Source organism: Populus euphratica, unplaced genomic scaffold (genome assembly GCF_000495115.2).
Source record: "Populus euphratica unplaced genomic scaffold, PopEup_1.0 scaffold25.1, whole genome shotgun sequence".
Classification (NCBI taxonomy): domain Eukaryota; kingdom Viridiplantae; phylum Streptophyta; class Magnoliopsida; order Malpighiales; family Salicaceae; genus Populus; species Populus euphratica.
In genome coordinates, this window is record NW_011499851.1 from 992,024 (window position 1) to 1,043,068 (window position 51,045).

The window sequence follows — 51,045 nt, forward strand, 5'->3', positions numbered from 1 at the left end:
CATTATTAAATTGATGTGATTCATCATAAGAACTTTTAGAATATCTCTATCATTTCTGAATTATGTTGAGGATTAGTTAAAATAAATAAGTCATAACATTATTATTTGATTAACAAGTTGATTTATCTTATTTTAATTTTGTTTATTTTCATTGCCACCATAAAACGAGTATTTTCAACAATAAAACATTTTAAAATTATGTTTTATAATAAAATAAAAGATGAGTTTTTAACATATTCTATGATAATTTACATCGAGAGCTTGCTGAAAATATTGATTCGGATTCGATCATTAATAAATTTTATTCTACAAAATATGGAAGGGTGCAACTTCAATAATATAATTTATTTTTATTTTTTTTAATTTTATATACTTTAAATTTAAATTAAAACTTTATTATTAACTTAAAAAATTTATATATATAAATTAATAATTGATCTTATAAAATAATTTATATATATATCTGTTTGACAGCCCAGGATAGAAAAAAATCCTGGTTACGCCGTTGGATGCAGGCCTTTCAGGATTGGTGTGCATGGGTATAGAAAAAAAAGAAGAAGGCCAACTGCTCCTTGGAGTGGGTATCAAGGCTACTAAAACCTGGAAGACCTTAGCAACAGAGCGAAACGGTCTTCTAGGGTTTCCATGGATTGGTGTGCAAGTTTTTTTTTTCTTAATCATCTCTTCGTCGAAGTCTGTCGGTTTACTTTAACTAATTGTGATTTGATTGAAGGTTATTCCCGGTAACTGAAATATTACCAGATCTTTGGCATATATGAGAGCATGCGGAGCAAAAAAAATCTCAATTAATAAAATTATACTAATATAATTTGAAAATATGTGATTGAAAAGAAATAAAATTCAATTATCAAAACAAATAAATAAATAATAAAGGGAGGCTATAACGCGAAACAGTAAAACCGGGTTCTGCTTGTATCGTTCATGTAATTGGTGAAGGTTCTATAATATTTGAAAGTTCAGAAAGAAAAAAATGGAATTCATGGCAATGTGGACTCTTGAGGAGAAGCTTTAAGAGAAGGGGAATCAGATGAACAAAGAGTTAGAAAGAAAAACTAACGTGGCATTATGGGAGTCCTGTATTTTTTTAAGTTAAGGTGTCACAAATCCAAGTTAAAACTTGAAAAAACTGGATACTATTAAAAATGGAGGCGAGCACCCTTAATTTGACAACATGATTGTTCTATTTCTCACAATCTTATATAGCTGTTTAGTAGTGGATTTTTTTTCCTGGTATCATGGAAATCTATTCGGTCGTAACTGTTTAGAAATCTACGTAAATCATGGATAAACAATGGTTGTTTTCTCAATATTAATGGTGTTCAAAGTTTAGTCTTTAAAAAATAGAGAGTTAAATACAAACAAGAATAAAAAAAGGAGATCATGTAAAAGTTTCTTTGGATTCTCAGGGAAACTCTAATGGAAAGGAAAATTTACAGGATGACTGATTGCAGGATTACTGGATGGATTTTGGCAAGTAAACATACCCTAGCTCACTTTAGAACATACAATCTTAAACATTACATAAGATGATGATTATCACTTTTCTTCCAAGAGTTTGTTGATGACCAAGACATTGTTGCATAATTGGCGGAAGATTGCATTTCTCGACAGCAAAATTTCACGGCCAGAACTTTCCTCGAACCCGTTCTCACATGATTGTGCAGCTGCAATGGCTGCTTTCACCGAACTACGAACGTCTTTGGTACCGTCCTCTAACAAATCAGACGATGCGTCACCGAGTTGCTGGATGACATCCAAGTATTGGTCTGAGCAGTCGGAGAGGGCCTGATCAATGACAGGGTCCAAAGTCTTGTTAAGAAGCAGAGTCTTGATGTACTGCGATGTCTCTGTTGCTTTTGAAGATGCAAGGGTTAATGCAATTATGCCTAGTTGTTTCAAATCGGCTTGTTTGCTATCAGGGTTAGATTCGAAAACTGCAACACAACTATTCTTGTTATGGGTGCGTGCGCATACTTTGTCGATTAGATTGGTGTCCGCATTGGCAACAGATGCAAGGGGAGAAAGGGTGAGGCTGAGGGTTAAAGAAAACAGGACAAAACTTGTAATGGGCTTCATTTTCTTTCCCAAGTTTTGTTCAAGGGGGTGTTAGTGCTTTTAAATCAAGAAAGAAGAGGTTAATTTGTTTCAAAGATTGTTTGTCGAACAACTATTATGTACTGATATTTTTTTGCCTGCTAAGATTTGACAGTAAAGAGATTCAACGAGGACCGCCAACGGAAGAAACAAATGCGCTTAACCACTACTTAAATACAGTTCAAGATTTTTTCAATGTTCGAATGCATGATTGTGGGTAAATCCTATTTTTAGCTCCTGCTTAAATTATCAGTTTTGCATGCAACTCCGACTATCTAGAACTTGAATCGCCCTAGAGCTTGGAACGTGCGACTTCTGTGGCATTTCTACAGCACTGATCATTTGTAGAGTTCCCTGCCATCTTTGCTAACTCCTTTTGAAACCGTTCCATGATTTGCCATGGCAATGAAACTTGTACTACAATCCCATCCTCTCCTTTACCATTCTTAAACTTAGCGAAGAAACTAACATCTTTAATGGCTCCTGCAGGACCACCATATACTGGCTTTCCCCAGCCTAAATCAATCTCTCCAAACGGCACACGCGTTGTATCAGCAATTACAAAATCTCTGACTGTCCTATATTGTTTCTTTCCCTTAATTACCAAAAGGTCTATAGCAGACCTTGTGTACTCTTCACTCAATCTGTTCTTTATCTCCTTCACTAACTCTAGTCCATACTGTAGTGGATTTTTACATAGCAATCCAGCCTCTGAAAGGGCGACCGGGAAGGTGAATGCATTCCCATAGTAACCAGCAGGCAGTTTTAAGCCTTCCTTGCCGCTGGCACTGACCATGTACGATACGCGAACGATCTCATTAGGATCAAGTTGCATTGCGATCGTTCTGCATTTCCATAAACAAGCAGTTAATACTAGAAACGAAGAACTCGCACGAAGGTGTGGTGGAAGATGTTTCCGAATCGAACTCATCTCTCTGGGGCCGAAAAAGAAAGACTTGTGAACAATAATTGTATCATCATTCATAGTGCCAAAATCGATGTCATTGACCTCGTCGAATTCGTGATGTTCGTAAGTCGCCCGTGGAGGGTCTCTAGCATTTAATAGTTCTCTTTGCCACACAGGGAGAAAGGATGGTTTAGTAGCACCTGGTACCATCTCTGCAATTGTGTTCAAGAACTTGAACATACCGACTGCATCAGCAATGATGTGGCTCCAACGTATTGCAAAGACAAATGCCCCACACATCAATCGCGTCACCTATATATCATCAAAGATGAATTGGGAATAGGTAAAAAATGCTGGGAAAAAAAAAAACAGAACGTCATCATTTCATGATGATTTGAAACACACTTGAAAAGCACTCAAAAACAAAAGTTGTTATACTTTTGAATACCTTTTTAATTTAAAATACATTAAAATAGTTTTTTTCATATTTTTTTTAAATTATCAAATTAAAACCATAAAAAAATACTTAAAAATTATTATTTTAATATTTTTTCTAAGAAAAAAACAATTTAAACACTATTATAAAATTACCAAATATCAATAGAATTACTTATGCCAATAGATAGTATTCCTTCGGTAATGTCTAATGGCAATAGTGAAAAAACAACTATACATGACATTACCAACACAATTAGTGACGGAATATGTTTTGTTGATAATTACCTATTAAATTGCTGAAAGAATAAAAATAATTAAGAAAATCAATAAATGTTTTATTGGTAAATTTTTCTGTAATATGACACATCATTATTTATTAATAAAATTACCAATAAAAATATTTCATCATCAATGTTTATTGAAAATTTAGTTGGTAAATTAAAAGTATTATAACCAAATATAGTCTCATCCTCTATTTCTTTTTTTTTTTTTAATTGCTCCTTTTCTTTACATAAAGCAACAACCCTTTCACCTGTCATGCCACGTATCTAGGCCTATTTTTACAAATTCAACTAACCCAATACTTAATAGTGGTAACATCAATGTCTTGGTTTAATCTTTTATAAATATTCCCTACACCAGGTAAACCTATTCATTTATATTTTAGACTAATTCATTGATATTTTTTTATAGTTTGTTTGTATATTTAAATATTTTACAATGTTTTTCTAACAAACTTTGTTGTATTAAAATATAATTTGTATATTAAAATTTATTTAAATATTATAAAAAATTAAATTTGTCAGCAATTTAAAGAAATTGAGTTTATTTTTTTTTAACTTAGATGTGTTATCTTAAAATAAATGATGGGCTATTTAATAGATGTTAATAATATTTTATTAATTTTATTGTTAAGTTGAGAAATTTAAGAGATTTGAGGAAAATTGATTTTTTATATAATTAATAATAGTTAAATAGTATTATTTTAGATTGAATAAGTTTGAATTAAAAAATAATATATAATTAGTTGGTTTTGATTACTTGTCGTTAATTTGAGTTATTGTTTACTTCACATTTTAACATTTTAATGCAACATTGAATTTAGAATTAGCAGTCGGCGTTGTGTCATCATAATCAGCAATGACGATGTTCTTTCTCCATTTAAATGGCAATGGTTCTCTCTCTCCCCCTCTCTCCACCCACTACTCAAGGCTTCATCTTAATGGTTTGAAGGTTTTTTATTAGATTCATTGGTTTTTTATTGTTTGTTTAACTTAAAATACATGTTTTAAGTATTATTTTTTTATTATTTGCAATTAATTTTATTATTCTACTCTTGTTTTGGTAAGGAAATGAAAATTACATAATTATTTTTTTACGGTTAGTCCAATGATAATATATATCAATCGACCTGCTGTCAAAAATACGGTTCTTAAATATTTTTTTATGTGAATGCTTTATCGGTATTTTTATAAATAAATTATTTTACTGACTGAATTATTGATAAAATTAAAATTTCTAATGAGAAAGTTTTCAATAACAAGTTTGCATGGGTAAATATATTGGTAATTTAAATATTAATAAAATACAACTTAAAATCCGATCAAATATTTTATTGCAATAATTAATTTTAAAAACAATTTAAAAATCACCTTTAGAATTCGAATTGAACGAGATGCCAAAAAATGCACCTAATTGAGATCATAGCTGTTGCCTAGTGTTTGTGGAAGTCGTAGGGTCTGACATTTGGGGTATTTTTTAAGATTAGTTAGGGCCAAGCCTATAAAGCCGAGCCTCACCTACAGGCTACAGCTGTATCAAACGTGTCAAATTTGAAGAAGGTAGAAGTTACTAGAATGTGCAGTCAAGTTTGTTTTTCCTAAGGCCATTTTGAAACGCATAAAATATTCTACAACCTAACCTGATGGTTGTGGGTGTCAGAAAGTCTACGCGGTTCTCTTTTAGGCATCTTATTCCATTAGGATGGCGGTATTGGCTGCCAGAAATAATTTATTGAACACTCTGTGGGGATCTCTTCATCTTTTTGCGACAGTTGCCGCCAAAGGACTGTGGACCAAGATGAATTCCAACCCCACTTGGAATGCTAAAAGCCAGCTACCATTCTACTAGATACCAGATTTCAGGGAAGCTCGCTAAAGCTATTTACTGTAAAAAACTGAAAAAGGTAGGCATGTTTCAAGAGTGGCAGGTATACACTAACCTGGATCAGCAACAAAGGGCATCCTACGATTCCTGTAGAGCCGGGAACATTATAAAGAAGTTGATCAAGATATGGGCACGGTGGTTGAATAGTGTCCTCGAGTAGTTCAAGCGTGGTTTCAGCATCAGCCTCAAGAAACTAGACACCTTCACCTGTGCAATCCACAAGAAGCTTGCCATCAGGCCCTTCTTTAAGCCTGCCAGCAAGAGGATAGTAATACACTAGTGCTTCTGCTAGGGCAGCTCGAATGATTCTCACCTGGTCTTCTCCTTCCATACAAGGATTGCTATTACTGTCATAGAACATGATGAATGAAATTTGATAACGCAGGGCTTCTTGGTCATCTACATCTGACAGCTGCTTTTGCTCATATGGGACTGGTTTTGCCGGCACAACCATTTCAGGATCCCTTTGTCTCACCTTGAATGATACCAGAGGGGAAGATGGTGCCATCTTTTGACGCAGGGATAATAAATGAGAAGTCTTGTTTTATAGCACATTTGAGGGGGTCGGATTTAAGAGCCTATTGACTACTACATATGACTTTCTGTGCGTTTTATTACCATTTGATTTTTCATCTGTCGTTTATTGAGCTTCTTTATGATTTTTAATGGCCCCACTTGCCACTTGGATGCAGAAATCTTCCATCCAAAGCAGCTGGCAAAATAATCGAACACCACCAATGCAATAAAATATATTATCTAATATGAGGGTGAGATAGTCAGCATCTAGATTTTTTTTTAAAACTATTAATTGAAGTTTTATATATTTTAGAATTGTTAAATATTTATATAATTATTAATTTTAAAAATTAAAATAATATATATATATATAGCTCTTTCCTGGATTAGCCATGGCAAGTAAAATATTGATTTTATCTAGAGATGGGGCGTTGTTCGTGTATAAGATATACGGGCTCAAACTAACTCGTCCAAACTGTATATATTTTAGCCCACAAGATCAAATCATGGGCAAATCTTAAAAAATGTTTTCAACTTGTAGGATAATCATTTGATTGACAAAATTGTTAAGCAATCTTATGAAATTCCTGTAATTTCTTTCTTTCATTAAAAACTTATAAAATCATATATCCATAACTATAACTATATAAAAAATAAAAATTTTATATTAAAATATTTGATCCAATAAAAATATCTTTAAATTTTAAAAACCATTACATGTATTAAAAATAATTTATTGATAAACATTTCTACAAAACATTTTTTTTATATAATAATAAAAGTTATATGTAAATAAGAGTTGATAATTAAAATCTAAAAAAAATGAAATATATCAAATTATTAAATAAAAAATCCTTAATTTTTCTTTTCTTTTCTTTTCTTATGGGATCATTAGTTATTGTCTTATATTATATTTGAATTCAGGAGCGGAGCCACACTAGAGCAACTGCGCCTTAACTTTTTCAAAAAATAATTTTTATATTAAAATATTAATATAAAAGCTTATGTCATATTTTACAAAAAATAAATAGTTAAGAAATAACATGTTAATATGCTTTGTTGTGATTGTCTACATTTTTTTCTTGTAAAGCATAAAGTAAAAACTATTATCTTTGAATCTATTAAAAAATGCTTCTGGTGCTTGAATTATAAGTTGATTGTTTTAAATAAATTTTTTTGTTTGTTTAACAAATAAAAAAGTAAAGGGATTGTGATGATTTATTCTATGGAAAAATGAAAACTAATCAATGCATATAAAGAAGGAAGTTGGAAATATTTAAAAAGTCCTAGAGAACTTTTTGTTGTTATTTTTTGGTTTGTGATTATATCATCAAAACTTTTTATGTTTGATATTTTGATTTATTAGCTCCTCTGTAATATTAAAGTTTCATGGGCATTCAAAGAAAAAATCTAAAGGGATTTCAAATCTATACCATTTTAATTATGAATTATTTAATAATATTATTAACATACAACTTAATGAGTTAGATGATGATCATTTTACTAAGACGAGTATAAAGTTATTTTTTCGTGTGGTATATTTAAACCCAGATGATTGTTTTTTTGCTTTCAACAAATAAAAGCTTATTCACCTTACTCTTTTTACGCCAATGAATTCTCTATAGTGAATCTTATGGTATTTAGTGACCACCTTAATATGTATATTGTTGATCTACATAGTGATAATGAGTTCTCTGGTATTGAAGGTACTGCTAGTCTTATTGAGAAAATGGTAAAACCAAAGAAGAATTTGATATTTTCATTGATATATATGCTTATCAAATTATTATTACTTCTACCAGTTGCAACAATTATATTGAAAAGAGTTTTTTTTGTCATGTATATTGTCAAGGGTAGATTGCGAAATAGGATGAGAGATAAGTGAATGAATGACAGTTTTATTATATATATTGAGAAATATATCTTTGATAAGATTGACAATAAAGTCATTATAAAGCGATTTCAAAATATAAAAACTTGAAAAAAACAATTATAGCATAAGGTTTTTTTATTTTAAAAGTATTTTTAAATTAATTTCATTTGATATATATGAGTTAGTATATATATTTTAAATTGATTTTTTTATATAACGCATATCTATATAATACATAATATTATATATTTGTTAGTAATTTGCCCTATCATTTAAAAAATCTTGACATTGCCATTGTCTCCATTCCTTAAAAAAAAAAAGAAGGATCCATTAATTTTTTGTTATTAAAAAAGGCTATTTTAAAAAAAACAAGTAATATTTTTTTTATTCATGTTTATATTTTAGTTTCTACTGACACCATGTACAATATATAATTAATTTAAAATAACATATTACATAAAAAAATCAGAAAATTATAAACTTAAGCATTTGTTATCATTTTATAGGACACCCTTGGTCACTACAATGTTATGTTACATATAAACCCTATTAATATTAAAAATATTTATTAGTTAGTCAGAAGATAGCATAGAAATTTTTATTTGTGTTTATATCTTTAATATTTGTCTCACAAATACTAGAAAGAGGCTCTTGAAAATAAAATGTTTCATATAAATATTGATATAATAACTTTTAAATTTAAAGATTCAAGCTTTATAATGAATTATCATATTCATAAAACTTGTATCTTATTGATCTCAGTCGATTTAATAGTTATAGTTGTAATATTTTTTTAAAATATTTTTTTTAAATATTTTAAGTTAAATTATAATTTTTCCGGTCATTTATATTATTTTTAAATCTATTAAATCATGTTAAGTTAATTTTTACAAACAGAGTTTATTTTTTTCTATTAAAAAAAATGTTATAATGCTTGTTGATGTTGTTTCTACTTTCCCCCTTAGATTTTGCTCAACACTGACTACTAATTTCTACATTTAGTAAATTTTTAATAAATATTCTTGAATTTTTATTAAATTCTCACTTATCTAACACTTGACAGTCCTAGGGCATGAAAAGTCAAGTTTTGTCATTTTAATTCACAGAAGTAAAAGTGAATGTACCAATGCTATCGAAAATCACATCTTCCATTTTAACGCATGAAAAGTATTCGTTCAGAGCCTAGCAATAGTTAACTATATCCCCATACCTCCCTTGTTCCCTCTGACTCTCATTTGTCTCAAGAAATCCGGTAGTTACTGAAGAATTCGACAATGGCGATCACATCTCCATCAACACCAATCTTCTCTTCTTTCGTCTGTTGCAAACGGAGCTTACGGTCCCTGCTTACTGTTTTTGCTAATGAATGCATCCATGCTGAGAAACTTTGTGATTGAGTCTGCTAGATGGGGTTTATCTATTATTGTACGAGCACTAGCAAAACTCGAGAGACAGAGAGTGTGTGTCTGTTTTTGTTTTACTTTTTCTTGCTTTACCTTTGGTGGGTTCTCTGGAAAGACAGGAATGGCTTGTAATATTTACTTTCTAAAAAGTGGTTTTTGAAAAATTATTTTTATATTTATTTATCATTAAAAAAATTAATTAATAAAAAATACTTTTTAGTAAAAAAAATTTAGTTTGGTATTCAATAAAATGTTTTCTTAAAAAATTCAGGCGAAAAATACTTTCTAGAAGTTGTGAAAAATTTAAAAATATTATATTATTTGCTGATTATATCAAATTTGATTTTTAAATTTTTGATTGCTATATATATATTGTTTTGAATATTTATTATTTTATTTTATTTTTTAAAATTTAATTTTTATATTAACTTTAGTCTTTATTTTTATAGTTATTATTTGCTTTTCTCTTATTATTTTTTTATGAAAAATTTTTACCTATCAAATTCGATCCTCATTCTTCTGATTGTTACTTATTTTATTTGAAATAATTTATGAAATATTAATATTATTATTTTAATTTCTTTATTTTTTATTTCTTTATTTCTTAGATTTGATCTTTATTATTATGATTATTATTTATTTTATTTGAGATAATTTATGAAATTATATTTTTTTCAATTTTATTCTCATTCAACTTTTTAATTTGTAAGATTTGTTTCTTATTATTTTAATAAACTTACAAGATATTAATAAGTTATTTTTCAGCTCATTTTCCATAACATAACTAAATATTGAAAAATATTTTCCAACTTGTTTTTCATTACATTACTAGACATAAAAAAATAATTCACTTTTTTAGAATTTATTTTTTTAAAAAAATTACTTTCCATTAACTAAACGGGATCAAGTATATTTGTGTGTTAAACAAGAGTTATTTATTTATTTATTTATTAGACACTGTGGCCGTAAAAATATAATTCTTGGTATTAATATATTTCATTTAATAATGATAAATATAACTTTGGGTACTTTATTGAATTGTTTTCCTCTTTCATCTTACCTAAAAATAGTTAGGGTTGAGAGTTATTTGTTAAATGATTTGATTTTAAAATTTTAGACGATTTTGAAGTGTTTTAAAAAACCCAAACTTTATTTTGTCTGCCATAATAGATAACACGTGATCCGCCTTTGTCATTAGCTCTTCTTGCCAACTGAAAAAAAGAAGCCTTGCACTTACATGCCCGCACCCTTTTTTCTTTGGACCACGCACACAGGACACCCATTATATTTTCTTTGTTTTTTTTTTTAAATTAAATTTCAATAAAATAAATAACTTAAAAGTTAAAACATCATTTTATTAGATATTATTCAATTTATATTTTTTTTAATGATGTCATATTATAAAAAAATTTCTTGCAGCCCTTCATAATTTGTCTTTGTTTTTTTTTTTAAATTTTTTTATTTGTTTTGCTGCTCATGTATTTTGGAATCGTAAAGTTACATAAAAAATCAGATAAATAAATGTTTTTTAAATCTTTATTTTGGATCGTATAGAGTGTTTTCTATATTTATTCAAATTATTTTTGTTTTTTATTAAATAAATTACCTTACTAAAATAATTTTTTTTTAGAGCAACTAATGTATAAATTAAGAGGAAGATAAAAATGCTAGATAACAATTGTCTCCACACAAAGAGTACGTCTTTTCAATAATGAGATTAAATTAAAAACATACAAACAAGCCTACGTTTGTTATGCTTTGGTTTTCTGTACGTAGAATGACATTTTGATTATTCATTGTTACAATTGAATCAAGTTGACACATACCTTTTTTTGAGCTTTTTCTTTATTATTATTATTATTATCATTATTATTATTATCATCATCATCTTCTTTAAAGAAAATAGGTTTACAAATCACATATATTAAATCCATATTTCCTTCTGGTCGAGAAGTTAATAGCAAGACCTCATGCTAAACGAGCACATATGATCTTCTTACATCTGAACCAATACTTAATTGGTAGCTGCCGACATCTACGTGCATTGTCATTTAGATATTGGCGTTTATGAAGTGCTTAAGAAATTAGGGAAATAATAAAATAAAAACGCAAAGAACAAGAGAAAGCTTGTGGAGTTTTTGCGTGAAACCTGAAAGGCTTCGCCGGCGCAACATGACTGAACCTCTCAACCACCTAGCTCCTTTTTCTTGTTCTGAAGCTGAAGTTTGTTGAAGTACGTGTAGGACTTTTTGCCCGAGGTTGACAGTGTAGGCACCGGGCGAAATCCGCTGCAGCTACTGTTTGACTGACCTGAGCATATTTCAGCAACATATTTGAACGACTCATGTTCTTGTATGCAAGGTTGGGCCATATACTCTTCAATCGGCATCCACTGAGTTAAAAAAAAAACGAAGGAAATTATCATGAGTGGCAACTGGCAACTATATATGTATATGCATGAAAAAAATTATCAATTACAAGAACAGAGGACCATTCGACGATTTTGTCGCTGTCGCATGGCAGCAGCAGCAGCTACTGCCACGCCTGTTCATCAAGAAAACTCCAATTGTTTGGACATTAGGGAACATATATCCCTTCTAATTGATATAATCTATTGAGATCTATATCGATCCTCGATATTGCTATGACTTTTATGATGTAGACAACAATGGTTTCATGAAATAATAACATCTTGCCACTGTCCAGTGTTTAATTTTAGCATCCATATATCGACCCCTCTTGACCCATTAAATGTCAAAATTGCAATATAATATTATTTTTAAATTCCTGATACTTCTACCGTGCTGAATCTTCTTTTCCTTGTTTGGGATAAATTCAAGAAAAAATATTCAGTTTTTTGAAGTTACGCTATTCTCTCTTTTATGGAAGTTGGATTTATTAATAACTTCTTATACAAGAGAGGGAGTGCTACTCTTAATTATCTAGCAATTTCTCTAAATATATAAATAAATAAAATACCTGAGCTGCCTTTATCTCTGAATCTTGTTTGTTGATGTCAAAAGAGAGTGGTCGTAACATACAAACAAAAAACAAGTCCGATTTCCCACAAAATGCCTTGTGGGTTTGTCTGTGGAGAGAGACAGAGATCAATTCACAGAAAAGGGAATATGGAGCTAAAATAATAATCTAACATATTCATCTTAATACCAAGTATTTAATGATATATAGCATCCTTCACAATTATCAATTATGAATATAAGAAGAAGGTAGTTTTTTTTTTTTTTTTGGTTTGCAGAAAATAAAAACTTCAACATATTCAGTATTTCAGCTGCTCAATATTTTTAAACCCCTTTAATTAATGGATCATTTTCTATATTATTTCAAAAAAAAAATCATGAATAAAGATCAGACTTTGTTGGGCCCTTTTGTGCTTGTAGATCTTGAGGGTCAATCCCTTCATATATGAAATATAATTCCAAGAATATTTTCAACATACTCATTAACGTAAATCACAAAAACCTTTGAAGTATCAATTCATGTCATAATTAGTGGGTTATTCTCTCCATTATAACATTGAATTCTCGTCAAATGAAAGGTTATAAAGAAAATATTTAAATATATGTAGATATGATACTCATACTCAGCTAATTAATAGAGAGGTAATTAAAGAGTTTTCTCAGAATCTTAATATTGTACCTCATGCAGTTTGCATCTCACGTGTTATTTAAAGAGTTCTGGAAATGTTCGCGTGATAAATTATTCACATGAAACCAAAGGTAAAGATATCTATATAAACGAAAGATGAAGCCAGCGAAGGAAACTTCTTACCTAAATGCTAAAATTTCCACGAATTCTGTGTCAATCTGAGAACCAAAACAGAGCCAGAGATGTTAGACCAGAAGAAGACATTTGAAGTTAAGGAAACACTATAAATGTGATTGATATTATAATAATAATTACTTTTTACTTCAAAATACATTTAATAATATTTTTAAAAAATTATTTTTGATACAAAACAATTTAAAAACATGAAAAAATTAATTTTTAATAAAAAGGTTTTAGTAAGGAGCCTAAACCAACTCTAATTTTATTTAAAACCACGGAATATAACTTACATCAGTCTCTTCCTTCACTTCTCGAATGGCAGCTGTCCAGATATCCTCGCCCTGTGAACATGGTGGAGCTCCGGAACATAAAACATTTGTGGGGAAAAAAAAAAATACAACAAATTGTAACACGACGAATCTCCGATGATACTCACTTGATTAGCAACGCCCGTAGGGAACTTCCATACACCTTTAGCTCCGAATGCACCGCTCTTCTCCTGAACTACTAGTACCTGTAGCCGAGGGGAATCATTTGATCTCAGATTGAGAAATCAAATTATGTTACCGAGCTATCCTAGCTAGAAATTTCACCTCGAATTTGCAGCATATATGTGCGAGCACAAAACTACATCTCCATCCTTCATATCTAGATATGGACATCTACATCCTTGAACTCTAAGTTTTGCTATCTTTTAGCCATCAGAAACTCTTTTCTAGAAATCTAATTAAATTACACAAGCTTTTCTTCAATTTCAATTAAAACATTCTATTCAGTTAAATCAACATTTAAACTAAGAAATAAAAATAGAATGTAGCAAGAAACAGAAAAATGGGATAGATGGTGATTGTCTTGTTGTCCCTAGCTCAGCCCCTATAAGACTAGAGCAAGCTTAATTTGTTTGCAACTCGGCAACTAGAGGATAGATACATTAGCAAGCTTGTTGTCTTTATAATTAAATATAGTTTAGACCTCTCATGCATTTTTTTTATATATATACTCTTATGTATGTAAATATATACATATACATATACATCTAGATGTATATGTATATGTATATGTATATGATTATTTCAATTTCAATTGGTTTTATGCGATTCAAAATTAAAACTTCAATATGAAGATAACATAAGAAGTCACCTAATGTGTCTCTTTTTTTACCGTTTCCTTCTCCTTTTCTTTTCCCCTGATCTGATTTATCTTTCAGTAGTATCTCTGAATTAACTATTCTTATAGCAAGGACCTGACGAGAGAGTTTACATTTACCAGAAAGATAAGATAAACTAAAACCGGAATTTTCCTCCCTGAGAGGCGGCGGAGCAAAGGAAAAAGGGTAGAATTATTATATATGTTGAAACTAGAAAATGGAAACAGTACCTCTCTGTTATTGTTCATGACGAAGGCACCAATACCAACAGTGTGGGAGGCATTTGCAGGAAGAGTATCGGGAGTTTCAGGAATCCAATAGACCAACATCAAGTAATCCGACTCTGCATGGTGGTACCTAAATCCTTCCTGTGCATTTTATGAGTACAATTTATGTCATTCCCTTATCCGAAGTTGAGATGATGAACCGATTCCAGTTTTTTTTCTAGCTGGAGATATTAATTCTGGACGTGCGTTTTGGGAAGATATGTGCTAGCTAGTAAGCGTTTAATTACCTTAACTGTAGGTTCAACAAGATGAGCATGCCGAATAGGCAACTTGATCCAAACACCCTTCACCCCCTAAAGAACCACGGAAAAAAAAAAATACGAGAATTGATCATGTTGCTAATAGCTTTTACACAATTAATGTAATATATAGTACGCCCAAACATGGCCAAATATTGCTAGCAAACTGTCTTCTAGGAGGTCCTGATCAGTTGGACTTACCTGCTGCCTCCACTGTGATATTGAAGCTTTAAGCCGAGGAACATAGACGTCACAGTCCATATGTTCCTCAACAAGATCTACCCGAACTCCTCCATATCGATCTTCAACTGCATTTAATGGTTCAACCGTTGATGTTGGAGATGACATTTTTTTGATTGATAATGAACTTATGTTCTGTCGTAAAACAAGGTTGCCAAGATGATGATGCGGTCACAAATTACAGGCCATAGCCCATATATATGAGCGATGGCGTACCAAGATATGTTATAAATTTAAGAGGATTTTACTAATTTGTTGTCATCTCTCTTTCACCACTACTTTCCTGGAGCTGGACTGGGTGTTACGAACCACGAAGCTGCAAATTCTATAAACGTCCGCGCGGGGTTGGGTGACGCGGATTCGAAGACGAAGAAGCAAGTCGTCGCCTGAAGGGAACCCCACAGCGCGAGTCCCAGGAAAAAGCAACGGAAACTTCGTCAAGAAAGGACCCATATTTTTCTATTTTTGTATTTAGTAGCTAGACTTGGTTGACGGAGACTTCAGGAGTGGGGGGCTACACGTGATCCAACAGAAACTTCTTTCACATTACACAAATTCTGGTATTATAGTCAACTTGTTTTTATATTTTAAAAATATTTTTGTATTTTTATATTTTTAAATAAACATCACTTTAAAAAATAATATCACTCTAAATCCTAACAGCACCCCCCAGTCCATTATTACTCACAAGTAAACCCTCGCTCTTCACTTATATAGGTCACCAGCTTGCTTAATTTTTAAGCTATAATGGGTGACTGAGTTGATAAAGAAATGTATACTTTCTTGGTAGTTTTCAGTTCAAATCTCTCGTCGACTTGATATTAATGGTCACAAGACTTCTTTTGGCTGGCATTACAAGTCCATTTTCCACAGAAATGACTAAGTGTTCAATACCAAATTATATGAAAATAATGGAGAAATTGAAACTAAAAGGAAAATTATCTGTCCTTTTCTTTTCTCACAATTATTTGGAAAAACTTTGCAAAGTATGGCATAGGGCTTTTTGCCCTTTCAAATCCGTGGAAGAGTAAGCTAGGCAGATAATGCGAATAAAGAGAGAAGTGAACGAGCAGAAAGGGAAGATTAATCAAATTACTCTATTTGCAAAATTTTGAGTAGGAGAAGAATAATTGGGCAGTAGGCTGCAAATGGGTCTTTTGATCACTGTATAAAATCCAAAACGAGTCTGTCTATGTGTGTGTGTGTGAGTGTACTATTTTGCCCATATAAATCCAATCCAATCTGTTTATATTACAGCTAGTCTAAGAATAATTTTGCACCTTCAAGATGGTTTACGGTTTGTTTATTTATGTGGTGCATCGCACAGAACAACAGGTGCTCGGAGAATTAATGTATCCTTTCTTTGATATATAGAGAAGGGCTGTGACCTTATTTATCAGAAGTCTGCGGCTCAGGTGCTAGGTTTCTTAGTTTTTTAAGGTGAATCATGAAATGATATCGTTTAAGAATTTTTTTATACAAAATAAAGTTGTTTGGACAAATTTCACTTCCAAAAAACTAAAACATTGCAATTTCTTTTTAAAAAACCAAAATAATAACATTTTAGAGTAGACTTAACTGCACCTCATTCAAATATGGATTTTGAGTTTACTGAATTGGCATTTGATTTTGCGTTTAGAAAATATTTTTTAAAAGATTTTAAAATTTTTATTTTTTAATTAATATATTTTTATGTCTTTAAATTATGTTGATATTAAAAATAATTTTTAAAAAATAAAAAATATTATTTTAATATATTTTAAAATAAAAAATATTTTAAAAAATAAATATTCTCGCAAAAAAAAACTTCCACCTTCAAACCAAATTAAAAATAAACCTCATGAGCCAAGTGAAGCTCATAATTATTAACTCTTTTATTACGTTATGCAAAAGTCCGTTTTCATCATCCCTGTTGCCATTTATTCTGATGATAGCTTACTTTAGAGTATAAAAGAACTTTCCGGTCCCTGATCTTTCTTTCAGAGGGACGTACTGCGCATTATACCACCAACCAAATCAAAACTAATTTAATTTTTTTTTGAGATTTTTTTGATTTTTTTGTTACTGTTCTTAGGCTTTTGAAAGGCCTTTTAAAAAGGCTTCTAATTGATATAAAGAAACTATTTTTTTCTTCCATTTTTCCTTTTACTAAATTCATCTCCAATGGCAGGAGAAATATCTCCTAAATTGCACCCCATAGTTTTCTCAAACCAGTGCCTCCATTTTGTTGATCTTGACAAAAGTTGCTGGCATCGATCCAAAATAAAATTATACAGAAATAAAAGGGAGATGGGGCTTTGATTACTTTTTTATTGATCTTTCTTCAGATTATCAAAAAGTACTCCCAAAGATTTTGGAGATCCTAATTCAATTTGATATTTACTGGAAAACAAAATATAAGCACGTCCAAGAAAAACAAAATTTCAAGGGAATTTAAGTGCTTATACTATTAAAAAAAGATAAAAAACCAAAGAGCCCCTTGCTCCAAGTTTTTTTTATTGAAAAAAAATAAATTAATAACTTTACTGTAAAAAATATATAAAAAAATGATTTATCACCGTACAAATTGATATTGCCAATTGAACCCATGAAAAGAATTGAGTCTTGCTTCATTTAACGATAATCCAAAAAAATATAGGGAAAATATTGTATTTTTTTTCATGTTACATGCTTTTTTTCATATATTTGTTTTTTTTGGCATTATATGTTTTTTTAACAAGATTGTCTTTTTTTTTATTCTTTTTTGTTTTTGTATTTTTTTTTCAAAATTATTTTTGTTGATTTTTTTTTATTATTGAATTGGTTGAAAATTTCATTATGTAGTTTTTTCTTTAAAATATTATGGATTACTATAATATTTCTCTACATGGTTTTTTTTATCAATTTTTCTCTTTTTTTTTTCAAAATACTTTGCAATTTTGCTTTGTAGTTTTTTCTTTAAAACACTACAGAATGTTTCTCCACATGGTTTTTGTTTTGCTTCAGCGTTTCTTCATATGTATTTTTTCAAATTTATCTTTGTTGATTTTTTTTAATATTAAGCTGGTTGACAATTCAGCTTTAACTTTCTTCACATGTTTTTTTTGCCATTTTTTTTTTAAATTCTCTTCTTCTTCTTCTTCTTCTTTTTTTCATTTTTTGTGTTTTTTTAGGATTGTTTTTGTTGATTTTATTTTTTTTAATATGAAGTTGGTTGAAAATTTAGCTTTGTAGTTTTTTTCTTTAAAATACTGTGAATTGCTATAATGTTTTTCCACATGCTTTATTTTTTTCTAAAATTATCTTTATCGATTTTATTTTTTTCATATTGAACTAATTGATAATTTAGTTTCATAGTTTTTTTTTAAAAAATATTATGGATTACTACAATATTCTCTAACATGATTTTTTTTAAAAATTATCTTTATTGATTTTATTATTTTTAATATTAAGCTGATTAAGAATTATAATTATAGATTTCCTTATGAAATACTATAGATTGCTATAGCATTTCAATGCATAATTGTTTTCCTTTTATTTTTTTTTGTTATGATTATTTTTAAAATTTTATTTATTCATTTTATTTTTTAAATATTAATTTAATTAAGAATTTAGCTTTATATCTTTTTCTTTAAAAACATTGTGGATTGCAATATTTTTTTCTCCATATAAATTTTTTATTTTTTTACAAATCTACAATAACACACAAATATACCAGAAGCCCGACATGACATTTAGTAATATAGAATATAGTAAAAGAGTCAGCAAACTCAGTTTTTTTTTCCTTCTAAATTGTGCTAGTTTTGTGTTTCTTTTTACCTACAGAGAAAAAATGTTGCCTTTTGCAATGCATTCTATTTTAAATTTTGATTTTGTAGAATATTCTAAATTTCTTTTTTCATTTATTGAAATCTATATTTCATTTATTTTATATATAAGAAATCATTTTATAGCAGTTTTAACTAAAATTTTAATCTACTTTCTTAAAACCATAATTAAAAATATTTTTCTTAATCATATTTTTTAACTCCAATTACAAAAGCTAACATAATTCCAAACACACACATAGTTGACAACACTGAACACACACACAAAATAAAAATAAAAAAAGGACCTTCGGAGTTCACGATGAACAAGCTAATCATTAAGCATTTCTTAAAGATTTGAGCTTTATCATTAGTATATTATAAGATATAAACATATAAAAAACTGGTGAGTCCATTCCATGTTGAGTTTCCACCCCAGCAGCATAGGTATGATAGAATAACATAATATTCCAAACTGAATGCATGATGAATAGAGAACATAATCATACCTGTTCTGAACCTAGCTAGCATATACGGCATGCATCACATGACATGGTCGCAAGTAAGTTGGAGATGTGCGATGTGAGAGGGGCTTTTTTTGTTTTTTAACTCAAAAGAATAATAATGTTGATGATAAAGATAGCGTTGACGAGGACGACGACTCTGAAGATGTAATTATTATTATTGTCAATAAAGAGTGTACAGCTGTATGTTACTGTTGTAACCGATAAAAAATAGAGAGAGAAAAAAAAGAAAAAGAGAAGAGATGTCCATCGTGAGGTATTAATTAGTGCTGAGTACAGATGTGATTTGAGCAGAACGAACGCCTGAACTAACGTGTTCCCGCGAGGTCTTGTGAAAAAATATTGTCGTGAGGACGTGCATTTATTGATTTCAAGAAGGAAAACCAAGAAGTTAGGTGGCACTGCAACACTCACCCAATCTTACAAAGATCTCTGCAAGCCTTTCATTAGAAGGAGTTGAAATCTTTTGAGATTTTTTTTTTTTTTTAAATTCAACTAAACAAAATTTATTATCTGCAGGCTAGGTAGCTAGGTTCCAGTACTGGCTTTTGAATTTTGATGATTTGATTATACTTGTATTCATCTGTAGTGGCATCCACTTACCAGTATTATATATACATATAGATCTTTCTTTGAGAGAGGCATGCAGGGAGAAGGCCACCCTCCACAGAAAAAAAAAGGAGGAGAAGTCAGACAAGTTCTTGGACAAGGAAAGAATGATGGAGGATGAGGTGATGGAAGTGGCTTTGCGAGGGAGGCGTCCTCGCCAAGACAGTCAGTCATCCGCCACCATATCGACAACATCAACTAATGGTGACACAGAAGTCCATGATGCTGTCGATTCCTCCACGAATGCAAATGGATCGGCTGAATTAATCAATCAAGAGCAAAATGGAAAACAGGAGACTTCCATTTTCGTTAAAAAAGGTACGTTCTTGCGTAATATTCAAAGCCAGCTAGTTTGTCAACATGCTACACAGCTTTTCTACTGTCTTCAGGAACAGCATAGTGCTATACCTTCATGACAACGTAAATGCATGCTTTCTGTGTTTCTACGTACTCCAGCTTGTTTATATAGCTGCTCATTCGCTTTCTGTGTGGGAAATGCTACAACTCAGGAAGGAAATTTTGACCGGATGCTACAGCAGCGATCCGATCCAGTGCACAGTTTTTATCTTTTAAATGATAATGCTACAACATACGAGTGTGACTAGTTCACTTACTCGTAAAAAACTCTGACTTGTTTTTCCTGCACACACACACACACGCATAATTCTTTCAGTTTTTATTTTAAATTAAAGGCAGCGATATTTGATGGAGTGATTTAATTTCTTTTCACTGCTAAAGACTGTATGTCTCTAAGAAGTAATTTGATAGATTGGTTTTCCTATTTCCATTTCCTGACTTTCTTATTTTCATATCTCCACACGATCGATCGGTTCGCGCTTGATTAACCATGGACTTATAAATTAGGTCGAAGCGAAAAAGTCTAGCAAGATTATTGCTACTGACATTTCTTCAAATGTTGATGATCATTGGATTAATAAATTTCAAATTCGAATCTAGTAATCTTTCTGGAAAAACTAGGTGCCATCTCCTCTAAAGCTTCAAGTCGAGAGCCAATTCATCAACTCCTACTTTAGGATTTGACTTTTCTGAACTATATTTCAATTCGAAACTGATGGGTTTTATTTTTTTTATTTATTCTACTTTATTAAATTAGTAATTTTATATTTTATATTATTATAAAAATAGTATTCTATTCAATAAAATCGGATAATAGCCAAAATACGATTAAAATGTGATGCGAAATTTGTTAACTAACGGATGGAGAACTACAAAATCTAAAAGAAGATTTTATTCCAAGTAAAACATGGTTTAGGAAGGTTAAATTCAAAATTTAGGGATTAATTCTTGAATCAATTAAAGTTCAAAAAGTTGAGACAATAATTATAAAATTTACCGGGTTACAAGTTGATAGCTTAATACTAAGACTTTCTTTAAAAAAATTAAATTAAAGTTATTTTGATTTTTTTAAGTCAAACCAAGTCTTATCCAAGCTTTTACAAGGTAGCGAACTAATCCATTGGGTTTACCATGTTAACTCTTATTCCAATTAATATGTTGGACCAATCGTATTTAATAACACGTTTTGACACTTATTTTATTTAAATTGTAATATATAATTCTAATAATATTTATGATTACTTCCCCCATAAATTATACTAGATCATTGCTCACGCTATATTATGGATCAAATCAATTTTTTTAATTTTTTTAAGTGAAAAAATATTTGAGTATTGTTAAAATATTTTTTAATAAAAAAAATTAAAGTATATTAGAATTGATCTAATATGATGTGACCTGATTAACTTAATAGATCTAAAGACAATTTAGATAACTAATTAAAATATAGTTTAGCTAAAAACAATTAAGACAATATTTTTTTTATAAAAAAACATTGAAATAAAATTAAATATATTAGATTAACTCTGATTAAATGAGTTAATTTATCAAATTTATTACTCAGGTAATGAGATTTTGATAATCTTCTAAAAAGAACTAAAAATATAAATCAAGTTAACTCTAACTAACATGTTAAATGTAGATTATAAGATAATAATAATTTTATGGTTGTGACTTTTCATTGTTATAGTAAAATAGCAAGGCATTTTATTATATGTTAATTAAAATTAATTAATGCAATGACCATGTTGGTTAACAAATTTACTGAAAGAGCACACGCTTATAGCATATTGAGCCATATATACATGGATGGAGATAAATTTCTTTTTCCCTGGGAAAACACATTTTATACACAGATTAGAAGTGTTTTGTTGAGCTGACCTTTCATTTTTTTAATTATAAATTTTTTTCCTGACTGATTATTGACACCAACAATCATAAACATGCATACATTGCGATATTTAGAGATTAAAATCTAATGAGCGATACAAAATAAAATTGAAGACGGATTTTCGTTACCAAAACATTGCCCCACATGCATGCATGAGCCATGGATGCATTTTTTTTAACTTTCCCTTTTGTTTTGTTGAAGAAGTTAGTAGATTTCATTTAAAGAGAAGGTTGAAACCCATAATCTACAATTACAAAGGCTATGTTTGTTTATATATAAATAATGTCGGGGTCCCAAGGCAATAATTGAATGAATCCTATGTTCGTACCTTTTTACAACGTTGTCATTGAAGAGGAAGCCGACCAAGGCTTCATGGGACACCCCAATGTTGAAACTCATGCATTCTTCCTCTCTTAACAATATGAAGCTGCAGAGAATTAAATAGGTCTTTCAATTATATCAGTATTGGCAGTTAGAATAAGAATCAAGAGTTTAGTTACATTAAAGATTGTTAAAATTATCGAAGTCGGTGCCCAAATTCCTTTGCTTATGATGGTGTCTCACCACGTTACAGTTTAGCTTGAAGTTTTTATAGGTGAACACAAGAATGAGTTTATGTATTCATCAAATGGATGATTGCTCATCCAATTTTAAAGCACATTTAGAAATATTACACTAGTAATTGAATGCTTTGTCTACTGCACGTCTTTATGGTTTCAGGCACTGAATCTATTGACGGTTTCCATGGATTGAAAGATGCCATTGTTGATATTGTATATTCAAAGCCTGAAAGGTTCTTCCCGGAAGTATCAAGCCTTCCTCCTTCCAAAATGATCGTACCGATCAGTTCCACCAACCAGGGGACAACAGGACATGGAGATATCAGCCTCATCAAAGAAGTCGCAGAACTGTATCTTGAAAGGGTTTTTGAGAAGCCTGCTGCTCATGAATTCTACTGTCCTAACTGTAATTCTTGCATTAAGAAGGTTATAATTCGCGGTAATGAAGAGGGCAGTAGAGATGCACAACGCCCTGAGCCAGTTGATACATTCAGATGCACATCATGCTTCAGTTTTCTCATACCAATAGGTAATGACTAATGCGTCTTCCTTTATCCTTGTTGATAACCTGCAGGTCGATCCGTATGCCATATCCTATGCCACAATATGGCCACTGTTTGACATTATATATTTTCGAACAATGGCTAGTGAGGATGATGATGGTGTTGATTGGATTAATTTCAATGCTTAATTTTGTATTTCATGCAATCTTATCAAAGATTTTATACCTGTCTACTCGTTTTTCTTCGTATAGTTTTCGTATGTAATGGCGTTTCCAAGTTCTATTCTTCCCAAGCTATGATACATGCTCCAATTTTACCTTTTTGTTTCATCCAACAGGCAATTGGTTCTTCCCTAATTTGGTACCGAAAGGTGAAGAAGATACACTGCATGAGAAAGGTGATATACTCGATGCAATCTTTTTAAACTTTGATATCGCTTCCATTTCTTACTATTATGCAATCAGATTTTTCTTTCCTATTTTCCACGACCATGTGCTCTTGTTGTCTCCGTTATCTCTACGTGCATTTTCATGTTTTCTACCTTGTGCCTCAATATGTTTCACTTAATGAGCTAATGCTGCAGACACTGTGCAAGTTCCATCACCCGATTCATCGACGTACAAATCTCCAACTGGTGGAACACCACCACTTGATCAAACCAAAGCTCCATCAAGTGAAACGGTACATGATGAAGATACCAACGCCTCAGTGATGAACCAAATTCGATCACCTGTTGCGACAACGGTAAATCAAAAACAAATTTATGGAACTACTGGTCCCCAGGAAGCTGACAGGAATAATGCAGCCTCCTCAAAGCAAGGCTCTAAACCACTTGAAGTAATAATTGTTGGAGGAAGAAAAGTAGATGATGCAGGTATGAATGTGCATGGTATCAATGGCCGCGTGAATAAAAGAAATTTGTTATCAACACTGTCTCGTTTGGCAATTTGAGTTGCTATTCACACACACACACACTGCAGTCTGTAGCTTTACGCAACCAGTCTAGCAGCAGTGTCAATGCCTAGTATTCACTATCCCGTAAAAATGTTAGTATATCTGTTTTTTTTTTTTTCAATTTAAACCTTGAAAATATCTGATTTCTGATTTCATTGTTGCTATATAATTCTTTCATTAATAAATTTCATAGTAAATCTCATGCAAGTGTACAAATACTTTGAATTTACAGATCATCTCTTGAATGTAAAATATTTCAGAACAAAAAAGAAAGAGAAAATCTAATGTAGCACTTGTTGCATCAGGGCCGGAAGCAGAACCTCCTTTGAGCAGGCCAGTCACTGCTGATTCAACTGAGGGAACAACAGATTCTGAACTAAGAGGTGCTAAGAAATTGGAAATAGTGAAAAGCATTGTCTATGGCGGTTTAATTGAATCTATTACAAGTCTAAGTGTTGTGACATCTGCTGCTGGTGCTGAAGCTACCACATGTAAGTTTCAGAGTCATGTTTTATGTTTTTAACACCCCTCCCCAAATTTTGTTTATCGCATTTTCCTTTGCTTGTTTACTTCTTATCTGATATTTGTAAATGGATTATTATCATCATAAATTAATTACTCTCTCAATTTTTTCTATATATTTGGATATTCCACTGTTCAAATACATCAGAATTTCTATCTTTTCTGGTCTAATACACATTAGTTTCTTCAAACTGTTATGTTTCATTTCTTTTGGGCTTGCATGCTTAAATTTGATGAGAATCACTTCTTTTCCCATGAAGAATTATTTTAGTGGTATTTTAGTGGTCTGTATTTGTATTTATTATTAGAGAATTATATAAATTATATCTTCAAATCTTAACTAACAGCTTAAATTATTGAGTTGAATTGATTATTTAATATGATACCCTCATTATATTCGATAAAAATCAAGCATAAAATAATACGTGACTGTGTAAATTTCAAACTCAAAAAACTTTCATTTAATAAAATATATTATTAGATAATTATATAAATCATATCCCCTTACATATTAACTATTTTTCTGGCTACAGTGAGCATTATATCTTTGTCGCTGGCGAACTTGATTGGTGGAATTTTCACTATTGCTCACAATGTACGTAGCTTTTCCAGAACATTTGTAAAATAGTGAAAGATGTTATAATTTAAACTAAGAACTCCCGTAACATGTAAAAATACAGCTCTCGGACTTGAAAAGTGAGCAGCCTAGAGGGGCCTCCAGTCTAACAAATGAGCAAGTTGATCGCTATCAAGAACTTCTGGGACGGAGAGAAAATTTCTTACTTCACGCCACCATTGCTTTGTTATCATTTCTTGTTTTCGGTTTAGTACCGCCTGCAGTTTATGGTTTCACATTCATGGAGACTGATGACAAGAATTTCAAGCTAGCAGCAGTGGCTGTAGCTTCTCTTTTATGCATTACCATACTAGCCATCGGAAAGGCTTACATCCAGAAGCCGCCCAAACACTACCTCAAGACTGTGCTGCACTATTTTGTTACTGGAATTATGGCTTCAGGAGTTTCATACGTCGTAGGGGACCTTGCCAGAAAGTTAATTGAAAAGCTTGGCTGGTTCGAGTCAGGAGAAGCTGTCCCTGTGCGTCTTGCTGAGATGAGTTCAGGGAGACTGGCATGGGCATCTTATTGATGTCAGGATTGATCACAAAAAAATTATGTTTGAGGATTTGCTTGGAATAAATGCTGTCAAGTTGATTGTTTGCTTCAAAGAGTCAAAAACAAAGGTTGGAATTTTTATTTGGCAGCTCTACTGTTGCCATGCATGCTTATTTTGCACTGTTGATCTACATATTTATTGTTACATTTTGAGGGTTAAACACTTTTGAAAGATTGCTGCGCCTCATTCTTTGATGATGTAATGAGACTTTGATTATGTTTTTATGAGAGTCTTGCTATTTAGGAATAAATTTATAGATATTTTAAACAAAGACAAGATCATACTGACAACAGAAACCAATTGACAATTCTAGCTAGAGGGTTTTACATTTTCGTCCATGCATTCATCATCTAGATTTCATTAACATTTGGGTAGCCAAGCCCAAAATTTCTCAACTCTAATAGCAAGCACAAACAGAGAAGCTACCTAAAGTAATCGCAGGATCAGCCAATGTGTTAACTCATGTCCCTTGATTGTTGTGTTAAGCTCAATCAGTCACTAACTATTATCTGCAGTTACCTGTTATCAATTACCACTACTAGCTACCTCTTAATTTATATATAAATAATCTGTTAAGTTTGTGTTATTAAGTGTAGTCACTAACTATTATCTACAGTTACCTGCTATCAATTACTACTACTAGCTGCCTCTTAATTTATATATAAATAATCTGTTAAGTTTGTGTTATTAAGTGTGGGAAAGAGTAGTGAGAAATACAAAAGAGAAAGAGAGGGTGTGTTTTAAAATTGTGAGTTTTGTAATTTGTAAGCTTTTATTTTGTAATAAAACCATGTGTTTTATCCCCTCTGAGTGCTCTAAAGTCACCATTAGTGGTTTCTCCCACCAATAATTGGTATCAGAGCCCCGTTTTTCAGAAAATAGAGGTGTTCTTAGGATATATCTGATTTTTAAAAGTTGTCAAAAACTATTTTTTATCATTCCATCATGTAGTATTCATCCATACAAACTCACTGGTGCAAAAATCAGCTTCATCGGAGACCATGATAGCCCACATGCGTCGCCTGAAATTCTACCACTATAGCCTATATGCAGCCTACGCGCCCCTAGGTAGATGACGACTGAGCCACACGTATGCCATATTTGAGCCGGGCCGAGCCGTACAAGCCGTCATGAAGCCGAGCTGTATAAGCCGCGCCATACGAGCCGCCAAGCCGAGCCTCAACCGAGCCGCATAGAATATTCTCCAAAATATTCTCGGTTCAACCCCAGCGAACTACCTGATGTCCAGAATCAGTTTTCTGACCGGTTCAACCCATTGTTGACCAATTTTCAACCAAGTCAAACTGGTACCCTACTATTTTGAGCATTCTGGATCTATTTACAGTGTTCGTTTCTTCAAATTTAGCTCCTAGAAGGTGATATAGTCATTCAAAAAACAAAATAACTACAGAAAATGCACAAACACTTATCCCGAAGCTTGCCAAAGACAACTATGATAATTGGTGTATCATATTAAAGGCATTTCTTATTTCATAAGAGTGTATAGCGATTGTTGAATATGACTATGATGAACTAGAGTCTAAAGAAGCAAAAGATTTATTACAAGAGGCATAGAAACAACTCCTAAGAGCTAATACAAAGAAAGATAACAGAGCAGAGACCATTATTTATCAAGGTCTTAATGAAGCCACTTTTGAGATCATTGCTTCCGTAGAAACTTTAAAAGAAATATGGGAGGCTCTCTAACAAAAATATAAAGGTGCTAACAGAATTAAGAAGATTCATCTTCAATCTTTGCGAGGTGAATTTGAATTAGTGCAAATGAAGTCATCAGAATCTATTTATAATTATCATACAAGAATTATAGTGATAGTCAATTAGATGAGAAGAAATGGAAAAGTCCTCTTAGATGCTCGAATTACTGAGAAAATTTTGAGATCCTTAGATCCAAAATTTGATTTTGTTATTGTTGCTATTGAAGAATCCAAAGAAGTGGACAAGTTGATGGTGGATGAGCTTATGAGTTCTCTACAAGCTCATGAGCAAACAATTATGAAAAGAAATGGAGATAAGGTAATTGAGCATGTCTTATAATCAAAGTTATCTCTCAAAAAGAGTAGGGAGATTTCAACAAGTGGGTATACCACTCAAGGAAGAAGTCAACAAAAACGAGGAGGATTTCAGCAGTTTCAAGAAAGAGGATCTTGGAATATAGGATTCAGAGGAAGAGGAGGTAGAAACACCACCAGAGGAGGCCGGGGACAACAAGCATTTACTCCTAGAGGAAGAGGAGATGATTAAAATAACCATGACAAGAGAAATATCTAATGTTATAGTTGCAATCAATTTGGGCATTATAGCATTGAATGTCGAAAGAAAACTCCATCAGAGGTATGTGAACAATCCAACTATACAAAGGAGGATGCCATCATTAGAGGACTAGCTGCATTATTAGTCTAACAAGGACTAGGTGAGAATCATGATAATATATGGTATTTGGATTCTAGAGCTAGCAATCACATGAGTAGTCAACGAGATTTATTTAAAGATATATATGAAACTGTAAAAGACCAAATCACTTTTGGAGACACATTCAAAGTTCTAGTGAAAGGAAGAGGCAACATCTCAATCTGTATGAAGAATGATGATTATAGCTACATTGCATATGTTTATTATGTTCCAATTATTAAGCATAACTTGTTGAGTATAAGTCAACTTCTGGATTACACTCTTCTTATGAAGAACTGTAATCTAATAATTAAAGATTACAGTGGAAGATTAATTGCCCATGTAAAAATGTCCAAGAATAGGATGTTTTCTATAAATATTCAATATGCTGCCGCAAAGTGTTTGAGTGTCATCACCAACAATGAAGAGTGACTCTAGCATCTAAGGCTTGGACATCTGAATTTCACAAGTCTGAAGATGCTTGCAAGCAAGAAAATGATCAAAGGTATACCCCATATTGATCATCCAGATAAAGTCTGTGAGAATTGTGTCCTCAGCAAACATCATAGATCCAGTTTTGCTAAAGAAGTCAATTGGAAAGCAAATAAGCCAATAGAGTTGGTGTACACAAATGTGTGTGGTCCCATAAAGCCTATGTCAACTGGACAAAATAGATACTTCCTTACTTTCATTAATGATTTTAGCAGAAAGACATGGGTATACTTTTTGAAGAGGAAGTCAAAAGTATTTAATTGTTTTAAGCAATTATTGAGAAGCAAAGTGGCTACAAGATCATAACCGTGAGATTTGATCAATATGTAGAATATACAGCAAATGACTTAGAAGCCTTTTGTACACAACAATGCATCAGACATAAGACAACACCAGCTTATACACCACAGCTAAACGGCGTAGCTGAGAGAAAGAATCAAACAATTCTTGATATGGCAAAAAGTTTACTTAAAACGAAAATGTTACCTAAACAATATTAGGCTAAAGTTGTATCATGTGTAGTGTATTTACTGAATCGTTGCCTACCTAGAAGTTTGCAAGTTGTCGCTCCTGAAGAATCATGGAGTGGTCACAAACCAAGTGTTACTCATCTTCGAGTCTTTGGTTGTGTGACATATGCAAAGATTCCAGATGCAAGAAGGACCAAGCTCAGTGATAAAAGCAAGAAATGCATCTTTATCGGATATGGTGATAGAAGGATAGGATACAAGATGTACAATCTCATCACAAAAAAGGTGATCATGAGTAAAGATGTTATCTTTGAAGAAGATAAATCTTGGCAGTGGAATGATAATAAAAAAGAAGTAAAATGGATCAGTATTGATTTGATCCTTAAAGACGAAGTGGAAATACCAACAGTACTTGCAGAAGGTCCAGCAGATAAGCCACAAAGTCCGGCACACAGATTCCCTGTATTCAGCGGGAGAAACACACCAGAATCATTATCAACGCCACATCCTCATCAGCATCCTCATCAGAAGGACCAAGAAGGATGAGAAATCTAGAAGAGCTGTATGACGCCACTCAAGTAATGGAAGATACAACTCTATTTTGTTTCTTTGCAGATAGTGACCCACTTAGCTTCAATGAAGCTATTACAGAAGAAAAGTGGATAAAAGCAATGGATGAAGCAATACATGCCATTGAGAAGAACCTTTAAGAAGAAGAAGAATGCAAAAGGTAAAGTACAAAGATACAAAGCAAGATCAATGGCAAAAGGCTACAAACAAAGAGAAGGCATTGACTATGGAGAAGTATTTGCTCCAATAGCCCGTCTGGAGACAATCAGACTGATGATCTCACTAGCTACACAACATAGATGAAAGATCTATCAACTCGATGTGAAGTCAGCATTTCTAAATGGCTTCCTAGAAGAAGAGATCTATGTTGAACAACCACTTAGATACATTAAAGCTGGAAATGAAGGCAAAGTATAGAAGGTGAAGAAAGCCCTCTACGATTTGAAGCAAGCTCCGCGTGCTTGGAATACCAGAATTGACAAGTATTTTTAAGATAGTGGATTTGAAAAATATCCATATAAACACGCAATATATGTGAAAAAAGAAGTAGATGACAACATTTTATTTGTGTGCCTATATATTGATGACTTGATATTCACCGGCAACAATCCTACCATGTTTGAAGACTTCAAGAATAACATGATACAAGAGTTTAAGATGATATACATTGGTCTAATGGTATATTTTCTTGGCTTAGAAGTAACGCAAAAAGAAGAAGGGATTTTTGTATCCCAAAGCGGTTATGCCAAGGATATTTTTAAAAGATTCAAGATGGAAAACTGCAATTCAGTATCAACTCCAGTTAAGAATGGAGTAGAATTGAGAAAGAGTAATGTTGGAACTGTTGATCCAACTTACTTTAAAAGCTTAGTAGGAAGCTTAAGGTACTTGACATGTACTAGATCGAATATACTCTATAGAGTCAGACTCATCAGCAGATATATGAAAGCACCAGACTAGTCTCACTTGAATACAGCCAAGAGAATTCTTCGCTATCTTAAAAGAACAATAAATAAAGGTATGTTTTATACCTCAAGTGAAAACTTCAATCTTATTGACTACTCAAATAGTGATTGGGGTAGAGATCTGGATAAAAGGAAAAGCACAACTGGATTTGTCTTTTTCATGAGAGATACATCTTTCACATGGTCATCCAAAAAGCAATCAATAGTAACGTTATCAAGCTGTGAAGCTAAATATGTTGCTACCAACTCAGTTGTATGCCATCTAATATGGTTAAGGAATATGCTGAAATTTTTGGGATTTCCTTAAGAAAGTCCTATAAAGATTTATATTGATAATCGATCAGTGATTGCATTAGCCAAGAATCTAGTGTATCATGAAAGAAGTAAACACATCGATACATGTTATTATTTTATCTGAGAGCATGTGAAGAACAAAGAAGTTGAACTGATATCTTGCAAAACAAATGATCAAGTTACAGATATCTTTACAAAGCCATTGAAGAGAGAAATATTTATCAGACTGAAGTTCATGCTTGGTATGACATCCCTCAATTGAGTTTAAATGGAAGATTTGTTGTGGTAAACTCAATCAACCACCACCTGCAGCCACCTACTATCAACCACCATCATTAGCTGCCTCTCAATTTATATATAAATAAGCTATTAAATTTGTGTTATTGAGTGTGGGAAAGAGTCGAGAAAAACACAAAAGAAAGAGATGGTGTATATTAAAATTGTAAGTTTTGTAATTTGTAAACTTTTATTTTGTAATAAAACCGTGTTTTATCATCTCTGAATATTCTAAAGTCATCAGTAGTGGTTTCTCCCACCAATATTGATTGCTTCCAGCAAGTTACTATAGCAATAGCTGAATGCTCTTGCCTCACTAAGGATGTAACTTTTGGAAGATGACATGAGTCGAATAGCAGAATATTTAAGGGAGTGGTTTAGCTCATCATCAACATCATCAGCAGAAAGCGCTTTAGAATGGCAGAAAAGACTTCTACTTTCAGCTTATAGAAATCATTTTCTTTTAATCTGAACTGAAATCACAGACATTAAAAACTAAGAGGCAGAGGATTGACAAGTCAATACAAATATACAAGCAAGACATTGCCTCAACAAGGATTTATTGAAATTTGAATAGATAACATAGTTCAAAATGCTTCTGTCAACGAAATTTAAACTCAAAAAATCAAACTGGGATTTCTAAATTCCACACATCAGAAAATTAGTTCATAACAAGTAACAATTCCTTCAACCTCTGACTCCGTTCTGCTACCCACTTCTCCTCTAAGGGAATAGTAGCGGGTACTAAAATGATTCGCCTGTCGGAAATACTAGCACGTTTTAAGCGTTTCGATTGAACGGGGCCGATCTCACATTTCTATCCTTGAACGAAACAAGACTCTCCTTATAAACATAAATTCCCTCGCACGAACTAAACCTCCGAAAGTCAAGATCCCTTATTTCTTAAGTACTAAGCTCACATAAGATTAGTTTGCCATACTCGGGTTCTAAACTGACCTTATTCCTCTTCCAACGATCACCGCTCACATTCTGAACTCCAGGAAGAGGCCCCATGGTGAATATTTTTGGTCCCACACCGTTCATTCAATGTCCATATATCAAGATACTTCTCAATCTCGTGAACATTAAAGAAAGCAATGGAGTCATCATATAATACAAGTCTACCAGAAGCTGGCTCGCAATAATCTGGTGCTTTATCTCTTGGAACAACATCGTTATCCAGGTCAAATGCAAGGAGCGCTTTAAAATTCCCAAACTTTGTATGCGATCCTGCCCATTAAAAAACTCCATTCACCCAATACTGTTCTGCAAGCAATGATCATGCGCCAAATGTCCACAATATCTCCATGAATTAGTCCTTAAGGAATACACAACAATTAAGGAAGGAAAGTATCGGGTATCCCTTGCTTCATCGCCGTAATACTGAATAACAACTTCCTTGTGATCTTTAGCTACTGGATCTGATCTGTAACCAAAAATAAGAAAAAGAATAAAATAAAAATTTATAAAATATTGGAGGATGGAAAAAAAATCTTGAAAGACAAATTTGTATCAAGTTAATTTTTTAAATTTATAATCGTTAAATTTTAAAAATAAACTCAATCAAAAAACTATATACTTAACTAATTAAAATATTAAGAATAAAATAGTTAAAAACAATCAAAAAGTAAAAGATAGCAATAATAAAAAAAGATAAAATAGTTAAAAAAATCATAAAGTAAAAAGATAGTAATAATAAAAAAATAATTAGATTTGATAAGAAAAAAAAAACAGCAAGAAAGATGAAAATGTTTTATTTTATATTTTTTATATTTAAAAACTTCAAATCTTCATGTTTTGTAATTTTAACAATAAATTTGTATGATGAGATTGGTTTTTTTAAAAAAAAACCGGTGTGGTGGTCGAATTCCTATTGCCATTGCTGGGAATATATATGTTGCTATTTTTTGCATTTAAAAAAAAAAAGAAATTGACGGACAAAATAATAATTGACTTTGAAGATCAATTCAGGAAATAAATTTATGCTACAAGACACATATAGGACGAAACATCTTGACCGTTGACAATATTTTGTTCACGGGTTGAGTATAGAGAGGCAAAGGTTGCATAACGCAAGTGCATTCAGTCATGAAGTTATGAAAAAACTTCACATGTAAATCAATCTTTTCATTGTTTGCGAAACTGAGTCAATGCGTGAGCCGAGCTTCATGTTTAGACCTGTGTATGAACTTGAGTATTTTTGAAAAAAGAAAAGAAATCTTTCATGGAATGAGAAATTCTTTAATATTTAAGTTAATAAATTTACGAGAGAAGTAATATAAGATGAAAATGAGAGTAAGTATAATGTAGAAGAAATGGTGAGTCTAGTAATGTAAGAGAAAGTCTTGCACAAAATTGACGGAAAATATCAGAAATGTTGAGTAGAAACTTGTGACATAAGAAGCTTTTTTTTGTTTATTTGTCTGGTGTTTTAAAATATTTATATATCTTGATTATATTGACTCACCTCAAACATGATGAGAAGTGTTATGATTAATTAATGAAAATGTTAATACTCACTGTTGGTTAGTGTCTAACATTATTATTAGTTGAAAAATTGGTAAGAGTTCTTGATACATCTGGCAAGAAATAATCGTTGGCAAGAAAATGAAGCCTCTACTTTGCATAAAACATTGTGCGAATTTGCACTATAATTATTGAAGAAAAATATGTGCTTGTTGTTTTTTTTAAAAAAAAAAAGAAAGAAAAGAAGCATAAAATCTCAGGTGTACAGAGGCAATAAAGGAAATATAGAGGAATGATCATGGAGGATGACAGGGAGGTTTGACTATGAGTCAGTGAGTTCTTGATGACAAGTAAAAGTGGGAGGGAATCAGGTAAAGATGGAGGTGGTGGAGATGTTTAGCATGCGTGAGGTTGTGATGCTTGGTAATGGGTGGTGACAGGCGTGGTTCCCTTACAGTAAATTGATTTCCTCCAGGTCAAAAACATGGAAATACTGAAAAGAAAATACTAGGTGACAGGCACGGGGATGACTGTGATTTCCAGAACATTAATTTGAAGGCAGATTTTGCATTTATCAGGGTGATATTGTGCTGATTAGTCATGGGGATTGAGCAGGAGTCGAGTCGAGTCCAGTCGAGTCGATCTGAACAAAGCTAGAAAGGGAAATGTTGCGGCGATTAGCATTAAGTTTTGCCTCCAATAATTCACAAGTTGCTGATGTGCCTCCACTCCTGCCAACCCTCAAAAGCAATGCCTTGCAGTGACATGCACTTCCGACGGTGCATATGCAGTCAATGCGTTAATGGTCCCTGGTGATTTTCCCAAGTAATAGGAACCAGGTCAGTGTTGCTATCATACATAACTTGTCAAAAAGCTATAATTCCACAGCCACTTTTAGCCCAAACCTCTTGTGATAGTGGCTCTTTCATTAAAGGTACACTCTCCTATTAGCTCTCTCCCCCTCTCTTACTAAACAATTTCTTGCACTAGATAGGCAGGCTCCATGCGAACCGTGAATAATTGCTGGTGCTATAGGAAGACATAAAAAGGCGGGAATGGCAATCCTCCACTTACATATGCTACTACTTGCATGCGTGGGTAGTCAGATGGTGTTTGTTCGTGCATTTAACCAAGTGATGAGATGGCTGATCCTCGATATTTTAAATCAGAATTTATAATGTGATCCTTTTCAACATATATATACATATATATACATATATACATATTAATGCATCAATACCTTAATTCATAATGCACGAAATCATGGAATGTGTACCTAAGTGATTTTGCCAAGAGAGGAGTTGTTTGGGAATGTGTTTGTATCTGTATTTTTAAAAAAATTTAAATTTTTTAATTTAATATTATTTTTTAATATTTTTGGATATTTTTATTATGTTAATATAAAAAATAATTTTTTAAAAAATATAATTTTAAAGTATTTATAAACAAAAAATATTTAAAAATCAATCTCAAAAACCTTATTAGCCATCACTACTAGTGATGATAATTTACCCAATTTAATTTCACCATTAATTTCATCCCAAATGATTTTGCCTGCCGAATTTGATCACCACTTGCTTAGTATTGATGAAATTTGATGAAAGTAGATGCTTGGTACGTAGTGGCTGGCAAAAACAATCTGGGATCCATCATTCTGCTTATTCTCTGTTTTGTGTTAGTTTTTTTCCTTTTCTTTTAATGACATTGTTTTTTTCTAGGAAAATATTTGTGCCTAAACTATTCCCCAATTAATCACCAAATAAATTGGGGATTTAATATATACCAGTCAACATTTAATCCATTAAAACCAATGAATCCTTACAAAGTGTCCCAAATTCAAGTTCCAACCTTTGTCAATTAATATATATTGGAACAAAAAGAAAAGAAAAACACCGGAAGCACAACTACTTGTCTTCTCAAGTTACTATATAAAACTCCAACTTTTTCTATCTGATCTGTATCCAAATTCTGCCTATATAAGTGTGTTTTGCTTGTAACCTGCAAGTCAAGTAACTATCAAAGATACCACTAAGAGGGGTGAAAAATCTACTGAAAATATTTTTCACTGAGTAGGCTTAGAGTTTCTAGTTTTAATGGAAGAAGCTCCGGAGCATGGAAAGTTTGCGGTGAACTTCACAGAAAAAAGTGTTGTCAAGGCCGCGAATCCCTTGCCAAAGCCACAAAGACTCACTCTATCAAATCTTGACCTTCTTTCTGGCCGATTTCCTGTCACATACTTCTATTTCTACCATAATCCTGAAAAGGTTTGCTTTTCCTCCATCATGGAGTCCCTAAAGAGTTCCCTTGCTGAGACTCTTAGTTACTACTACCCATTTGCCGGTCAAATAGTACAAAATCCAAGTACTAATGAGCCTGAGATTATATGTGACGATAATGGTGCTTTGGTTGTAGAAGGTCATGCCAACATTTCTCTGAAGAAACTAGACTTCTACAACCTTGATCAATTTTTGCAAGGGAAACTCGTTTCTCTCAACACTGGGTTTCCTTTACAAGTTCAAGTCACCCGTTACTCATGTGGAGGCATCTCAATAACATTCACCTTTGATCATGCACTCGGCGATGCAAGTGCCTTTGGTAAATTCTTGGTTTCATGGTCAGAAATCGCTCAAAGAAAGCCAATATCTTGCACGCCAGATCACAGGAGAAACCTTCTAGCACGCTGTCCTCCAACTTATCATCCTTCTTTGGATCAAACTTTCGTAAAGTGCACCATAGAAGAAATAATAAACATCCCCACAACCCGGATCTTGCTCAAGCGCCTATATCATATTGATGTCTCCAGCATCAATAGGCTGCAACAACTTGCTTGTGCCAGCGGTAATAAGAGAACTAAAATTGAGGCCTTCTCAGCCTATGTATGGAAGATAATGGTTACAGCCATTGATGAAAGGCATCAAAAGTGCAAGATGGGATGGTTAGTCGATGGACGTGGTAGAGTTCATGGAGCCGAGGATTTAATGTCAAATTACATAGGGAATGTATTATCCGTTGCTGTTGCAGAAGCAACTATTGCAGAACTGAAGCAAGGGTCTATATCAGATGTTGCTAGCAATGTTCATGATTCCATATCAAAGGTGACTAATGAGGCACATTTCTTGGATTTGATAGATTGGATCGAGTGTCACAGACCTGGTCTGATGCTATCTAGCATTGTATTAGGCCGAGGAGGTCCAGCCCTTGTTTTGTCATCAGGGAGGAGGTTTCCAGTTGCTGAATTGGACTTCGGATTCGGTGGTCCAGTGTTGGGCACGGTTTGTACAACGGTAGAAAAAATTGGAGTTGGCTACATGAACCAAAGGCCTAGCGCCAGAAACGACGGCTCATGGACTGTTTCAGCTATCCTGTGGCCAGAACTAGCTGCTGCCTTGGAGTCGGACTCGATTTTTCTACCTATGTCAGCGAGCCTTCTTCGACTATGATGTTATTCTATGCATCTCTAGGCGCCTGTTGGCTTACTCTATGCTTGGTGCTTGGCATTGTTTCAAGCACTAAACGGAACCCTGCTCTCGCCTAGAAATTAAGGGTAGGCTACCATTGAACTAGCTGCCATGTTGTGCAGTATAGAGACCTTTCTACGCATGGAAAATCTTATTTCAATTATTGAGAAAATGGGCTAAAACAGAAGGGCATGGGCCCACTTAATTATATAATATCACTGTGAATAAAAAAAGCATCAGGAAGCAAGCATTGAATCCCTCTCGTATATAATTGGTGCTTTTCAGGCAGGATAAAATAAGTGGGCTTATGTGTGAACCACTACATGGACCAAGTTGCCTTCCCAAACCCGAATATCAAAGCAAGAATACAATATATCTTGAAGAGTTTCAGAAACAGAACCTTGGAGCTAAAAATGCTGTCGAGGGCAAGACATGAAAGAAAGCATCCATGATGAACGGATAGTATTGTTCCAGTCTCTCGCGAAGCTTTAACACCTCCCATTGTCTGCACAAAAATCACGCAATCAATCTTTAATAGGTATCGAGAATAATCAAATATCTCCGAAGGATCAATATAATTCATCAGGATTCTTTTTTTTTTTTTTAAAGAGTCAATGAAATTAAAGATGTTCCGTAACTAAAATATTATTTAGTATTTAAAATAATGGTTAATTAAAATATTCAAATGTTTAAAAAAAAATTTCTTAATATAAAAAACTCTATATTTATACTTATAATACAAGTTTCAATACTTGCAAAAATAATTTCAATCGATGGTTTAAAAATTTTCTAATGATAAAATCAATATATTTATTGTATCATTACTTGCAAAGCATGTTTATAATCTCAATTGCATCTCTAATTTAGTATTGCATGTATTTGTGCAAAGTTTTACAGTGTCTAACCTGGAGTCTACAGAACTTTCGTTAGCAATACTTTTAGAACCATTTAAGAGTAATTAGAGTAATTATAAGTCATGCAAACCCGGATGAACAACATTTCTAATAGAATAAAGCCCCTAAAGATTCCTAAAATAAAGCATTATAATGTCGGTAAGAATTAAAACAATAATCATTATAGATATGTTCACCAAGAGCACAATCAATATATTTTGAATATACAAATTTCTTTTTACTAAGGATTGTAAGATTCGATGAATCATAGTTTATGAGCAAATAACTTGCTTAAAATTATATTTGGATAACTACAAAGATATTGCATCAACTTGATCCTAATCTTTTAGAGTATTATTAGAGCCATTAAAGCTATATTTGACAAGGTTGAGTTCTTTCAACCTTAAGAAAATTAAAATTGACGAGGATACCAGATCTAAAATCTAAATAATGTACACTGAAATAGGCAACAAATGATAGCCTAACTCGTCATTCTTTGACTAAAATAGCAGGCTTGGGCTTATGTGATTGTGCTTCATTTGATTTAATTATTGGATTTCATGTAATTTTAATGGGCCTTTGGTCTAATTGTGATTGTGTTATGTTTTACTATTTATAAGTGTTTCTTTCACATTATAAAAACTTATATATGAATTAAAGTAAAATTACAGAGTTGTCATTCTCCTCTCATTCTCCATTCTCTCTTCCCCTCTTCCTCTGGCCAGCTTCTTCTTATTCCCTGTCTTCCCTAGCTTTTCTTTCTTATTTCTTCTCCTTTTCTTTTCCCTTTATCCTCTTCTTCTCAAGTCTCCTTTTGTCCCGCTTCACACAACCATTTAATAATCAAAACAAACCTTGGTTTATTGGTAAACCTACTGGTATCATCTCCTCTACAACACTCTCAGCAAATCCCATTTTATCACCCTTGCAAAAACCTTGCATAAGCGAATTCAAAGCAGCTACTGAATTGGGAAATATCCCCTTCAAACTTACAAGTCTCAGATACAAAATGAAAAAAGAAAAAAAATTAAAGCTGTTTATGGATTCACATTTGATTTAACAACTATCAAACTCTTGAGGAGACAAATGGAGCACTAATTCTTTACATTTAGCACAATTTAAGATGGGTTAGAAAGAATAGCAGATAACTTAATGAGTAAAATCTGATTTAAAGTTGTCGATTTGTCTGTGGCTGCAATACTGGATGTGGAGGAGAAGGAGGGTCTCGTTGGTGCATTTGGTTCTGTTTTTTAAGCGTGGCTGCGACACAAGTTAAAATGCGTTTAATTGGTGTGTAAATAAAGATAGTGTTGGTAATTGTTAGCTTTCTCATATCCATCAAAGATCGCATTCACAGAGCAAACAGACGAAACTTTTTTTGTGGGGGTTTAACGTGTGTGATCGTGTGTTGGCAATAGTTTAAGAATGGTGGACAAGAAGAGGCTATGATGTTCTTTCTGGTGAAGTTTAAGAGAGGATGTGGAAGAGAAAGAGACAGGACAGTTCATGTATATATAAACGAGCGTTTGGTGTTTAATGTTTCAGGAGAATTTGATTGACTGTAATGGTGACCCAAGCGACCCCGCCAGCCAGGGAAGCTGAAGGGCTGCCTTGAGAGGAAGAGAGGGTGGAGAAGAGAGATGGAGTTTCTTGGGCAACTGGCCTGAAGAGAATTGGAATACCAATTGGGCTTATAGAATACCAAGATCTGAATTGGGTTATTCTCAGATTGAAGTGGACTGGTTTTGGAGTTTGATTACAAGGTTTTTGGCAAATCTAACATTTTCTAACATTTGACAAATATTGAGGGATACATGCATCAAAACCTAAGTTTATGATATTTTATAGCAGATTCCATTCGTGTTTTTCTAATTCTAATGTTTAAAATATTTTTATATTATCTTTCATTTAATGAATAAAAAGAAGAAGATTTTAAATAGGTCATATGTGCCTAAATAGATGTAATCACAAGATCTTTCTTTCAATAGGTCACTCCTTAAAAATTAAATTTTACATGATAATATGGATAACAAATTAATTAATTTACCATCCAAATTAAGGTTCAATTATATACTTTTTTTTTTTTTTTACTTTTTAGGATCCAGTTAAAAATAGCATTGTTTATTAAATTGGGTTGTTTTTTTGGATCGAGGGCTGGCCTGCCAAAATTCATTTTAAAAAGGGTTTAGGTCCTGTTTGGTATTATAATAGAAATAACTTTAAAGTGTTTTTTATTTAATAATATATTAAAATAATTTTTTATTTTTTAAAATTTATTTTTAATATTAACATATTAATATAATTAAAAAAAATTTAAAAAAAACACATGATAGAATTACATAAACAAACATTGCCTTCACATATAATCGAGAATATTAGCTAAGTTTATATATAAAGAGAGTGGGGTATGTATTTTCGCGTGTTGCTACGGCGTAGAAAAATTGTTAAATACAATGGATTATATACAAAAATAAAAATAAATAACTCTTTTGTTTTCATTTCTAATAAATAACTCTTTTATTTTCATTTCTTGGGTTAGTGCTCAAGGTTTTGGTGATATTTAAAAATATAATAATTATTATTTTTTAAATATTTTTTATTTAAAAATATATTAAAATAATATTTTTTATTTAAAAAAATTATTTTTAATACCCACACATCAAAATAATTTATAAAAATATAAAAATTAATTTAAAATATAAAAATAAATAAAAACAAGTTACCGTGACGACGAGAAAGGGGGTCGAATAAGGAATCGAAGGTATAGTGCAAATTAAATGCTTGATCAATTGTTACACCATAGATTCTTCCAGATGACAGCATAACAGGCCCTCAGCTCTTTGTCACTTTCTCTGTAGTTGATTTATACGTGTCCTGTGTGTGATCAACATGGACCACGATATGGTAAGTGTCACCTGCCAAAAATTAATATTTTTCTTAAGAATATAAATAAAAATTATCTTAGTAACTGTTTTTATATACTAAAATCAAGATTTTTTACTGCTCGTATCTTAAAATAATTGTTAATATTTATATCCATGTATTTATAAAGAAACATAAAACTATTTTCTTGCCATACCTATGGAAGGGATACCTATTGTTGTTAATATCTATTATTTTAATATGAAAATATAAAAATATTATTTTAATATATTTTTAATTAAAATATATATTTTTTAAAAAATTATGTAATGCCATATAAAAATTTATTTAATATTGTGGGGATGGTTATTTTTTAAAATAAATTTTATTTAGAAGTAATATTTTAAAAAAAATTAACATATTAAAAATACTAAAAAAAATAATTTTGAAAAACAATTAAATTCTTAGAAAGGGAATTTCAAGCAGAAAAGGGAAACCGGGGCCACCACAAAAGAGAGGAGCTTTCAACAAAAGCAGTGGACGCCGGTAGTTTGGAGGAGATATATCTTTTACAGTCACATAACCGGGATGCGATGGGATTTGGCCACGCCATTCATCTCCTTCAAGAATCAACCAGAAAGTCGAAGGCGAAACGTCACTTCGTTAATCAATTCAGCAAACGACGGGCCAAAAACAAGAAAACGCATGAAGCCAGCGTCTCATACGAGAAACATGCAGAGGCTCCCTTCACAAGCACTGGGTATTGATGCTCTCTATATTCCCTGAGAACTGCGTGTAGCTGGTGTCAAGCTAACGTATTCTTATATCCTGGTAAAATATTGGGTATAAAAAAAAAACAAAAAAAAAACTATATATTTTCACTCTTATTTTCTTTGTGTATTGACATCTTGGGTTATGTAATGGAAATTAATAATCCCTCCATTTTTTATTATTATAACTACATATATATATATATATATATATATATATATAAAAAAAAAACCCCAGTTATTGGATCTTCAGCCTTGATTCATTGAAAAAACCACCCTGGAAAATTTGCTCACGATATTAACCACTCTACAAATATAACTATTTCCAAGAGGAATGATTGTGTATGCTTTTCAATGAATTTACTTCACATAAAATGATTGCTCGAATTGATATTCCAATCTATACTCTTATAGAATACGCAGACCCAGCTTGCAGTAGTTGGAGAGTGTTGTGATGGATGAGCTTGGATATTTATTGCCAACAGATTAGGAAAAAACATCATTGGAAAGTATCTGGCTAGGGTTTTTTTCTCATTGAAATTTTTTGTCAACAATAAAATCAGATTTCACAGTCTATATTCCATTGAAAACTTCATATGCACATAAGTTGCAGATAACCGATTCTGTCGTAAAGTCCTTAACATTCTATAAGTTTTGTCAAAAGTTATATAATAGGTTCCAAGATTCTAGAGGGATTGCCAATAAAATGCCGACGAAATAACTTTTCCATAATTGATTCCATTAATGTTTTCTCTGTATTTATTTTTTAAGCTAACAATTCTTACACTAAGCACAACAACAATAATAAGCATCTTCAAGCTAATAATTTATCACAATAAACTCATAATCACAATATATAAAATAAAAAAAACACTTTGTGCAATTATTGAAACAATAAACACAAATTAGAAAAATATACAAGAAGATTATCCAACAAGTATTAATATAATGCATTACAAAGCACTCACAGATATCGTACATCTCTCTAATTTTATTACACAATGAAAGGTCATATCTAAATTAATTCAACACCTTTTAATCAAAATCATCCTCTTCATTGTCGTCATCATCATGTCCAATATCATCTTTTTTGTTAAATCCGTAGTCTATCTCATCATCTTCATCTACTTTTTTATGTGCATTATTACTAAATATTATATATAATTCATCAACATTAACCTCAACATAAGTATTCTCAATAACATTAAAATTTGGATTTTCAAACTCAATAGATGGACAACTCGTCCATTTCAAACTATTGTCTCTCCTAATTACTTTATTGTTACCATTTTCAACTACTTAAACATGACTTCTAGGTTTTTTCTTGACAATGGATAACTATCAATTATATTATGATCATTTCTAAAGAAAAAGTTGTATGTATAATACAATTGTTTGTATTATTTAAAAAAAAACAAAAATAATATTGATATTGTAGAATATACCTTTTTTTTATTTATTTTGATCGAATCATGGTAAGAATTAACTCTAATTCCTCTATAGGTATCATACCAATAGTATTTGAAAAAAAAACATTTTATATTATACTTATGATATTGCAACTTAATAACCTAACTTGCTATAATAATTAACTTCAAACTTATTAAAAGTTAAATCATGTACACAAGCCCCGCTATTATAAATCTTTCTAACCTTACCATGTTGTTTTGTATAAATGAAATATTCATTAATAAAATACTCATTGTAACATTGAACTTTTTTTTTTCAAGACTAAAAGACAGAAATCTCATTGTAACAACATTGGCTCCTATATTGGACATATGGTTTTTGTTAACAACCATTAACAGTCGAAGAAAAAACATAACTTTAAACTTAGGAGTTGCCAATTATTAAACACTTATATCTGTTTTCAACAACATGAAAAATTATTCATCTTATAATTGAAAATCTTTAAGTGATTAGTACTTAAAAATATATTTTTATCATCATGTTGTATTTAAAGTATCATTAAATTTCCTAACTTAAGCATATTTTATAATAACAAGTCTGATAACATAAGATATCTTTAATTTATGATAAATGTTCATTTTAAATACAGGCATATCTCACAATTTAAAGGATTGATTGATGTGTTTACTATTAAAAGTGAAAAGACAAAGAGATGCTGATTTAATTCAAACTGAAACATCATTCGGTTATTGGTTCATAAAAGGAGCTGTAAAACTTGGATTTAAGTTTGGTTTATATAGATAGAAAGCTAAGACATATGCCTAAAACTTTCATGAAGAGTCCAAAATTCAAAATGATCGTTTCTAGGTTCAAATTGTAGCAACAAAAAAAAAAGTTAAAATCTATTCTACAGCCAAGATATTGTTCAGTGTTTTGCTGTAAAAATACTGACATAGGTTTTTTACTATAATTTTTATCGGTAATCAACGATGTAATATTTTTCATTGGCAATTCTTTCATTTATTTTTTAATTTTCTGATAATGTTGTTGGAATATGTTTAACAATAAATTGGGTTCTAGTAAATTTAAAGTTGCAAAATTAGTATACTAATTATTATTCTAGATGTTCATTTTATAGTAAGTAATAAGAGTTTTATATGAATTAAAAGAGCAAATGAACTATTTATAAAATTGTTGATCAATTTGAGTCCCACTGGTATTTATATGTTTATTGATCAATGGATCTTTAATCAATATATTACATGCTAATCATTAAGAAACTTAATCTCAAGTGGGGTTTAAACAACAACCTCATAAATTAAATAGAGTGGAAGGTCTTAACTTGGTTTAAAGGTTAAGAACTCAAAAGATAATCCCAATGTATCTACAAATTATATATATATATATATATATATACACAAAGAAATAATGACAAATGAAAGAAAATTGTAGAAGAAAGCTATAAATTGCAATAAATAAAAGAAAGTGACAAATTATTGAAAGCCCGTAAAGAAATTGTATAAATAGGATTGACCATTATTTCTATATGCTAAATTTTAAACTTATTTATAATGTTACAAAGACTGAGTTTTATGTAACTATAAATTATATCTTATACAAATGGTCTATTGTAGATAAGGATTTTATAATAAGAATCTCAATATGATTTGTGCTTTTTATTAGCATGTATCCTCTTAAAAATGATATGTGTTAAAACTTCTAATTATACCGTGACACCCATCAATGTTAACTGTTAATTATTGCACAATAACTGGAGTCTTTATCTTCTTCGTTAATAGTCAATTTTAATTATTTTCACTAGTCGATAGTCGGTTTCATCTTTCTTTATTGATTTATAAACTAAGCAGATATTTCTCTTAATCATATAAAACATAGTATATTATTTAAGTATATAAACAATATTGTCCATATTAATTTTATACAATGAACATATATTTTCATAAATCAACTAAACTTAACGAAGACCCGGACATATTTTTCACTTTTAGTTAAATAACCCTTAAATTAATATTAGTTGTATTTATATTTTGATAAAAGGACATGCCTTCATAAATAGTCATAAATAGTCATTATTAGCTAATTAAAGTTTGGTCAAACTAGTTGTGATTGTTTAACCATACAATCAAGCTTTTAAAATGAATAAACACGAGGTTGTTCTAGAAATCTATCTACTGGAAGTTGGAAGTTGGTAGAGGCAATGACATTAAAAAAAAAAGTGACAAAATTATGGACTATAATAAGATGACACTATGATTCTATCCAGATGTAGTTCTTTATTAATGTGGCCAATTTATAATTTTTGGAGGGTATGTGTGGAAAGGACATAGTTTAGGTATTAAAATAAACTTTGAGGGGCCATGGCTTCTTCCCGCATTGGATAGCTCCGCTCCTCGTTGGTGTTCCCGGGTCACGAGGACTTGAATCTAAGATCGCCAGATGGAGCAAATACGATCTCAGTTGCTTGAGCCAGCAGTTTCCTGCCGATCATATATATATATATATATGGGGTGAAATAGAGAAGGAATGTTGTTTCTTTCTGAACGAAAGATGTTAAACAAAAGGAAGGAAACAAACAAGCATGGATCATGACAACTGTTTAGGGAATCAAAAGCTATGTTTTCAATTGTAATTCCTATGGTTTGCTGAATTATTAGGGTCGTGAATTGACAATTAGCTGGGCACATGTATTCACAAAACAGCACCTGATGATCTCTGTTTTAGCACATGGCTTCTGGTACCTCCCGATTAGCATTGCCACACATGCTTAAGCTCATTCATCGTTTCATTGTCCCCCTATATTCATTATACTATATGTTAGTACATTGTAATAGCTATTTTTTTCATTCACATATAAAATTATTTAATTAACAAACAGAAACAATTCAATGTTTTAACGTGTAAAATAACATAAATAATCTTTAAAAAAAAAATTAAAACTAGAATCCAGGTATACCAATAAATAAGAGATTTATACATTCTTTAAATAGTGTATAGTATATGTGGCGCTTTCTAACGACAAAACACCTCATTTTATAATAGCATTGAAAGTATTGTATTATTTTTTTATTTTATTTTTTAATATTTAATTTTAATTAATTTTTGTATTCAATGTGGTCTTTATTTTTTATTGTTTTGTTTATTTATTTTGTATTTTAATTTAGTCTTTCATGTCTTTTTTCATTTTGTTTTTATACCATATTTTAATCCCATGATTTTAATCACTATTTATTTTATATTTTAATTTTTTATTATTAGAAAATTTTTAATCACAAGTTCAGCTTTTTCTCAAAATGTTAACTTCTTTTACATTAAAAAAAATAATAATAAATTAACCCCGCTATCCCACGGGGTCACGTCTCTAGCGTTCATCTAATACTACCAAAGCATCGGGGGCGAAAACGACCAAATCGAGCCCTTTTTTAGATCGATATTAAATGCATGGACAGCACAGCCTTGCGTCAATTTATAAAATGTACGTCTCTCTCTCTCTCTCTCTCTCTCTTGTCGGCAAGCGAAAGGTTATTTTTTTCCGGGTGCCAGAATTAGCAGAGATTGGCCAACAATTTTTATTTTTTTTATTAGATGAAATAGATGGCCTAGAAATAACAGCTTTAAAAATCGTTTTTTTTTTTTTTGGGTTTTTGGGTAAAAGGAATGGATGGTAAATAGGCAATCAGAAACTTCACGGCCTCGCAAGAAAATAAAGTGATAGCTCTCATAAAATATTCTTAGGCAAAGCTCCTTAGTAAAATTGAGAATTTTAATCTCATCGATCCATCACAGCTGATAGTGTTTGGTAAACCTATGTTCTTAACCTTAAAAATATCATAAGCTTCGGTCGTGATTAAAATGCGGCGATAATCATTCCATATAAAATGATGTTATACTATGGATGTGATTTTTATTATTATTATTTTTATAACAGAAGAAAACATATATATATATATACATATATATATATATGTATATATTAGATGTTCCTGATGATGCATCTGTGTGGAGTGATTACCATCTGTTTTTATATATCTCTGCCAAGTCATGCAATTACATGGGAACAGGTCTCAACGTGTCAGCGTGTGATCACGTACGTTACGATCGTTAATTATTTCGAAAATGAAAGACAATGTGATTCCCCAAGTACCCAAGTACTGCCGTTTGGCATTTGCCAGCTGAAAACCGACGTGTGATCACGTTATGATCCGGCCCCTAACTGTTTTTCTTTTTTCTTCTTCTTCTTCTTTTTAGCATCGGTTGCTGAATTCTTTATTTTTAATTTAGTGGTTAAATTGTGTAGTTGCTGGGTTTTTTATTTGTTTTAATGTTTTTTATACAGGTATTGTAATATTAGCTAGATATTTTGGTACTAGATTAGTGATTAATTTTGGGAGGTATTAGTCGGATTCTTTATTTTTTAGGAAGTGAAGAGAGTAAAATTGAAGAATAAAAAATCATTAAATGAATGAATAACACCAATGAAAACCAGGTAAGGAAAAAAAGAAATAAATAAATAAATAGTTGTCAAGTCACATCAAACCTCTTTAAACAACACACATTATTTTTTAAAGAAGATGATGTAGCGGCTATTCCAATGACATCAAATACAACAACTAAAAGTTACGAGCTTTCCTCAAATGCGAGACATTTTTTTATTATTATTTTAGTTTAGTCTCTTAATTCTTAGAATCTCTTTGATTTAGTCATATAATTCTTTTTATTTTTTAATATTAATTTAATTAAAAATTATACTTTATAATATATTCTGTTTTATTTTTATAAATTTATCATAGTATCAAACAAGCATTCTAATAATTGGGTTAATACTTGATTTTGTAATCGTCAGCTTTTTAAATATATAGTTAGATAAAATATGATTTCATAAAAAAATCAAGTTATTAAACGTTGTGAAGTCCATAATCCGGTTTATGAGTTTGGTAGGATAAATGAGGTTTTTTTAATTCATGATTTTAGGGGGGTAAACTTTTTTTTTTATTGAACTTGATTTTGTGATTATCTTTTTTATCATGTAGTTAAAAATATAATTTTAGAAAAAAAAATGTTTTTAAACTTTATATAGTCCATTAATTATTCACAAGTTTACTGGGTTGATCCAGCTTGTAGATTTGACTAGTTAAAATTTTCTCTTTTTTTAATCTTTTTAGTTATTTTTTATTTTATCATTTAATATTGAATTTATTGAGGATTGCGTTCCATAATTTTTTAATTTTTTTCTATAAGATTATCATAATTTAAGATATTAACCCATTAAAATTCATGACTCATGTCATAGGATATTGAACTAATTGATTTAATATATCATTATCTCAATAATTTTTTTTTAAAAAAAGTTTTTATTAGAAAATTCTTTTAAAAGTTAAGTTTTATTTTCATTAATTATTTAGATTGTTTTCAACAGAGTTTGTCTTTTAAATACATTTCTTTATATATATAATTAATTTCATTGTCATCATGGGCAGATTGGTATTTTTCTCCTTGATTAATTAGGTTTTTATTCAAAATATTATAGGAGCATGAACACCATACACCAGCATGTGAGCGAGTTACGTGCCAATAGAAGAGCGCATGTGGCACCTTCTGCTGTCCAAATCATCCCATCCACCATGTTGTTGGTAGAGTCATTGCATCTTAGTAAAGAAGTAACATTCCACGAATCAAGCATTTACAGGAGATTCCTCCGTTAATGCACCTCATTAAAGAATTTGGACCATTTGCAGTCTAGTCTCATTAGATGCGCTGGTATGCCTTCGCACATGACCTCCTGCCTAATTAATATATAGTCCTTAATATATAGTCCTACGTACGATATAATTATAAACCCATAAAATCAAGTATTGAAACATGCATCTTTAATCACTCGCTCGATTTTCTTTCTTCAACACTACTAGAAATTCAATAATTAAAAAAAAAGGAAGCAAAAGCGCTTATAAAATGCCAAGTTATGCCAAGACGAAAACAAAATATTATTGAAAAAGACAAGAACAGCACACGTTGTATAAGCGCAATCCTTGAGTGACAATCCAAAATTTTTATTTATATCCCTATTTTGAGTGTCGTTACAATTCGATATGTCTTAGATTCGTTGTCCGCGCTATGCACACAGCTTTGGATACGATTTGTGCATTGAACTGGTTTCCAACGTTGTTTCATCGTTTAAAAAATAAGACTGGATTTGAATAATGCTCGAGTGCTCTCTCTGTTTTTTTTTTTTTTTAATGGCCAAACGTTATGTACAAATATATAGATGCAAGATGGAGATGGTTTGGCCCCAAGAACGTTGATAGGTTAACATTCTTTTGAAATCCATGGTTGAACTTGCATAATTTGAAGACAAGAAAACCTAAGCACGACTCGTAAATAAAATATGTGGAATACATTTAGTAAATGATATCCACGTGTTTTACTTGACGGTCATTGTCTGGTATAGAGAACTAGAATAGATATATTCACTGTTTTATTATCATGCAAACCAACAATTTTATTCTGTTTGTTTCGTATTTAAAGTGGATGGTAGGATTTTTTTTTATTATATCCATCTTTTTTTATTAGTTTTTTTTTAATAAATATATTTAACTTATAATATTTTTTTATTGCAAGCAGTTTCCAAACGCAAGTTAAGTCCAATGGAATTTTTTGGTTGAAACACGTATGCAGAGTGATGACTGTTAAAAAGAGATGCAACAGTTCATTGATATCCGATCTCAACACTTTGTAGTATGTTGATTTTCAATAAATTTTTTCTTAAGTTATTATTTCTTTGAATTTGATGAATTTATTTTTTTCTTCTAGAATACATATAACACTCAGATGAATGAGAGATACGAGAACAATCCTTCGATCCATTTGAATAATGATTTAGATTTGTGATTAGAGGTAGGATTATCTGGTGGACCCAATAAAAATCGGGTGTATGAACTCTTTCACACTACAGCTGAGAGCTTGCAGATGACCCGTAATGCTTTGACCGTTGGATGCTTGCAATCAATTTCAGTAATATTAGACCAATGAGATCATATCAGACCAGACTAGATGACCTAGTTCATTGATAATTGACCTCAATATTTTTTAATATTTGATTTTTATACTATTTTATTTGATTTTATTTATTTTTCTACTTCTATTCAATATATTTAAAAAAACTAAAATATTACTGATGAGATTACCGATAACACAACTTTTAAAAAAATTATTGCAAATGTCACTATTACGGATGGAGTTACTAATAGAACTAGATTGTTAGTATATTTTTTAGAGTTAGAAAATAATTACTACAAATATCATTGTTATTGTTAACACATCTATAAAATTACAGATGATATTCTGTCAGTGATATGCTATATTTATCCATTGATATATTGATGAACAAATTAAAATATTAATGGTATTATATATAGTTTTTCTATCAGTGATGTGTTAAATTTACCAATAGAGTTATTGATGGAATAAAATAAGTAGATTTTTTTGTAAGTCTGTCGGTAACAAATATATCAACAAATTGCTAGTATAAATAGCAATAAAATATTTTATCAATAAAATTGTTAAATCTAGTATTCAGGTAAAAGATTTCAATAGAAATGGAACGCAAAGAACCAAGAAAAAAATAAAAGCAAAACGAAATGCTAATCGGGTAGCTGGAAATGCTAAGCAAATCATTTTTTCCCTTAGTTATCTAGGCCA

The 51,045-nt window shown here is 31.3% G+C and overlaps 4 protein-coding genes and 1 pseudogene across 6 annotated transcripts; 2 read left to right on the top strand and 3 right to left on the bottom strand.

Annotated features, from left to right (window-relative positions):
* Positions 1–1,299: 1,299 nt before the first annotated feature.
* LOC105121430 (pectinesterase inhibitor-like) lies at positions 1,300–2,133 on the bottom strand. Its single transcript, XM_011020063.1, has one exon. The coding sequence runs from the start codon at positions 2,095–2,097 to the stop codon at positions 1,558–1,560; it is 540 nt and encodes a 179-aa protein (XP_011018365.1). The 5' UTR covers positions 2,098–2,133; the 3' UTR covers positions 1,300–1,557.
* Positions 2,134–2,222: 89 nt separating this feature from the next.
* Positions 2,223–6,435, bottom strand: LOC105121429 (methanol O-anthraniloyltransferase-like; annotated as a pseudogene).
* A 4,888-nt stretch (positions 6,436–11,323) lies between these two features.
* On the bottom strand, positions 11,324–15,512 carry LOC105121431 (nudix hydrolase 2-like). Of its 3 annotated transcripts, none has more exons than XM_011020065.1 (9): positions 15,366–15,512; positions 15,079–15,252; positions 14,866–14,931; positions 14,582–14,719; positions 13,641–13,718; positions 13,495–13,545; positions 13,208–13,242; positions 12,398–12,506; positions 11,324–11,810 (listed from the first exon to the last, which is right to left on the bottom strand). In XM_011020065.1, the coding sequence occupies exons 2-9, from the start codon at positions 15,223–15,225 to the stop codon at positions 11,604–11,606; spliced, it is 831 nt and encodes a 276-aa protein (XP_011018367.1). In that variant the 5' UTR covers positions 15,226–15,252; positions 15,366–15,512; the 3' UTR covers positions 11,324–11,603. The 3 variants fall into 3 exon arrangements, with proteins under 3 accessions (XP_011018367.1, XP_011018368.1, XP_011018366.1); XM_011020066.1 differs by having other exon boundaries at positions 15,079–15,188; positions 15,366–15,511; XM_011020064.1 differs by having other exon boundaries at positions 15,079–15,511.
* Positions 15,513–19,887: 4,375 nt separating this feature from the next.
* On the top strand, positions 19,888–26,222 carry LOC105121432 (membrane protein of ER body 1-like). The gene is made up of 7 exons (XM_011020067.1): positions 19,888–20,353; positions 23,004–23,372; positions 23,684–23,743; positions 23,930–24,220; positions 24,606–24,791; positions 25,356–25,417; positions 25,503–26,222. Exons 1-7 carry the CDS (start codon positions 20,143–20,145, stop codon positions 25,968–25,970), a joined length of 1,647 nt encoding a protein of 548 aa, XP_011018369.1. The 5' UTR covers positions 19,888–20,142; the 3' UTR covers positions 25,971–26,222.
* A 9,634-nt stretch (positions 26,223–35,856) lies between these two features.
* LOC105121434 (HXXXD-type acyl-transferase family protein) lies at positions 35,857–37,787 on the top strand. The gene is made up of 2 exons (XM_011020068.1): positions 35,857–37,423; positions 37,539–37,787. The coding sequence occupies exon 1, from the start codon at positions 36,033–36,035 to the stop codon at positions 37,377–37,379; it is 1,347 nt and encodes a 448-aa protein (XP_011018370.1). The 5' UTR covers positions 35,857–36,032; the 3' UTR covers positions 37,380–37,423; positions 37,539–37,787.
* The last annotated feature ends 13,258 nt before the right edge of the window (positions 37,788–51,045 follow it).

Coding starts and splice junctions, on each gene's coding strand:
- LOC105121430 (XM_011020063.1), bottom strand. CDS start 2,097: ATGAAGCCCATTACAAGTTTTGTCCTGTTTTCTTTAACCCTCAGCCTC.
- LOC105121431 (XM_011020065.1), bottom strand. CDS start 15,225: ATGTCATCTCCAACATCAACGGTTGAACCATTAAATGCAGTTGAAGAT. Junction 13,719..14,581: donor TCATGAACAATAACAGAGAG/GTACTGTTTCCA, acceptor CCTCGGCTACAG/GTACTAGTAGTTCAGGAGAA. Junction 13,243..13,494: donor AAGTGAAGGAAGAGACTGAT/GTAAGTTATATT, acceptor TTTGGTTCTCAG/ATTGACACAGAATTCGTGGA.
- LOC105121432 (XM_011020067.1), top strand. CDS start 20,143: ATGATGGAGGATGAGGTGATGGAAGTGGCTTTGCGAGGGAGGCGTCCT. Junction 23,373..23,683: donor CAGTTTTCTCATACCAATAG/GTAATGACTAAT, acceptor TTCATCCAACAG/GCAATTGGTTCTTCCCTAAT. Junction 25,418..25,502: donor TTTTCACTATTGCTCACAAT/GTACGTAGCTTT, acceptor GTAAAAATACAG/CTCTCGGACTTGAAAAGTGA.
- LOC105121434 (XM_011020068.1), top strand. CDS start 36,033: ATGGAAGAAGCTCCGGAGCATGGAAAGTTTGCGGTGAACTTCACAGAA.